The 72089-nt window shown below is 38.4% G+C and overlaps 2 protein-coding genes across 3 annotated transcripts; one reads left to right on the top strand and one right to left on the bottom strand.

Annotated features, from left to right (window-relative positions):
- Nucleotides 1–59605: 59605 nt before the first annotated feature.
- On the bottom strand, nt 59606–62678 carry LOC122003727 (pyruvate dehydrogenase (acetyl-transferring) kinase, mitochondrial-like). 2 transcript variants are annotated; one of them, XM_042558778.1, is made up of 3 exons: nt 62513–62678; nt 61512–61722; nt 59606–59663 (listed from the first exon to the last, which is right to left on the bottom strand). In XM_042558778.1, the coding sequence occupies exons 1-3, from the start codon at nt 62633–62635 to the stop codon at nt 59635–59637; spliced, it is 363 nt and encodes a 120-aa protein (XP_042414712.1). In that variant the 5' UTR covers nt 62636–62678; the 3' UTR covers nt 59606–59634. The 2 variants fall into 2 exon arrangements, with proteins under 2 accessions (XP_042414712.1, XP_042414711.1); XM_042558777.1 differs by lacking the exon at nt 59606–59663 and having other exon boundaries at nt 61278–61722.
- A 191-nt stretch (nt 62679–62869) lies between these two features.
- On the top strand, nt 62870–65650 carry LOC122004325 (glycerol-3-phosphate acyltransferase 1-like). The gene is made up of 3 exons (XM_042559232.1): nt 62870–63229; nt 63306–63981; nt 65565–65650. The coding sequence occupies exons 1-3, from the start codon at nt 62870–62872 to the stop codon at nt 65648–65650; spliced, it is 1122 nt and encodes a 373-aa protein (XP_042415166.1).
- Nucleotides 65651–72089: the final 6439 nt, after the last annotated feature.

Here is a 72089-nt window from a genome sequence, read left to right as displayed (position 1 = left end):
TTTTCTATTAGTTTACAGAAGATTTTAAATACTTCAAAGGTTTCACTTTTGTTTTTTTATAAATTTTACCCACGTAAATCTTTAGTAATCGTCGATTATCACTAAGCAATATTGATTTTTACTTACTGACTTGGCTCCATGTGAATCAAATAAGTCTAGGTGAAGGAGCTCAAGTATTGAGGTTGTTCTATTAAGGTTGGTTAATTTATGGTTTGCCTTAGTTTGTTGACCTTGTTGACAAGCATTACAGGTTGAGTTTTCAATAAATTTTAATTTGGGCAAACCTTTAACTAGACCATTTTGACTCATTTTTACAATGAGTCTAGTGTGAGTGTGTCCCAGTCTTCTGTGCCACAACTAAGTTTCCTCTTGTTGTGTTAGAAAACACTTTATTGAGGATGTTGGTAGGTTAATGGTGTAGACATTATCTTTCCTAGTGCCCTTAAGTATGATTTCAGGATTCTCAATATTTTTAACTATACATTCAGATTTTGTAAAGTGAACTGAATAACCACTATCTCATAATTGGCTTATACTGAGTAAATTAAAGTTAAAGTTTTCAACTAGCAACACTTTTTGAATAGTAAAATCGGATTTGAGCTCGATGTTACCTCTTCCGATTACCTTAAGTTTGTCGTCGTTATCGAATGCAACAGACACTAAACTCTTTAATTTGAGTTTGTGAACTTTAACTTATCTCCAGTCATATGTTCCCAACATTTACTGATCCCATTCTTTATGTTCCTACACATAAAGTGTTTGAATTGGATTCTATTTGATGAAAAGAAAGTGAAGTGATCGAGTAAATATTAGGATTGTGAAAGTTAATTAAATTTTGAAAAATAATTAAGTTAATTAAAATTTTGAAACATATTTTAAGTTAATTAAATTTTTGAAAAATATTTTAAGTTAATTAAATTTTTTGAAACATATTTTAAGTTAATTATATTTTTGAAAAATATTTTAAGTTAATTAAATTTTTGAAACATATTTTAATTAAACTTTTGAAACATATTTTAAGTTAATTAAATTTTTGAAACATATTTTAAGCTAATTAAATTTTTGAAAAATGTTTTAAGTTTATTTTTGAAAAATATTTTAAGTTGATTAAATTTTTGAAAAATATTTTAAGTTAATTAAATTTTTGAAACATATTTTAATTAAATTTTTGAAACATATTTCAAGTTAATTAAATTTTTGAAACATATTTTAAGTTAATTAAATTTTTTGAAAAATATTTTAAGTTGTTTTTTGAAAAATATTTTGAGTTGATTAAATTTTTGAAAAATATTTTAAGTTCATTAAATTTTTGAAAAATATTTTAAGTTCATTAAATTTTTGAAAAATATTTTAAGTTAATTAAATTTTTGAAAAATATTTTAAGTTAATTAAATTTTTGAATTTGAATTTGAATTAATTTTAATTACGATTTGAATTTGAATTAATTTGAATTACAAATTTAATTTTGAATTTGAATTAATTTTTATTACGAATTTAATTTTGAATTTCGATTTGAATTAATTTTAATTACGAATTTAATTTTGAATTTCGATTTATATTTTGAATTTCAAATTTGATTTTTGTTTTTAATTTCTATTCCTTAGTTATCTCACCGGATTTAAATTTTCAATCAGGGAATCGTATAATTTTTGTGAGATGAATTATGGTTCAATTTTATGGTTTAGTTTAACTTTATGTTAGATTCAGGTTTAGCTTTAGGTTCAACAAGTAGACATTCTTTGGATAAACTTCTGGGCTATGGTGAGTCACAAGGACATCATTAAAGTAATCATGCATTCGAGGTTTTCCAAATAGTCCTACCCATTGAACTTAATACAAAACCTTGGTCTAATTGGTTAGGATCTATAAAGGGTAGCTTCGGTGAGTTCCACTTAGCCAAATGCACTAGGTCGAAGTCATATCTTCCTAGACATGCGATGACTAAGCTTCCCCAACGTACTATCATCCAATACTTCACCAGTGCCGTGAGTCAAGTTAAACCTAGCCCATTTTAATCTAATCTTAATTACCCTGCTGGGTAGTCTATTCTTGGTTACCCTTATCGGGTGGATTAAGTTAGGAGGTGCCAGCTATTCTGGAGCCTTCCCTTGGATTTTAATTTGAATTTAATTTAATTTTAATTTGGATTTTAATTTAATTTGATTTTTATTATTTTTCTTCTAGCTCCCCCTGGATTATAGCCTCGATATGGTTTATCGAGGTAATGTATTTGATCCTTAGGGACCCAATATTGACCAAGTCCAACTTGATTAACCAGGTTGGACTTGGGTACCCATGCTTGGACTGATTTATTATTTTGTCTATTTACTAAGGACAGGTAAGATCTATATTTTCTTTTAGTTTTATAACCTAGCCCAGTTTTGTTGTAAACGACTCTTTGTGTCCCAAGAATTAGGTCAAGCTTCTTGGAGCCCAAGGAGAACCGTTCTAATGTATTTTCTAAATCCTTAACCTGAGTTTTCAGACAGGAGTTTTCTTCCTCAAGTTTTTGAACTCGAGTTGAATTTCCAGTCTGACTTGGGTCAGGCAAGGTTTTGGGGTTAGTCACTTCTTTCAGGATTGCTACTTCCTTTAGAAGTGACTTGACTTTAAGATTTGATTTTGCTAATTTGCGTAATAAATAATTGACTAAATTGTTAAGTCGAGGAATACTTAGAGGGGGTCCGGCCCTTCGAAAACGGATACGGATCCGTGGCTTCTCTCGGACTCGGCTTCCGACTCGCTCTCGCTCTCGGATAGATTGATTTTGTCCCGGGCCATTAGTGCAAGTAGACTCGTCTGATCGAGTTTGTCATCGTCGTCTTCTGAGGAAGATTCATCCCATGTCGACTTTAGCACCTTCTTTTTCCTCTGCTTCTTTGCATCCTTCTGATTAGGGAAGTTGGCCTTGATGTGCCCTTTTTGGTTGCATCCATAGCAGATCACTTCAAGATTGACTTTTGAACTGGATTGAAACTCCTTGGATTGTACTGCCTTCTTTAGATCTCTCTTGTTGAAGCCTTTCTTTTCTTGTAAAGCTTCTTCACTAGGTTCACGAGCTCAGAGGTTAATTCGTCGTCTTCATCATCTGAGTCGGGTTCGTCTTCCTCCTCTGGTTCAGTTCTTCACCGTGATCTTGGTTCGCATGTTCGACTGGTACCTGCAACCAAAGCAATACCCTTCTTGGTTGGCAGTGTATTAGTCTATTCATGTAATTTGAATTCTGAAAATAATTCATCTAATCTAATGGAAGATAAGTCCTTGAAGACTTTGTAGACATATACCATTGATGCCCACAATGTACTCCTCGGAAAAGCGTTGAGTGCGTACCTTATGTGTCCCGGTTCTCGACTCTTTGCCCGATTGCATGGAGGGAGTTGAGGATGTCTTGTATGCGTGCGTGGAGTTGACTGGCTGTCTCTCCGTCCTATATTTTCAGATTATATAATTTATTAAATAAAAGATCTCTTTTACTCACCTTGGTGTCGGAGGTGCCCTCGTGGAGTTCGATCAGTTTCTCCCATAGCTCTTTTGCGCTGGAGAACGATCCAACTCTGTTGAGTTCTTCCTTGGTCAGTCCGCACTGAAGAGTACAGGTTGCTCTGGCATCGACTTCCACCTTCTTGATTAAGGTCGGTTCCCATTTTTCGCAGGGTGTCGGCTTGCCATCTTCGTCGGTTGGTAACTATATTCCAGTCTTGATAATCATCCAGGTATCGAATTAGATCTTGAGGAAGGTTTCCATTCGTCCCTTCCAGTACCCGAAGTCTTCTCCGGTGAAGAGCGGGGGATGAACGGTGCTGAAACCCTCTTGTTGGGCCATTGATAATATGCAAAATAAAGAAAAACAGAAGTGTCCCAAGGCTAAGTCTTGGATTAGCAGTGCGGGAAAAATTAATATCACGAGCTCGAGTGGTGTTGCATCAACTTCGAGCAAAGATCGATTCGAAAAAAATAATTAGAATGTAGCTATTTAGCTAAATTCTAATTGACTCCGTAAATTTGAAAACACCACGAAAAAAGATACGTGATTGGTGGTTGCACCAGATCAACGCGACCCCACTCTAATACCAATTGTTGGATCGAGAAGCGCTAGAGGGGAGGGTGAATAGCGCTCGTGGCTATTTCGTATTTCGGAATCGAAAATCGTTCGAGAGTTTAAAGCAGTGGAAATAAAAGATAACACACGTGAACACAAGTACTTACTTGGTTCGGAGCCTGTGACGGCTCATACTCCAAGGCCCGCGATCGTTGATCGCTTTTGATGGGCAACAACTATAATATCGAGAAATATTACAACTGAAGTACAATAAGGATTACGACAAAATAAATTGAAGTATAATACCGACAACAACAGATTAAAGAATCGCAGCTCCGGGTCGTCGGTAACTTGTCGTAGCACTTCTGGGTCGTCTTGTTAGCAGCACACAGGAGAAGGGTCGCTTGAGAATTGTTGATTTTAGCTGCTGCTCAAAGACCCCTTTTATACAGTGCTGGAGGTTCCTCCAAGCCTGTCCGAGGCGCCTCCAGGCCGCCGAGTCGCACGCGTGGATCAGCTCTGATCTGGTCGCGCCTTATCCCTTTGAAGGTGCCTTCAGCTTCCTCCAAGGCGCCTCCAGCTCCTCTGGACAGTTGGCTTCGGCTAGCACCCGAGGCGCCTCCAAGCCCCATGGAGGCGCCTCGGACACTGTTCATCCGAGGTCAAAGTGTGCTTCTTTGTTCCTGCAAAATGTGTTAGTCCCAAATGTTGGTGCAACATCCCTCAGGTCAAGGTTGACCTGGTTGACCAAGCTTGAGTCTTGGTTTGGGTTTCGATGTTTGACAATGCAAGGTTGATTGAAGAAGAGTCAAGTAGGTCAAGGATGACCGGATACTTGACTGGAAAGTCCTAACTGGGATGTTAGGCAGAAGGAAAGACCTAGTGAGTGAAGCTAGGCAGGAGGAAAATCCTGGTGAGTGAAGCCAGGTGAAAGACCTAGTGAGTGAAGCTAGGCAATTGGGGAAGTCCTGGTGAGTGAAGTCAGGCAGGAGAAATCCAGAGGGGTCAAGGTTGACCAGACATCTGGTGAGAGTCCAAGTAGGTCAAAGGGATTGATCGGATACTTGGCACGAGGAAGAAAAGTCCAAGTAGGTCAGAGGGATTGACCGGATACTTGGCAAGAAGAGAAAAATCCAAGTGGGTCAAAGGGATTGACCAGACACTTGGTGAGAGAGTCCTAGCTGGTCAAGGGTGACCGGATGCTAGGTCTTATGTACCAACAAGTCATGGTTGACTAGATGTTGGTTTAGGGGGCTTTGGACTTGGTTTTGGGCAAAACCAAGATCCGATGATCAGATTGATCCGTAATTGATCACCGATTGATCAAACAGATCGAATTGACCGATGATGATGGTGGTGGATTGATCCCAGATCCGGATCGATCGCGGATCGATCCGCAGATCCGATCGATGGATCGATCAGCAGATCCGATTGATCGGTGGATCGATCCAGCAAGCTTCTGATCACCGAGAAATGCCTTCTCAATCAATCGCCCGATCATGGATCGATTCAGAGGTCAATCGATCGATGGATCGATTGGGAGCTTATATTGAAAGCTTCCGGATCGATCCACCGATCGATCCGGTGATTCCCTATCAGAGGCTCCGATCGATCCGTGGATCGATCGAATCCCCGATCGATTGGGAGCATTCCAATCGATCGGATTCGACCGTGCGTCGATTTAAGCCGCAGCGCACTTTCCTTCGGAATCTCTTCACCGATTCAACTCAGATCTTCACCTCCTCCACGGCTTTTCTCAAGCTCGAGATCGCTAGGTTCTTGGAGGCTCTTCCAAGTCAAGAGGCGGATCAAAGCAAGAAGAAGAAACTAGGGTTAGGGTTTTTGCACTCATTGTAAGCTTGTAAGCTTGTATTTCATTACCTTTCCCTTTCTTCTTGTATTGAGTCTTGTAGGGCTTCTCCGCCCTTGGTAGTTACCATAAAGGAGAGTTTTATTAGTGGAGGGTGTGTGTGTAGGTGTGGATCCTTGGATTAGTCACCTCTTGTGAGGTGGATACCAAGTAAACCAACCGTTTTAGCGTTGTATGTTGTTTCTTTGTATTTCCGCTGCCATCTCTTGAAGAAACAAGCAACGAAGCGCAACCAAACGAGACGAGCAAACGCGACGAGCTATTCCCCCCCCCCCCCCCCTCTAGCTACTTTTCGGTCCCAACACCAAACACAAAACCTTGCAAAACAAAGTTAGCACATACATATTATAAGTGATATAATTGATAGTCATCGGACTGTCCAGGTCTGACTTCGAATTTCCAGCCGGAAACCCTAGGTCGACCCGACGCCTACTGTTCCCTCTACGGGGAATGCGTCCTCACCTACTCCACTCAGGAGATTTACCTGTTGCCAGTGTGATCCTCCAGATCGACTGGCCTTTTGCTCAGCGTTCGAAGCTTCCGGACTTTCTGCTGGACTTCCGCTTCCTGGCCCGTCCAGTCTTTCACCTAGTTCGCGACAGCAGGACTTTCCACCTAGGGTTACCCCCCCTAGGACTTTTTCCTGAAGCTCTCGACCCGCCAAGACTTTACGCATAGGGTTACCACCCCCTATGACCTAGGGTTACCAACCCCTAGAGTTTTCCACCTGCCTAACCGTAATTAGGACTTTTGCCTAAGTACCACTTAGGACTTTCCTGCAAACTCCATGAACTTGTTAGATCACAACACTACTTAACTTTGAACCCTTTGCCATTATCAAAACTTGGGTTCGACCGTCTGATGCTTCCCTCACCAACACTAACTGTTGAAGGTTATAAGTTTGTACTGTTAGAGGTCTGCCCTATTAAGCCAAATAGTGATTCTAGTGAAGAGGAGATTGAGTATCATAAGAAATGAGTCAAGGCAGATGAGATGACACATGTTACATTTTGGCTTCTATGTCAAATGTGTTGCAACATCAGCATCAGGCCATGCCTACTGCCTATAACATGATGTATAATCTCAAGGAACTCTTCGGACACCAGAATCGGGCTACTAGGAAAGAGGCTATGAGAAACTTAATGACAGCCACCATGTCAGAGGGGACACCCGTAAGGGATCATATCCTCAAAATGATGGCTTACTTGAACGAGATACAAATCCTTGGAGCTGAAATCGATGGGAAAACCCATGTCGATATTATTCTCCAAATGCTACCCAAAAGTTTTGAGCAGTTCCGCCTGAACTACAATATGAATAAAATGATTTATTCATTGGTGGAACTACTACAGAACTTTAGGTAGCAGAAGGGCTATTTCGTCATAGTTCTCAAATCCACTTTACTAAAAATGTTTCTACTTCTAAGTCTAAAGGCAAGAAGAAGAAGAAGAAGAAACAAGCTAGCTCGGCAAAGAAAGTGAATCGATCTCTAGGTACTGGACTAAAAGTGGGAGTGAAGAAGCCAAAAGGCAAGTCCTTCATTTGCAAGCAGTCTGGACATTGGAAGGCAGACTGTCCTCGTAGGAAAGAGAACAATAAAGGTATATCTTATTCTCTAGTAGTTGAAACATGTTTAACGGTGTTATCTACCAGTACCTAGTGTGTAGATACAGGAGCCACTGATCATGTCTGCAATACATTGTAGGGGTTCCAGGAAACCCGACAACTATATGAATGAGAGATAACTGTCTACATGGGCAATGTTACGAAAGTGGCGGCTGTTGCAGTGGGAGATGTTTACTTATCATTTGATAGGAATAGAACTTTGATTTTGAGAAATTAATTATCTTTATGTACCAAGTTTTAGAAAGAATTTAATTTAAGTTTCTAAAATATTTTTGGATGGATATGCTGTTTCTTTTGATGACAAAGTGGTTATTAAGAAAAATAGGGTAGTTATATGTTTTGGTACATTAGTTGACAATTTTTATACTCTAAATCCAATAACTCCCACAAAGCAACAAATGGAAATTAATGACACATCCTCTAATTCTAATAAAAGAAAGAACCTTCAGAAATGAACCAAACATATCTTTGGCATCTAAGACTTGGTCATATTAACTTAAGTATGATTCAAAGGCTAATAGCCGATGGACTCTTGGGTTCATTAGTGTTGAAAAACTTTCCAACCTACAAATCTTGCTTGGAAGGAAAAATGACCAAGAGACTTTTTAAAGCCAAGGGGTATAGAGCAAAAGATGTGTTAGAATTGGTTCATTCTGGTTTGTGTGGACCTATGACTATCCAGGCGGGAGGTGGTTTCAAATATTTTATCTCTTTTATAAATGACTATTCGAGATATGGGTACATTTACTTGATGCACCATAAGTCTGAGTGCTTTGATAAGTTCAAAGAGTACAAGGCTGATGTGGAGAAACGTCATGGTACAAGTATCAAGACACTACGGTTTGATCGTGGTGACGAGTACCTCTCAGGAGAGTTTAGGAATTACTTATCAAAGTTTGGGATTCAATCCCAATTGTCTGCACCTGGTACACCCCAACAGAATGGCGTGACAGAACGAAGGATTATGACTCTTATGGAAATGGTTAGATCGATGATGAGTTATTTAGAATTACCAAATTTGTTCTGGGGATATGCTTTAGAAACGATAATGTACATTCTTAACTTGGTACCTTCTAAATCAGTATCCTCTACTCCCACGGAATTATGGAATGAGCGTAAGCCTAGTCTGGGTCATGTTCAGATTTGGAGTAGTCTAGCAATGTGCTGAAGAGAGATGCTGATTAGTTGGAATCTCATACAGATATTCTCCTATTTATAGGTTATCCTAAAGGAACAAAAGGTGGTTTGTTTTATAGTCCTAAAGATCAGAAGGTCATTGTTAACACTAATGCCTGATTTTCAGAAGAGAACTATGTAATGAACCACAAGCCCATGAGTGAAATTGTTCTAGAAGAAATGAGAGAGGACACGTCTACTTTAGTACCAACAGTGCAAGATGAAATATTACAAGAAACTGCAACACGTATCATAAATGATACACAACTACAGACAGTGTCTCGTTGTAGTGGGAGGGTTGTTAGGCAACCTGAAAGATTCATGTTTTTGGGAGAGTCTTCGAACTTGATCCCAGGTAAACATGAACCTGATCCCCAAACATATAACGAATCAATCCAAGATAAAGATGTAGCATCTTGGCAAAGAGCAATGAATTCAGAAATAGAATCTATGTATTCTAACAAACTATGGGAGATAGTAGAACCATCAAATGGTGTAAAAGCTATTGGATGTAAATGGATCTACAAAAGAAAAAGAGGGTCAGACGGGAAGGTGGAAACCTTCAAAGCAAGGCTTGTTGCGAAGGGGTACACTCAGAAAGAGGGAATCGATTATGAGAAAATATTTTCACCGGTAGCTATGCTTAAGTCTATCGGGATACTTTTATCTATTACTGCTCATATGGATTATAAGGTTTGGAAAATGGATGTCAAGACAACTTTTCTTAATGGAAGTCTTGAAGAAAACATCCATATGAAGCAACCAGAGGGGTTTATTGCAAAGAGCAGAGAACATCTTGTATGTAAGCTCAATCGGTCTATTTATGGACTGAAGCAAGCTTCAAGATCTTGGAGCATCCGGTTTAATGAAGTAATTCAGTCTTATGGATTTATTCAGTATCCGGATGAGTCTTGTGTATACAAGAAGTGTGTCGAAAACGTTGTTATATTTCTTGTACTATACGTAGATGACATTTTGATAGTTGGCAACAATGTCAAAGTGTTGTCAGAAGTAAGAGTATGGTTGTCCAAGCAATTCGATATGAACGACTTGGGAGAATGCGGACATATTCTCGGGATCAAAGTAAAAAGGGATCACAAGAAAAGAATGTTGTGCTTATCCCAAGCTCCATATATCGATACTATCTCAGGGTTACACAGATTCTGACTTTTAATTAGATAGGGACAATAGTAAGACTACCTCAGGTTATGTGTTTACTTTAGGAGGTGGAGCCATAGGATGGAGGAGTGTTAAGTAGAAATATGTTTCAGACTCAACCATGGAAGCTGAGTATGTGGCAGTCTCTAAGGCAGCCAAAGAAGTTGTATGGCTCAGGAACTTTTTGATGGACTTAGATGTGATTCCTGCTTTGCCCAAAATCATCTCAATTTATTGTGATAATAGCGGTGCAGTAGCAAACTCGAAGGAACCATGAGCCCATAAAGTGAGTAAACATATTGAGCACAAGTGCCACCTGATACGAGACATCGTAAAGCGAGGAGAAGTTGTTGTCGCCAAGATTGCATCAGCGGATAACCTGGCAGATCCTTTCACTAAGGCCCTTTAGGCGAAAGCATTTGATCGGCATGTTGAGGGAATGAGAATCAGATGTATGACAGTGTTTATGGCAGCATAGTCTTTTAGTATAAGTGGGAGATTGTTAGAGTGTATACTAAAAGTCTAGCTTTTTATATAAACATTTATTTTAAAATAAGAATCACATTAGTCAAATGTCTACATTTATATGCTAAGTATAGTTGTTCATTTAATTTATATTGAAGATAACATGGTGTGTGGTGTCACACAGAAGATCATGTTATGAGTTCCTTATAAATTATAAATAATAGCTCACAACCAAGATGGAATGGGACAAACTATTGGAGTGGTGTGTAATTTGGTATTAGTTTATCTTGACTATAAAATTACACTAGTACACTATGAGTGTATTGAGTAGGACTATTTGAGGTAGTTTCTTTTTATACTGACTACATAAAAGAACAAAACCTCTGTTATTATGGAAATGTGTACACTTAATCATGATATAATAACAAGCAGGTATACTTAATATTTATTTTTTTAATTTATCATAGGGTGAGATTTAGTTCGTTAAATCAATAGACCCGATAAGTTGGAAAGTGATATTATTTAAATGGTGTGTTGTTGATTATAGAATAAAACTGTATCCTAGTAATCTAGGTTGATGATGTCCCCTTGAGGAGCTCATAAGGATTGTCATCTAAACCCTATAGGTGGTCTTAGTCCGACATGACAATAAGGTTGAGTGGTACTACTCTTGGAGCTAGATATTAATTAAGAGAGTTGTCAGTAACTCATTTAATTAGTGGGTATTCGATATCTTAAACACAGGGAGACTAACACACTCATGATAAGAAGGAGCCCATATTGTAATATGGGATTGGAGCGGTAGTGCAATAATAACTCTTTAGTGGTATGAGTTATTATTGATGAACTTGAGTTGGGTGTTCGGGGCGAACACGAGAAGCTCAAGCTCATCAAAAGATCAAAACCAATTCCTCCTCTCGGTCCCTGTTGTAGCCTCTTATTTATAAAGCCTTATATCAAGCCTTGCTTGGTGCCCAAGCAAGGGGCCGACCATATAGGAAAAGGAAATAAAAGGTAGTTTTTATTTTGTTAAAAACTTTCCTTTTATGATGTTTTCCACATGGTTTTAAAAGAGAGTTTTAAATTTTAAAATCTTTCCTTTTATAGCTTTCTACAAAGGATTAAAAGAGAGATTTGAAATCTTTTCTTATTTATAGTTATCTATAATGTTTAAGAGAAAGATTTTAATTTTTCTTTTTTGTAACCAAGATATAAAAGAAGTTTTATTTTAAAACTTTTCTTTTATAGATATCCACAAAAGGATTTAAAAGAGAAGATTTCAATTTTATAAAACATGCCTTTTATAGCTATCCACAAAAGAAATTTTAAAAGAGAGATTTTAATTTTTATTTAAAATCTTTCCTTGTTTGACATGAGGTGGCCGACCATGTGAAGGTATAAAAGAAAGTTTTAATTTTTGTTTTAAAACTTTCTTTTTTTGCCAAGATCAAGGATTATAAAAGAGATGGAGGGGGTGTCTCATGAAAAAAAACACATCTTCTATTCCTCTCTTCCAATCCTTTGGTGGCCGACCCTTATCCTTTTGTTTTCTCTCTTGGAGGCCAGTGGCATCAAGCTTGGTCTTCTCTTGGTGGCCGGTTGCTTGAAGGAGAAGAAAAAGAGAAGGAAGCTCTCTTGTCTAGCATCCCTTGGAGGTTAGTTAGTGGCCGAAACTTGGAAGCAAAGGAAGAAGCTTGGGTGGATTTCATCTTGGAAGATCTTCGCCCACACGACGTCTAAGAGAAGAAGAGGAATACAACAGAAGATCAAGAGGTCTATAAGCTACAAAAGGTATAAGTAGTTATTAGTTTCCGCATCATAACTAGTTCATCTTTTGTATAGATCTTGAAAAACCAAACACAAGAGATTATCGGTTTTAGGTTATCATTTTGTTATTGATTTTATTTTTCGATTTCATGTTTCGATATTGTGTTTCTATTGAGGTCTCTATAGTTAAACCTAGTTTACTGTAAGAAGTTAAATATCTAATTTCTTTGAAAGGCTTTGTCTAGGAAGTGGTGGATGATCCCATACCCAAGAAGGTCTTATGCCTCGTCATGTTTAACCTAGAAGTCGATCTTTGAAATAGATATTTGATTAACTTCTGTAATATGGTTTAAGTTAGGAAGATCACATCGGTTAAACTCGGAGTAAAAATGTTAAGTATCGTTTCCAATACAAGTTTAACTTCTAAAAGACAATTTGGATTAATAATGTTATGCATCGTTTGCAATCCAAATTAAACTTCAGTAGAGCACATGGGTAGCTAGGATAGTTCTATGCTTGTACAAATTTTTGTACAGGGGAACTAGGACGGTATTCTGAATAGCAACCAACAGAATAATGCAGAGGGGCATTAAGTAGCATCATCATAAAATCAATATCCTAGAATCTATCATCCTTCACTCACCTACGCTTATTCTCTAGATAACTCACCGTGCGAAGTTAATTAGTCCTGAATCAACAGTCCCCGTGGGATTGATATTTTTATTACTTGACAACACCCGTATACTTGCGGGCTCACATTAATGCGGTATGTTGATCCGATAGCAACTGTAACTGTGTCGATGAAGGTATCCTTTCCTAGAACTGTGTTTCTTGATGTTGCCATAATTATTGCGACTACTCCTTAAGATTCTGCTAAGGCTGATGGTGCTGAAAATAAGGCTGGTAAGACTAAGTCTACTCAGAATCCCTTGTTGTTTGTTCCTATACCAAAATTCTGAAAATGAATTATACTCGTCCTACTGATGGAGCTGATAGTACTAAGGTTTAGGATGATGATACTGGATCCTGGTAGGAAATACATTAGCAAAATAATAAACATCTTTAGCAATCATCGGTCTTGTCCCAAACTGCTGATAATTTATGGCCATAATCTCAATAAGTTCTCTGACCTAAGTAGGTGTCTTATTAACTAGAGCTCCTTCATTAGCTGCATCAACCATACTCCTGTTCATGGGAAGCAATCTCTCATAGAAGTACATAATCAGTAGTTGATCGTTAATATGATATTGAGGGCAACTAGCAACAAATTCTTTAAACCTATCCCAATATTCTTGTAATGGTTCCCCTACGAATTGTTGAATTTCACAAATACTCCTCTAAATAGCTACAATCCTAGAAGCAAGAAAGAACCTTACCAGAAAAAATTTCTTCATCTCGAACTAGCTGGTGATAGAATTGGGTGGAAGACAGTACAATCAATCTTTGCTGAATTTGCCAGTGAGAATGGAAATGCTCGAAGGCTAACATCTTCATCTGATATGCCATGTGGTTTTAAGGTAGAGCACACCATATCCAATTCTTGTAGATGTCTGCTAGGATCTTCACCAGATAGTCCATGAAACTTTGGTAAAAGATGAATAATTTTCCATAACTAGAAGTCTGTCTCCAAATCAGAATATCAAATCTAGAAGGAATCATCTGACAAATCTGGTGCCCAAAGCTCTCTAAGAGTCTTTTTAGTATTATTCTCCATATTACTTAACAAATTTGAGGTCCTAATCATATTAAAACACTGAAACTACTGATAACACACAGAGATTTCCTAATCTTACCTGAAATACTTTTGCAAATAAAATCAAAAGACACAGGACAATATATAAGATATAATGCATGCATACAAGAGATGAATAATTAATCATTAACAACATTTCAAATTTTTGCAACCACCAAAGAAATAGAAATAAGAGAGAATAAAATCAAAAAGAATGAAATAAAAAATATATTAAAACATTAAAATAGTGGTCTAAATGATGAAAGTTGATCAAAATAGGACTTTATTCATGATATACTTGTGAGTATTACTCCCCTTGCCCCTTTCCTTCAACTTACAAAGTTCAATAGCAAGAGGAGAAACTAATAGTTACTGTTGGTTGCTACTCGGAATACTGTCCTAGTTCCCTTGTACAAAAATTTATACATGCATAGAACTATCCTAGCTACCCATGTGTTCTACTAAAGTTAAATTTGGATTGCAAACGATGCTTAACATTATTAATCTAAATTTTCCCTTTAGAAGTTAAACTTGAATTGGGAACGAAACTTAACATTCTTACTTCAAGTTCAACCGATGTGATATTCCTAAGTTAAACCATATTACAGAAGTTGATCAAATATCTATTTCAAGGATTGGCTTCCAGGTCAAACGTGGCGAGGCACTAGGCCTTCTTGGGTATGGGATCATCCACCACTGCCTAGACAAAGCCTTTCAAAGAAATCGGATATTTAAACTTCTCACAGTAAATAAGGTTTAACAATAGAGACCTCAATAGAAACACATTATCGAAACATGAAATCAAAACGAAAATTGATAACAAAAATGATAATTAAAATCGATAACTTCTTGTGTTTGGTTTTATAAGATCTATACAAAAGAATGCACTAGTTATGATGTGGAATTAAATAACTAGTTATACCTTTTGTAACTTATAGACCTCACGATCTTCTATTGTATTCCTCTTCTTATCTCGGACGTCGTGTGAGCGACGATCTACCAAGACGAGAGACTCCACCAAAACCTTCTTCTTCCTTCCAAGTTTTGGCCACCAACAATCTCCTAGAGATGAAGAACTTCGGCCACCAACCAAGCTCCAAGGGATGCTAAGAAACAATGCCTCCTATCTCTCCTTCTTCTCCAAGCAAAATCTGGCCACCAAAAATCTCTCCAAGACTAGATGTCACCGGCCACCAAAGAAGAAGAGAAGAGGAAGAGCAATGGAAGAGGGTCGGCCACACCAAGGAAGAGAGGAGAGGAATAATAGATGTGTTGTCATGAGGTGAGGCACCTCTACCCTCTCTTTTATATTCCTTGGTCTTGGCAAATAAGGAAAGTTTTAAACATAATTAAAACTTCCTTATATTCCTTGTCAATGTTTAAGAAGGAAAATTTAATTAAAACTTCCTTATAAACCTTTAATGGTCGGCCCCTACCTTGTCCTCCAAACAAGAAAAGTTTTAAACAAAAATTAAAACTTCCTTAATTGTTTCCAGTAAGAAATTTTAATTAAAAAATCTCTTTCTTTAAATCCCTTTATGGTTGGTTATAAAAGGAAAGTTTTATAAATTAAAATCTCTCTTTTAAAACATGTGGAGAGATGTCAAAAATTAAAATCTTCCTTTAAACTACAAATAAGGAAAGATATCAAACCTTTCTCTTAATCCTTTGTAGAAATCTATAAAATGAAAGATTTATAATTTTAAAACTCTCTTTTAAAATCATGGCTTCCACATAAGGAAAGATCTAAAATTTATCAAAAAATTAAAATCTTCCTTTTAACTACAAATAAGGAAAGATCTAAATTTTATCAAAAAATTAAAATCTTCCATTTAACTACAAATAAGGAAAGATTTAAAATTTATCAAAAAATTAAAATCTTCCTTTTAACTACAAATAAGGAAAGATATCAAATCTTTCTCTTAATCCTTTGTAGAAATCTATAAAAGGAAAGATTTATAATTTTAAAACTCTTTCAATGTGAATGTGGTCGGCCACCCTTGCTTGGGCTCCAAGCTAAGGCTGGCCACAACTTGAACCCATCTAACCATGGTTTGGCCAGCCCTAGCTTGGGCTCCAAGCTTGGCTTGGTCGGCCACCTTAGGTGGGTAAGAAAGTGGGTATTAGTGGATATAAGATTTTATAAATAAGAGGCTACAATAGGGACCGAGAGGAGGAATTGATTTTGGTCTCCCGATGAGCTTGAGCTTCCCGTGTTCGCCCCGAACACCCAACTCAAGTTCATCAATAATAACTCATACCACTAAAGAGTTATTATTGCACTACCGCACCAATCTCATATTACTATATGGGCTCCTTCTTATCATGAGTGTGTCAGTCTCCCTGTGTTTAAGATATTGAATGTCCATTAATTAAATGAGTTATTGACAACTTACTTAATTAATATCTAGCTCCAAGAGTAGTACCACTCAACTTTATTGTCATGTCGGACTAGGTCCACCTGCAGGGTTTACATGACAATCCTTATGAGCTCCTCAAGGGGACATCATCAACCTAGATTACTAGGACACAGTTTCATTCTATAATCAACAACACACCATATAAATAATATCATTTCCCAATTTATCGGGCCTATTGATTTAACGACCTAAATCGTACCCTTTGATAAATCAAAGAAATAACTATTAAGTATATGTGCTTGTTATTATATCATGATTAAGAGCACGTACTTCCATAATAACAGAAGTATTGTTCTTTTATATAGTCAGTATAAAAAGATACTACCTCAAATGGTCCTACTCAATACACTCATAGTGTACTAGTGTAATTTATTAGTCAAGATAAACTAATACCTAATTACACTATAACCACTCCAATAGTTTGTCCCATTCCATCTTGGTTTTGAACAATTATTTATAATTTATAAGGAACTGATAACATGAACTTCTGTCTGTCTCCTCACACCATGTTATCTTCAATGTAAATTAAATGGACAACTATACTTTACATAAATGTAGACATTTGACCAATGTGATTCTTAAATGTTTATACAAAAAGCTATACTTTTAGTATACACTCTAACAGTTACACCTAAAGAAAAATAAAATAATAAAGCAGAAAAGTAAGGACAAGATAAAGATAAAACTAATGTATAGTTCCCCAGCAACAACGCCAAAATTTGATAGCCAACGTCTGTCACTCAATCAAATCAAATTAATAATATCTAATCAATCGAACCCCTTAACCTACACTAAGGTAGTATAGTAGAGGACATGGCCGTCTCTCACATGGAACTAATGGCAGGACATTTATTTTCTGACTAAATTGAATAAAGGGGTTTTGTTGGGGTGTTGTTCTCTAAACCTAATGCAATAAATAAAAGTCCTATCTAACCATCAATAATGAACCATAATATAGTGCTACTCTACACTACAAATAACATCATCAATAGAAATGATAAATAAGCATGAATTAAACCAACTAACAATCCTATCTAACTGTCGAAGACAACCTTACACCGCATTGTCACCCTACGACATAAAAATCACCATCAATAGTTATATCATGAAAACATAACCAACACAAACATGCATAAATGAATATAAACAAAGTACAATAATAAACAATTAAACCTGCATAAGAACATAACTACAAAATAAAATAAGAACAAAAAATAAATCCTAATTAACCAATTCAATCCTCCAATCAAATCTGAGAAGTGCTTCGCCTATCATTAACAGAACCATCGAGGAAGAAGACCACTGTCACTCAGAAATCTCTTGAATCTAGTGGATGATGATGTTGTTAGTCGGAGATATAATCGATGATGGTGGAAGCACAATATCCTCGAAGCAAACCACTCAAAGAAAATCTACTGGATGCAAACGAATAAAAAGTGTTGTCAGACCATTAACCCTAGATTCAAGCCTGATCGAACTAAACCAGCTAGGCTAAGGTTGGATGGAATCGGAAGTGAACTACACTGTGTGCTCCTCACTAGACATAGTGGCCGACCATTGCGCTCTCCATTGTCATCCTACACAAACTATGCTGAGGTAAGGTCTGTTCTAAGATTGATTTAGGAAGAGATGATTGAGAGAGATTCTTCCTTTCCCTTGCTCACCAGAAACCACGCCAGTGAGGATGCCCAACCGGAGTTGATGATTGAGATGGAATGAAACTCGCAACCCGCTAGGAGCTACTTCCGCCTTCTTCACCACACTCGGTAGAGGAAGCCCGACTGGAATACGAGATAGATGAAGGCCAGTGCCAAAGATACCACTCCGACTCTGTCCGATGATCACCGTCGCTGTAAATCCATTGAAAATCACTGTCGTTGCCTTCTTCGAGTTTGATCGGGGAAGGAAAGGATCAGGGGCATTAGACATGCAAGAGAAGAAAGGGGAAGAAATCATGAACCCTAGCAAAACCGAGCTCAGTCACTGTGCATCCGTGGAAAAGAATAAAAGGAAGGATTTCTCATCAAATCTAAGTCGTATGTTCAACGTGAGTGGATGTGGGGTTCAGATATAATGATGAGAATGATGGGTGGCTTGATCTCATTCTTGATGAAGCAAAGGTCTAGATTATTTTAGATCTGGATCAACAATTTATATTGATTCAGCTTGATCTCCTCCGTTTAGCATCCAAATCAAGCCAAATTTGATCCAACTTGATCCTAGTCCATGGCTCTTAGTTGGATCCTAGTCCATGGCTCTTCTCTAATTCCCTACAAAATCATATTAAAAACATGAGATTTAATTCCATAATTATAATAAATTTATAATTAAGTTCAAAATGAATTCCTACTCTTAAATCATGATATAAATACTAAATTTATCATACGAGAAGGTAAAAATGGCAAGTCTAAGAGGCAAAATAATAGATAAAAATTCTAGTTATCAATTAGCAATAAGGATTAACAGATGCATTCAATCAAACAAGAATCAAGCATAAACAAGTCATTGAAATAAGGAAAAGGCATATCCATAGAGTTTTACATCAATTCACATCAAAACTACTTCCTGCATCCTAAGAATCGGAGAATCTACTCCATTGTGAAGGGAGACACAATCAATACATAAAGAAGTAGCATCCTATAACCCAATACGCGAAATGTTCTTTCCTTGCAGTGCAATGTTTGCTTCTTCATTTTCATCGAGTGAGGAATCTAAATCTGATCCATTCTTTCCTTGCAGTGCAATGTTTAGATTTAGCTCCTTTCTTAGTCCTACATATTGAGATTCGTGAAGTTATAATGTAGAAAATAAACTTTCTAAGGTACTTACCTCGAGATCCTTGGAAATGTAGTAAGAATCTACTATCAACGGCCAGTCTGGGGTCCTCAGAAATACATTTAGAGCATACCTTAGAAAATCTTGATTCGTTACCGTTTCTCCAAGGTTGGCCAATCCAGTGATTAAATCCTTAAGCTTTGAGTGTAGTTGAGCAACCGACTCTCTATTTTTGAGTCAAAGTTTGCTAAGCTTGTTGCGCAGCACATCTCTTTTCACCAACTTGGTTTCTGAGGTTTCTTTGTGTAGATTTTGAAATTTTTCCTAGAGTTCCTTTGTTGAGTTGTATGCGCCAATTCGGTTGACATCTTGAGATGGTAGTATGCTTAGAAGGTGGAATCCGGTCTGTTGCTTTTTGTTCCAGAGACGCTCTTCCTTTTCTTCTCCATTGTCATCTATAAGCACTTTAAAACCATATTTCATAGTTAGTAAAATAACAAAATCAGTTTTAAACTATACCTCTATTTTTTGTTTCCATAGTGCAAACTTTTCCTCAAACTTTGGCGGGTGAATATTTGATACGACGATAGTCTTCTTGCTTTAGTAGGCCATTTTTTAAAATTTTTTTAAAGAGAGGGGATATATCATATCTGAAAAAAGAGAATTATATTAGGGGGGGGGGGGGGGGGGGGGCAAACCTGACCTCTTAATACACTTTACAAAGACTACTGATTTACATTAACATCTAACTTGGCTTAGAAGAAAATCTAACATATGGTAAACCAATCATGTCTAATTTACAAATGCCAAAAAGTTCTCTATCAATGTCGTGTCTATACAAAACTCTATCTCCAACAAAATTAAAAGCACTATTTGCAAGATGATCCATTGTAGCATTAGCCTCCCCATATATATTTAAACAACAAACATTATATTGCAATAAAACATTCTTAATTTAGAGAACCAACTACCAGTGCTCCCACCCAACCACAGAGTCTTGAATAATCTGCAAAGCCACTAAAGAATCCACCTCAAGACATATAGGAAAGAACTAATTATCAATGTATAATTCCAAGTCTTTCCAAATTGCAAATAGCTTTGCTTTGATATTAGTACACACACTAATAATTCCTTGCTTAGCCTGGGCAATTTGCCCCGAAGAATCTCTCACAAAAGCTCCATATGAAGAATTCCCCTGATTGACCTTCGAATAACCATCCGTATTCAACTTATAAACACTACATCTCAGTTTATGCTAAGAAACCACCATAAAGGTATGCACATATTGTTAGTATTAACCCTTAGAGTCAATTATGAGATGATTGACATGGAAACTTTTGTATCATATTTTATTAATAAAAGTCAAAGTTTATGATTATTATATTTACTTCAGATCTGTACTAGATGAATAAGTAGAACACTACTCTTAACTATTTCTAGTTAAGTATTAATATACAAAGGCAATATTAATGCATTGAGACTAGCATGTAGGTCAATTGATGACTTAATCTCACAAGTCATGGATATAAGATATCAAGTTGACACATAGATATATATTATAGAATATGTATTGAATTAACCACACCCCATGAGAATATTTTATGGATCGTTATATGAATGTCATAAACATTCTCATAGCGATTATTGGTATGAATATTCCTTAGACCTGAAGCCACTACCGTTCCCTACATAAGGAGTTGTGCATTTTGGTATCGGCAAACATCACCTATAACAATATGGATTATAAAGTCAATCATTGGGCATGCAATAAGTTATACGGAGGGATGTGAGTGATGTAGATGAGATCTATCCCTTCCATATGATATAAGTGATTTCTATGAGCCCCTTGAGTAAGTAAGACACTAGAATGTATGACCATATTCAAATTAGTCAATATGAAATATTGAGCTTATTTGATTGTGTGTGTCTACTTAGAGATCAAGAAACATAAATATTGATAAAAAGATGACATGGTCTATGCCTCATAGATCAATCTAGATATCAAGGATAAAAAGATCAAATTATACAAGATAATAGACACAAAAAGGTTAGGTCAGATCTTGATATTCTCATCACTTGGGTAGCAATGATGCATTGCTAGATGTCACTCATTGCATATATATCTAAAATAGTTTTAGAGACATTGGCAATGTTACGAGAACCTATTGAGTCACACACAAAGAACATGTTGATTTAGAGATAAGTTTATTTTAGTTTGACTAAAATATGATAAACCCTAAGATTATTGGGTTAAGTCTAATCCGAATTAGACTCATTAAGTTAGACTCAAATGAATCCAACCATTGGATTATTGGATTGTGTCTAATCCGAATTATAGTCATTAGATTAGCCTCAACCACTAAAGAGGATTAATGTCTATTAATAGAGATTAATGTGATGTTAATGAAAAGGAGACAAAAAGGAAAAAAACCTTTTGTATTCATTGGATGAGTATAGAAGATTTTTTTACAATGCATTTTCGTGTGAATCATGCTAGTCTTCCTCTTCTTCTCTTGTCTGAACAATCCAAATTTCTAGCACAACGAAGGTAGTTTTTCTTTGAAATTAAGTTTGTGTGACGAATGTGGAACGTGTTTATGTGGATACCGAAGAGGCAAGACCATTCAAATCATGTTGAGATCTACCGAATCAAAGTTGCTGCCGGGATTGTATCGTTCATGCAGCAAAGGTAGTCATTCTATAAAACTTTGTATACTATATTTGCATGGATCTCTAGAGGAATCATTTATTCTACTGTGTATATTTATTATTTTTTATAAAAGATCCCTACACATATCTCATCTGCACACACAACCCCAAAGAACTATTGAACAATATCCTTTCCAGTGACAATCTTTTGTTATCCCAATAGTCATACCAAAGTACAAATAGTGAACCACACTTTAGATAATCCTCCACACCGATTACTTGAGACCACAGTGCTTAGCATCATTACAAGCAGCTCAAAGAAACCATAAAACCAGAAAAGGCAGCACCTCTCTAACATGCCCCACTTGTGACCATTCAGTACCAATCTTCCACTCTTCAAACACATAAAATTTTCTAACATGAAACAAGCCTGCAAAATAAATCCATACCTTCTTCGCAATTCCACCACGGAAAAAAGATGCCGCCATGATTCAACAAAAGCACATCACTGACACTTGGATGCCAAAGACACCCCTCTTCTCCTTAAAACATCATCCATCGGTAATTGACATTACATGAAACACCATATAGAAATAGAGATCTTTGGAATTAATAAACTTCTCTAACAAACAACCTAAAAAAAGAGAAGACTAATTCACTTGTCTAATATACTCCCATGCAAATTTCAATGAGAACCAGCATCCTTTGTCAATCTCCAAATCAGTTTATCCAACTTACCAAAGGAAAAAAGGAATAGCCACAACCTTAGTTGTTTCATTGGACGGAAAAACCCCCCTATACCTTAATCACATCCTAGCCACAATGATCCATAAAATTAGAAATCACTGAATCTGAGTTTCTAAAAACTGCACAAGATTGAACCAGTCCAACCAAGCATCAAACTAGAATTTTGGCTTGCCAAATCTCAGAATGCAGCCCATACAATGTTCAGTAATATCTCAAACTTTCAAAAGTCACCGCCGACAAGGAGAAGCATTGCTTTTTAGCAAAACTATACTTGGAGCCATCGCACCACAATACCTCTTTGTAAGAAAAATTACCCATGGAGTCTTGTGCTCTCTAAACCGAAACCACAATTTCATAGTCACAGCTGTAGCCACATCCACAAGTCTCCTAACTCCCAAGCCCCCTTCCAACTTTGGCTTACAAATTATACACCAAATTACCCAATGAGTCTTTTTGTTTGAGCTCGATGACCCCAGAAGAAAGTTGCAAACATCTTCTCTAGTTGATGGAGGACTGACAATGATGGTAATAAAACCTACAAAAGATTGCAAGGAAGGAGCACAAAACACTTTTTATAAGAAGCAAACAACCACCATGTGAGAGTCGTCAAACATTCCACCCAAGAAGCTTTTTCCTAACTTTCTCCAACACGACTAAAAATACAAAGCTTTCCTATTCTTAGCAAAGATCGGAGCACCCAAATACATAATAGGAAATGTTCCTTCCACAAATCCAGTGATAACAACAATTTGACTTCTTCGTACTGCTAAAATTCCCTTGGATGGGTAAAACAAACACTTCAAAGCATTAATAGATTGCCCTGAACATTTTTCATATTAACTAGAAATTCTCTATCTTTCTTAACACAATTAATAGATCTATTCATGAATATCATGATGTCGTCAGCATACTCTACATGAGACACAACTACATCACAACTAGAACCAAAACACAATTGAGGAGACTGCTTAAATAAATTATCCAATCCCCTTGACAAGAATTCCACAGCTATAATAAACAATAGAGAGGAGATTGGATCCCCTTGCCGAAGACCTCACTTTGAAGGAAGAAAACCTATCAACTACCCATTAATTTGAATTGAAAACCAACATCTAGATATACACCTTCTAATTTTATCAATGAAAGAATCTAAAAAACCAAAAGCAGACAATCATTTTGAAAAGGAAACTCCATTGGACCCTATCATATGCCTTTTCCATGTTAAGTTTCAAAATCAAATTACCTCCCCTAATACGATAATTAAGTACAATTAATTAACAAAAATTACTTGCATAAAATAAAGTAAGAGATGAGGAGTTAGTTAGTTATAACCTGGGCAGTTATTAATCCAAGACAAATGTAGGCTCACTAAAGATGACTCCTTTGGAGAAGGCCAAGTTGCCTCTTACAAATGCTGAACGCACTAGAAATTGAACCGAAAATTATATAAGTTAAAATGAGTGTGTTATCCTAAACTTTGAGGACTAAGGCTTTATTGATAGCTCACTAGTCGAAGTTAGCCATTAGCTAACATGGCAGCTCCCAGGTGCCTGGACCAGGTCTGGGCACCTAGATTCAGTTGGCTTGATCCACTCAGCAATGACTCTTCATCAATGGTTTATCACTTCTTGGGAGCCTGGACCCGGTCTAGGTGCTTGAAGTATGTTGATGTAGACTCCAGTGCTTATCCACGCTGCAACGACTTGAACAGCTTACTGACTTGGCTGGTACTACTTTGGGTGCCTAGACTTGGTGCAGGCGGCAGGAATCTTGGCCCTCGGGCCAAGTCAAGGTGGTTGGATGAAGTCAGATTTTAATGTTGACTTTATCCGATCACTTGGGTGATCCTCCTGCCATCTAGAGTTGAGCTCACCTAAACCTAACTCCAGCATTCTCCTCAAGAAGCCTTCCTCCCCAGCTTCTTATTCCTCGAAAGTACGATGCATGTTCTTTTCATTCACTCGCATACTCTTCCGTAGCTCCTCGTCTCTCAGATGCACCAAGCTTGTCGACTCACTTCTTGTGCCATCCTTCTTGTCTGCTATGTCTTCCGCTCGACTTCTTATGTTTTTAAGTTCCTACACACTCAAACACAAGGTATCAAAACTACAGGACTTAACTTAACTTAGTTTATCAAATTAAAACTAATTTGAGGTACTTACACCATGCACTCCTCTTAGCACTTTCTTGGTAGCATGAGCAGTGTGTCGAGATCTTTTCATGAGCAAAGACATGGAGTAGAATATAGAGATTGATGCTTTGAACGTCATGCTCAAGGTTCTTTTTGAAGAATTAAAAAGAATTTAGATATGTAAAATACCGGAAATAGGCGAATTTTAATAAGGGATTTTTCCAGAATTTTTGGAAATTTTTCGGGAATTTATCGGAGCTCGTACGGACGAGTTGACGGGGATAAAAACGGGGCCCGGAAAAGCCTATTTAGGCTACCCAGTTTAAGCGAGGAATTGTTGATTTTCTTTTTATTTCCTATTTCTTTTTCCTTTTCTTTATTTCCGTCGTTTCCTTCTTTTCCCCCTTCACGCGTGCCGGCCGTTCCTCTCCGAGCCATCCCCGACGCCAAGCCGTGCCCTAACCGCCGGCCGCAGGTAGTTTCCTTACCCTCCCTCGCGTATAAGCCTCAGGCACCACTTCTTCTTCTTCTCCTTTGCCCGAGCCGAACCCTCCTTCCCTCATCTCTCGCGACGCCGGTCTTCTCCACACCGACGCCTCTGCCCTAATCTCTTCGCGCCGATCACCTCTTCCCTCGCCCGGAGTAGTGCTGATCTGGTGACGCTGTCTTTGTGCCCTAGTGAGCCGTGAGCCACCACCGCCGCTCCTTTCCGCTGCACACCGCGAGCCCTCTCTGCCGCGTCTCGGCACAGCACCGACGCTCTCCCTTCTGCCCTCTGTGCTGCTAGAGCCGACATCACTGAAGGACCTCACTGTGCCATTGCCCCTTTGTCGTGGAGATTCCCAGCGCCACCGCGGCTCCTTCCTTTGCCCTAGGTTCCCTCTTGCTGCCGGATCCGAACAAAACCACAATGATGGTATCAGGAAAGTGTCACGGTTCTGATTGTTTGGTGGTTTGCTAGGTTTCAGCAGCAACTATTCCAGTTGAGGTAAGATCAGGATGTTAGTTAGGTTGTTGCTTGATATTGTGTTCTCCACTATTTGATCCTATCTTGAGCCGAACAGTATACAGGAATTCAACAGGTTGTTGTTCTGTGAAGGTGAGTTTGGTTTCCAGCAGCGTTCCTATTCCTGCAGCAACTCCTTCCAGCATCAATGATAGCTAGGAATTGAGGTATTGTGTAGGGATTTGATTACATGATCATGTGTAGATTTGAATTAGGGTAATTGTTTCATGTTGTTGATGAATTAGGTATGGTGTAGGGTAATGGATCCTTGTTGTAGATTGGGTTGGTTTAAAATTAATCGAATGGAACGATTAGGGTTAAGACAATTAACCCTAGTCAATTGCTAGATTTAATTTAGGTAGGCAAATGGTTATGTGGATTAGGGTTTTCCCTAATTTAATCTCGTGGATTTTATTTAGCCATTTAAATTCTTATGAATTTTAGCTAAATAAAAATATATATATTGATTGGTACAGGACTTTGATTTGAGACGGTGTCTCGACGAGGGATCTATTTCGGATTGGACCTTTCTATTTTCGAAGGCGGGTACTTTTGACTTTTTGTCTTTGATATGCTTAGTAATGAAATTAACATGTTGCATTAATTGTGTTTCTTATCTGTTTCGGTTAATCACTATCCAAATCTTGATACATGCTTGATTGATTGATTGGTTTGCATCTCATGTATATTTTACCTGTTTATACATGCTTATAGGGGGTAGTGATATACCATGCTTCACCATGTTCAGGACCTAGGTCTTTATACCTTTGATTCGATATGATTCGTTGACCTAGGGTGCACTTTTCTATATATATGGATTAGGTCAGGATGTTTTTATGATTATTGTCATGCACCATTTGCATGATTGCATGCTGTGCGATAGTCCGCTCCATTATTGTTGAGCACATCGCCAGTTACATGGATCTGCACACACCACCACTCATGGGTTAGTGGTCGATTCAGGCTGAGTGTGTTGCAGCAGGGACTCTGTTAGGCACTGTTGGTCCGCTCATGGGTAGTGAGACACAACGTGTTATCCGGCAGGGATTCCTCCCCGTCACTGTGTACCGGGAGTTGAGAGCATTGCGCTCCCCCATTTATGATTTGGGGTAGGAGGATAGGTGTACTCCGACAGCATCCCGTCCACTCGGTCGCTTATCAGGAGTAGTGACGACAGAGTGCACGGTTGTCACAGCCCTACCCCACTCGGCCTCACTATTGTGTGAGATGATCGACTAGCGTCAGGGGTGACCAGGACGCATCATTGGCATCATATGCATGATGCATTTATTGCTTGTGTTTGTGTTTGCTGCATTTATATGCTGCATATTGTTTGGATACCTATGTTTGACATGCATACAGGATTTCCCTATCCCTCGGACTGTTTGACCTTATACTCAGGACCTGGTTAGTACAGTATTCTCCTGTTTACTTCAGATGCATTTTTTATCTTTCTTAACAGGAGACTGTACGCATGATTAGTGCTAGGTGTTGTTTCCCTACTTTGTATATCAATTGTACCTGCTGAGTGTTGGACTCACCCCGCCTCCATTGTTGTTATTTTCAGGTTGATGCTGTTCGGAGGGAGTTCCAGTCGCTAGTCCTCACTGCACGTAGTGCTAGATCCCTGCAGACCTCGAGGATTCATTTACCATTTGGTTTGGTTTTTATTTGCTTATGTGTTTACTTGGTTATTTGGATACTTGGACATCGTATGTTTTTCTTTTGATATTGATGGATGTTCTATTCGATATGTTTTTACTACATGCCTGCCTGGACGGCAGAAGAGGTGAGTTTCGTCGGATTTGAGTTTTACGAGTGTAGTGGAGTAGGGTGGATTTCGAGTCAGTGTAGTATTGTGATTACTATTATAAACTGCGTGGTGATTATTTTTATTTATTGTTATTATTCCAGCCGCCTGTGGCTGAGGTATATGGGTTATGTAGAAGTTTCAGATTGTCCGCCGTACAGGGGAGATGCTGCCGAAATTTCTTCGGACAGGGACTCCTCTGGGGCTTGACAATTTAGTGGTATCAGAGCTTAGGTTTTACGATCTTTGTTTTCGTATTTTGGATAGTTGGTATAACCTGATACCAATTGATATGGTATCAGAGCGCCAAAGTTTGGCGATATTTGTTTGATTTTCGTGTTACGAATTTTTGAGATTTGGCTGATACCAATTTATTGGTATCAGAGTGGGTTATGATACCTGCTTTTGGTATTCTGGATTTTTGGATTTGCCCAAGTTTGCGGGGTAAACTGGGTAGTTATTTGGATTGCACGGATTTTCCATTATGTATATATTTTGGACTTCCGTTTCGGATTTATATGGATTTCCGGTGATTTTTATGATCGGAAATTTTGAGGTCAAGTTGGGGACTGGACAGCGACGGAACATCTCCGGACGACATATAGGTATGATGTTTAATTTTATAGTTTATGACAGATATTAGCATTCTTTATTTAGTACATGTCTGGTTACTGTAGCACATATTACTTGTGATGGGTTAGCCATTGAGGATGGTTAACCTTAATAGAGATAAAGGATTATAATCTCTGGTGATTTTTCTTATCATACCATCAGTAGTGTTAGCTTCTGTTACTACTCGTAGGAGATGGAGGCACATACTAGCCTCTGCTATTGTTAGCTGGGTAGTGGATGATACCTACATATTTCTGTTGACTTAGCCAGGAGAGTTTTATACTCATATCTTTTGGATATTAGGGTACCAGGTACGATGGAAATTGATCATTGGGGGTTGCCATGTTTGATCATTGTTGAGAATGGTTTGAGGTTGAGGGATATTGTGAGATCAGATATTATGATATGTTGATTTCTAATGATTTATGAGAGTAAATGTTATGTGGTTGTCTGATGATCAATTACTAGATATTTGTTTTGATGATCTATTAGTGGATAACTATTTTAATGATTTATATTTGGGTTGTCATTGATGGTGACATAGTGAGTGTCATTTATGATATTCACAGGTTTGATGATTATGGTTGGTGATCAGATTATAAATTGGGTGCTAGAGAGTTTACGGTTGAGTGTGCCTATGAGATTTTAATATATCTGGTTGGTTGTGGTTAATTAACAGGATGATAAAATTGATATTTGCTTCCTCTGATATTGGACTATGTGGATAAATAATGATTTGATGTTTTGAATGCTAACTTGCTCTCATGTGGAGTAGAGACTGATTCATCTGATATTATGTGGGTTGATATTTTTGAGGATAAAAATGAGAGTGTCTTGATGATCTTGAATTCTGACTTTATCTTTTGGGTCGTACACATTTATGCATATGGTATTATGTGGTTGGATATACCTTAGTTGCTTGTGGAGGATTAAGGTATTTTTGATTAGTTAGTAGATGAATGATTTAGTTTTTGTTGGTTGATCAGTAAAGGATTGCCATACTCTATTTTTAGAGGTTCGAACCTTTAGGTTATTTGTGCTTAGTTATGTATTTAGAGCACATTTGAGTACATGTTTTGTACTGACGTGGAAAGAACTGATTTAGCCATATATCATTATCGGCCTGGATTGGTTTAGAGGATCGATGTATCCTAGTCCGTGAAGACTTTGACCGTGGACTGTATATACCTGGTGGGATAACTTAGAGGGTGCATTGGGATATGTGACCCCACTGATGTAAGGAAGTGTAGAGCAAATTGCTCAACACTTATCGGATATAATCGTTACTAGTGTATACTGGGAGAGTACATTTGGATTTATGATGATAAATTTTTTTTCCCCATTAGATATAGTCTTGGTAGTCTATGATATTGACTTGCAATGTTATACCATGGTGTGTATATCTTTCTTGTTCCGATACCAGTTCCTTTGAACCTAGAGCAGGGATGTTACTAGATGATTAGGCTGCTTTATTTTGGGTTGCTTTTGATTGATGTATTCATGCTTGATACATATGCATGAATTTTGTTTAGATATACCCGTAACCCATGAGTGTTGGTAGCATAAGGTTGGTCTCTTTGATTGAGCTGGTATGCTGATTTTGCATGTCTATGTTGAATGTATATTATGATTGTTATGTGTTGTAGGAGTCCTGTGGTAGACTGTCCATTTGCAAGTAGTATATGTATCCATGTCCTGATATGGTTTGAAAGTTTCTTGTGGATTATAGATATGTAGTTCGGTGTATGTATCTGGATGTATTATTGAGGATATCTTGTTGATTAAATCCGAGATGTAGTATAAGTACATCGGTGGTGTTTTGATGGAGGCATTTTGTCGATTTAATCTGTACATATGTGTTTGGTGTGGTATCCGAGGTACTTTTTGATTATGTTTGATTTGTGAGTGCACCTGGGTTTAGTATGCTTTATTGGAAGTATATGTTGGTTATACTCTTGGCATAGGTGAAGATATGTCATGTGAGTGTTGTTTGAGGTGTATTGTTGATTTTACCTACATTGATTTTGCACACGTGTTCGGTATGTATTGTTGGAGGTATCATACTGATTATACCTGAGTTGTGAGTATGTTTGGTGTATAATAATTGGAGGATTTTGTTAATCATACATATGTTGTGTGAGCATGTGTGCTAGGTGTATACATTGGTAGCAGTATGATGATTCTACTTATACTGAATGCAGAATGTGGAGTGACTGCATTATGTCATTTGTTGAATTAACCCATCAACTAATTTTCCTATCAGTGCCCCACTAGGATGCTGATAGAGTTGATGATGGATTTGATTAGTTACTAGGTTGTTATATCCTAGGCTAACCACAGCGAATTGTGGTAGAGAGATCTTGTACAGTCTCTAGCTGGATAGTTAGGTGCCTTAGTGTACTTAGGTATTGTTTTGTGGTGGAGCGTTACTCCCACATATCACGGATTGATGGTAGCGGAGCATTGCTCCTATATTTATTGCAGATACATATTTCAGATTATTTGTGGTGGAGTGTTGCTCCCACATATTGAGGATTTCTTGTGGTAGAGCGTTGCTCCCACATATGTGGTGTTTCCTGTGATGGAGCGTTGCTCTCACCCTGGAGGATTTATTCTTTGGTGATTTATGTTATTGATGATCAGATTTTTCGATTTATTATTGGAGATCTTATGGATATGAATGTCTGTGATACGGACATTATGTGTATTGGTTTTTGCCATATAGGCTTACAGTGCCTTAGATGTTTTCAGGGACTCGATGATCCTGGTATGTTGAGGATGTTTGGATAGGTGTCCATTATCTTTGTGGACGATGTTGTGATTTATTACGGATCCGAGGTGAGTCACGTACACTACCTTTGCATAGATCTAGAGATGATTCGACAAGAGCATTTATATGTGATTATCAGTAGTGCTGGTTTGGATTGTCTTTTGTTATGATGTTTGGGACACACGGTCACCAGTAGGAGTGTACCGTGATTCCACAGGAGATAAAGGTTGTTACCGTTGGGAGCAGCCGAAATCAGTGTAGGAGATCCGTAGTCTTTTGTGACTCGCAGGATATTACAGACCTTTCGTCGAGGGTTGCTTTCGCATAGCTATGCTACTTTCACGCGTGACCATGAAAGGCGTGAAGTTTACTTGGACTGAGGATTGCAAGACCAGCCTCTAGGAGCTGAAGCGGAGACTAGTGTCGGCTTTGATTTTTGGTTTTTACCTTCGGAAGAGGACGAATTTGTCCTCTACACCGACGCGTCTCTACAGGGTATGGGTGTTGTTCTGGTGCAGCACGGTAGAGTATTCTTATAAGCTTCTCGATAGTTGAGGGAGCCTGAGAAGAAAATACTCAGTTCATGATCTGGAGTTGGCCGCTATTATTTTTTTGCCCTGAAGATTTGGCGGCAGTACCTGTATGATATTACATTGAGATTCTCACTGACCATCGGAATCTCAAATATCTGTTCACTCAGAAGGAACTTAATCTTCGACCGAGGAGATAGATGGAGTTCCTGAAGTATTATGATTGTACCATTAGCTATCACCTGGGAAAAGCTAATATGGTTACCGATGCACTTAGCTAGAGGTCCAGAGGGACTTTAGCTTGCCACCGAGTTGTGGTCACAGATTTGATTCAGGATTTCTCTGAGTTAGACATTGAGGAGCAGGGACAGACAGAACAGGGTATTCTTGTTACCATAGTTGCTCAGTCGTCGATCAGGACGAGAATCCGAGAGACCCAGTTGTTGAGACCTCATAGAGCTCAACGTGAGGCAAAGTGGTCCATATTATCAGACAGAGGATGTCAGAGGTATGTAACGACCACCCTTCTTACTACTACTACACTCTAAGGATGACCGTTACTTGACTACTAACTCTACTTAACCGGTATGATTAGAAAATCACATGGAAACCCTACCGAAAAATTTCGACAGAACCTCCCCTATACCGGTGACCAAATCAACAATACAAATAATATATACTCAGCCACAGGCGGCTGGAACATATAATCACTCAACCACGCAGTATAATAACTCAATAAGAAGAATGAAACTACTCTAGCAATAATAAACAGATAGAACTCCAACGATAGGACATACAAGCTACAAGTGCGGAATAACTCAATTACAATCTCAACTTCATAATAACATAAACTAAAACTCTAAACAGGTAGGTCCTGAAAATTCGCTACCGAACCCTGGATCTCTCCATAGTCCTGGCATCACACACACTGTCACAGCATCTCCTTGTCGCCTTCCTTCTTATACTTTTCCTTTTCCTTTATCTGCAATAGGAGGAAAATAGTATCTATAAGCTAAAAGCTTAGTGAGCGCTATCCTACTCACAAAAACTCGATATGCATGTATATAAATAAAATCATGCTAAAACTGAAAACTAACATGTATAGCTACTCATGCTCATAAATAGCAAAGGAATCAACTAACTGAAAAACTAACATGTATAGATACTCATGTCCATAAACCAATAAAGGAATCATACTAACTGAAATACTAAACATGTATAGCTAACCATGCTCATAAATAGCAAAGGAACTAACTGAAAGGCTAAACATGTAAAGCTAATTATAGAACTATCATGTGTATCAATAAGAAACTGAATTGATACCTAAGCTAAACTAATTAATGCTAAACTGAGTCTAACTTGTATTCACATAACTAATTTGTGAAGTTTTGAAAACTATTTACATAATAGATTAAAATAATAATCATGCTGCTGATGGGCCCGGCAACTGTACTTGCTGTGCGCGCATCCCTAACTAAACCCGGGATTGCAAGTTCCGAGTCTAGTAGGGTTTACTAGGTTATCTAAACCTAGGGACGACTGTAGGAGCCCAACCCAATGGATATCTAATCCAGTACAGTGCCACTGCTGAAAATAAAATACTGATTTCATAGCTAATTTTCTTACCTTGCTTTAACTAGGTTATCTGAACCTAGAGGCGACTGTGGGAGCCCACCCATTGGACATCTAGTCCATAAAAGCTGTAGCAAGACTAAATAAGTTATTTTAAATGCTTCTACTGCATTTACTGAGCTATTAAAATGCCTACTGTAGCATTATATTGAGCTAAGCATTTTATCAAGCACTTGGTGTGCACTAGAACACACCCTACGTACTGAAAATCTGTATACAAAGCTTAACATAAATCTGCATGCAAAGCCTAACAAAAATCTGCATATTAAGCCTATCAAAATCTGCATGCTTTACTTATAAAAATCTGCATACTATAAAGATAGAGCAAAGAAAGCAACTTGGACTTTCTAAACATGCTGTAAAATAGAGCAAAAGAAAGCTAACTTAGACTTACTAAACATGCTGTAAAATAGAGCAATTGAAAGCTAAATTGGACTTTCTAAACATGCTGTAAGGTAGAGCAAAATAAACTAATTCTGAACTGTTATAACAAGGTTATTCTTGCCCTTAAACCAGTAACAAATAATCTATCCAAACTTACTAGTATACTAAGTTGTGCATGCTCATTTAGTGGCAAGGGAAACTGAATCAGCATACTACTACATGCTATAATCCTTAACATAATTGGAAATAAGCACCTTTCATGGAAACCAAGATATAAGAAGGGATATTGCTGTTATCAAACATCTACGCATGATATACTAAAGCATGTATCACTAAAATCTACTCATGTTGAATTATTTCCAATTAAGCAAAGTATAAGGAAAGGTTGCTTCTAATGGACGGTAAGGATGTATTCTACACTTACTAACATAACAATAAAACTGCTCGAGTTTATAAAATAAACAAGCAACCAAATTTGCACTGCTATTAGAAGCAACACTATAATATAAACGATTCCACACCTGTTTAAAGAAGCTAGACTAAGTTTGCACTTGCTAATAGGCAAAGTATAATCCGTTTCTGCACTTGCTAATAGGAAAACATAATCCTAGTTTCTTAATTCTTTTACACATCATGTGCATTACATGTGCAGTTGATGTAGGGCTTCCAAAAATAGATATTTACTGGTTGTTTTGCTAATGTTCCTATAATGTGCTGTCAAGGTCAAGTAGGATGCACTAAAATCTGTTAAACTTGAAACCTATACAAAACCTATTTGAGAAATCCAAACATGCTCTTCTTTGTGCTCACTTCTGCCCACAGAAACACATGGACAGCAATAACCCAACCATCAATTCACGGTAGGAAACAAAAATGGCAGCGATCATCTAAAACAAAGAAAACCACTTATCTAAGGGTTTCATCTTTATCTATGTGAATAAAATCTACACCACAGCAATCATCCAATCAAGGAAAACTCACGGCAGACTCAACACAAGGAAACTTCAAACAAATCCGGAAGCAAAGAAAACAAATCGAAGCTCGGAACTACTCCAACTGCAGGTGAGAAGCAACTCACCTCGCTGTTCTTGGACTTACAACCGAGAAGAAGGAGGCTTCTAGGGCTTCGGATATATGCTTCCTCGACGATCTCTTAGTATCTTCTTGCTCTCCTCGACGAGAAGATCACAAAGGTATGAAGAACTCGCGGAGAAGGGTGCTCGCCGGCCGCCGGAGACGAAGCCCTAGCTTCGTCTCTGTTTTCGCCCGAGAGGAAAAAACGCCGTCACGAGAGGAGGAGAGGAGAAGATTTTGTCACGGGGAAAACCTAAGTTCTCTTCTTATAACTTTAATATTCTGTTAACTAACTATTGCTTAAATACAACTTGATTCGAGTTTTATTAAGAAAAGTTCAGCTGGCCTGTTGGTGGGCTGCGTTCTGCTTAATGCCTAGCGCATGGGTTCGAAACTTGGTTGCAACCATTTTTCCTTCCTATTTATTTCCTATTCATTAACTACTTCTTAAATAGAATATTTCTCCTTTTTAAATAAGAAACGATCGCTAGCACACTTGGTCAGCCCGGCTTTAACCAAATCCCAGGTCGCAGCTTCGATTCCTCATCTGCGTACTTTTATTTTCAATTTATTTAAACATTTCTAAATACTGCTTATATATATTTCGCTCCATATAAGGTTAACAAAAATCGTGTAGCTCAGCTGGTTGGCTGCATCCAATTAGAACCTGGTTCGGGTCCGAGGTCTTGGGTTCAAAACCCGGCTTTAACATATATATATTTTTCTTATTATTTTTTTAAACTTCTTCCTCCTGGTAAAAATACCAAACGAACTCCAAAAATTCCATAAAAATACTCTAAAAATTTCTAAAAATCTCTAGAATATTTTAAAAGTATTTCCAAATATTTTTATGGACTTTTAGAACTCTAAATCATGAAATTTGGGGTGTTACAAGGTATAAGACTGCCAGAAGTGTTATGCTGACCGGAGTCGGAGACCCTTAGAGTTCTCCATTTGCGACCAGGTATTTCTACGAGTTTTCACCCACGAAAGGGGTGAAGAGATTGGCCTCAGAGGTAAGCTACCTCCGCGATACATTGGACCTTTCCAGATCTCGGAAAGGATTGGAGCAGTAGCTTATCGGTTGGCACTATTGCCATCCTTGGCAGGCGTTCACGCCGTATTCCACGTATCTACGCTGAGGAGATACGTACCCGATCTGATACATGTGTTGATAGATAATCTCAGTTCTCCTTTCAGCCTGATGTCACTTATGAGGAGGTTCCGGTACGGATTCTCGACCGGAAAGAGCGTCAGTTGCAGAACAAGACTATCCGGCTGGTTAAAGTCGGATGGCAGCATCATTCGGACGAGGAGGCAACTTGGGAGCTCGAGGATACTATCCGAGCTCGATATCCCCATCTTTTTACTTGAGGTATGTGATTCAGTTTACCGTTCAGCATTTATACTTCCTGTCTATTATTAGTACTTGCTGATGGTAGAAAACGAAATTTGGGGACCAAATTTTTATAAGTGGGGGAGAATGTAAAATACCGGAAATAGGCGAATTTTAATAAGGGATTTTTCCGGAATTTTTGAAAATTTTTCGGGAATTTATCGGAGCTCGTACGGACGAGTTGACGGGGATAAAAACGGGGCCCGGAAAAGCCTATTTAGGCTACCCAGTTTAAGCGAGGAATTGTTGATTTTCTTTTTATTTCCTATTTCTTTTTTCCTTTTCTTTATTTCCGCCGTTTCCTTCTTTTCCCCCTTCACGCGTGCCGGCCGTTCCTCTCCGAGCCATCCCCGACGCCAAGCCGTGCCCTAACCGCCGGCCGCAGGTGGTTTCCTTACCCTCCCTCGCGTATAAGCCTCAGGCACCACTTCTTCTTCTTCTCCTTTGCCCGAGCCGAACCCTCCTTCCCTCATCTCTCGCGACGCCGGTCTTCTCCACACCGACGCCTCTGCCCTAATCTCTTCGCGTCGATCACCTCTTCCCTCGCCCGGAGTAGTGCTGATCCGGTGACGCTGTCTTTGTGCCCTAGCGAGCCGTGAGCCACCACCGCAGCTCCTTTCCGCTGCACACCGCGAGCCCTCTCTGCCGCGTCTCGGCACAACACCGACGCTCTCCCTTCTGCCCTCTGTGCTGCTAGAGCCGACATCACTGAAGGACCTCACTGTGCCATTGCCCCTTTGTCGTAGAGATTCCCAGTGCCACCGCGGCTCCTTCCTTTGCCCTAGGTTCCCTCTTGCTGCCGGATCCGAACAAAACCACAATGATGGTATCAGGAAAGTGTCACGGTTCTGATTGTTTGGTGGTTTGCTAGGTTTCAGCAGCAACTATTCCAGTTGAGGTAAGATCAGGATGTTAGTTAGGTTGTTGCTTGATATTGTGTTCTCCACTATTTGATCCTATCTTGAGCCGAACAGTATACTGGAATTCAACAGGTTGTTGTTCTGTGAAGGTGAGTTTGGTTTCCAGCAGCGTTCCTATTCCTGCAGCAACTCCTTCCAGCATCAATGATAGCTAGGAATTGAGGTATTGTGTAGGGATTTGATTACATGATCATGTGTAGATTTGAATTAGGGTAATTGTTTCATGTTGTTGATGAATTAGGTATGGTGTAGGGTAATGGATCCTTGTTGTAGATTGGGTTGGTTTAAAATTAATTTAATGGAACGATTAGGGTTAAGACAATTAACCCTAGTCAATTGCTAGATTTAATTTAGGTAGGCAAATGGTTATGTGGATTAGGGTTTTCCCTAATTTAATCTCGTGGATTTTATTTAGCCATTTAAATTCTTATGAATTTTAGCTAAATAAAAATATATATATTGATTGGTACAGGACTTTGATTTGAGACGGTGTCTCGACGAGGGATCTATTTCGGATTGGACCTTTCTATTTTCGGAGGCGGGTACTTTTGACTTTTTGTCTTTGATATGCTTAGTAATGAAATTAACATGTTGCATTAATTGTGTTTCTTATCTGTTTCGATTAATCACTACCCAAATCTTGATGCATGCTTGATTGATTGATTGGTTTGCATCTCATGTATATTTTACCTGTTTATACATGCTTATAGGGGGTAGTGATATACCATGTTTCACCATGTTCAGGACCTAGGTTTTTATACCTTCTTTGTACCTTTGATTCGATATGATTCGTTGACCTAGGGTGCACTTTTCTATATATATGGATTAGGTCAGGATGTTTTTATGATTATTGTCATGCACCATTTGCATGATTGCATGCTGTGCGATAGTCCGCTCCATTATTGTTGAGCACATCGCCAGTTACATGGATCTACACACACCACCACTCATGGGTTAGTGGTCGATTCAGGCTGAGTGTGTTGCAGCAGGGACTCTGTTAGGCACCGTTGGTCCGCTCATGGGTAGTGAGACACAACGTGTTATCCGGCAGAGATTCCTCCCCGTCACTGTGTACCGGGAGTTGAGAGCATTGCGCTCCCCCATTTATGATTTGGGGTAGGAGGATAGGTGTACTCCGACAGCATCCCGTCCACTCGGTCACTCATCAGGAGTAGTGACGACAGAGTGCACGGTTGTCACAGCCCTATCCACTCGGCCTCACTATTGTGTGAGATGATCGACTGGCGTCAGGGGTGACCAGGACGCATCATTGGCATCATATGCATGATGCATTTATTGCTTGTGTTTGTGTTTGCTGCATTTATATGCTGCATATTGTTTGGATACCTATGTTTGACATGCATACAGGATTTCCCTATCCCTCGGACTGTTTGACCTTATACTCAGGACCTGGTTAGTACAGTATTCTCCTGTTTACTTCAGATGCATTTTTTATCTTTCTTAACAGGAGACTGTACGCATGATTAGTGCTAGGTGTTGTTTCCCTACTTTGTATATCAATTGTACCTGCTGAGTGTTGGACTCACCCCGCCTCCATTGTTGTTATTTTCAGGTTGATGCTGTTCGGAGGGAGTTCCAGTCGCTAGTCCTCACTGCACGTAGTGCTAGATCCCTGCAGACCTCGAGGATTCATTTACCATTTGGTTTGGTTTTTATTTGCTTATGTGTTTACTTGGTTATTTGGATACTTGGACATCGTATGTTTTTCTTTTGATATTGATGGATGTTCTATTCGATATGTTTTTACTACATGCCTGCCTGGACGGCAGAAGAGGTGAGTTTCGTCGGATTTGAGTTTTACGAGTGTAGTGGAGTAGGGTGGATTTCGAGTCAGTGTAGTATTGTGATTACTATTATAAACTGCGTGGTGATTGTTTTTATTTATTGTTATTATTCCAGCCGCCTGTGGCTGAGGTATATGGGTTATGTAGAAGTTTCAGATTGTCCGCCGTACAGGGGAGATGCTGCCGAAATTTCTTCGGACAGGGACTCCTCTGGGGCGTGACAAGATATCTCCATAATGGTATGATATTATTCACTTTGGGCCTAAGCCCTTCATGGTTTTGCTCTTGGGCTTTACCCAAAAGGTCTCATACCAATAGAAATATCCTTTTCTTATAAACTCATGATCTTTCCTATTTCTTTTCAATGTGAGACTATATTTGTAATCTTGTAATCCCAACAACTCCCCTCTCAAACAAAAGATCACAGGATCCCCCTCAAGCATTGGGTCACTTTTGATTTGCTTAGGGCCTCCCCTTGAGAATCAGGTCACTCTTGACCTGTTCAGGGCCCCCCTCAAGTATCGAGTCACTCTTGACCTACTTAGAGCTTCTCCTACTTTGTTCAAGGTTTCACCCACATGGTTCAATCTTAGGTCATGACTCTTATTCGTGCTTCTTCCGGCAGTTAGTCTAGTGAAGAGCGACCTCACTCTGATACCAATTAAAGGATCAAAAAGAATTTAGACATATCAATAATGGTATGATATTGTTCACTTTGGGCCTAAGCTCTTCATGGTTTTGCTCTTGGGCTCTACCTAAAAGGCCTCATGTCAATGGAGATATCCTTTTCTTATAAACCCATGATCTTTCCCATGTATTTTCAATGTAGGACTATGTTTGTAACCTTGCAACCCCAGCACTTTTATAGGGCTTTTTTGTCTACCGATTATCCTTGATCGACTTACTAATCTTGGTCAAATCTGATCCCCACAATCAAGTTTATCATGATTTGGATCATGTCGTTATTAGATTGATCAGTTTATAGAAAACCTTTTTGATCTATTGAACTAGGCCACATCACCAACCCAGGTCCAAACTCGAACCTAATCAACCAAACCTATTCGATCAACCAGACCAATTTTTTGATCAACCGGACTCGCTATCCAGTTGATCGGACTGGTTCAGGTCCAGTTTGACTCAGGCCAAGTTTGGTTCACTCTGAACTTGATCCATCTGTGTGTTTGTTTGCTCTCTATTTTTCTTCCAACTTCAGGTTCTTATAAAACAACATAGAAATAGAATAAAGCATGCAAACCTAATCTTGTAAATCTACCTGACCCACTAAGCTTACCTCTTTCTTGGAATTCACTTCTCTAAGAATTTACAACGTAAGGGTCACTCCTTTAGGATCAAGCCTAACCCTATAAGTCTACATGACCTCTTGACTTCTTGCTTAGAGTTCCACCAAGACTTCAACACCTAACATTTTATTCCCTTAGGATCTCATCACCTAAGTTACATTCCCTTAGGATTAAGTCTGCCAAGAATCCTACTTGGACTCGCCACTTTCCAGACATCCAATTATCCTTTATCTACCTAGACTTTCCCTTGTCAAATATCTAGTCACCCTCTTGCCAAACATCCGGTCATCCATAACCTGCTTGGACTTTTCTTACTAGTCATCTAGTCAACCTTTGATGATACTAGAATTTTCTTTTGCTAGTCATCCAATTAACCTTTAACCTGACTAGACTTAGTTACTTCCAAACATAAGGTCTTGTTTGAATCAACCCTTGGTCAAACTTGACCAGACATAAGTAAATTGTCAAACATCAAAATTTTAGAGGCTAATTGCACCAACAATCTCCCCCTTTTTAATATTTGATAATACTTTTAAGTTAGGCTTTGATCTTAAGGGTCTTGTGTCAAATTGAGAGGTATTAGATTTCTCTAACTTCAGGTTCATTCTCCCCCTTTGACATGCATATACAAATTAATTACCTAAGGTTCTCCTTAGGTTTTACACCAATAATTTATAGGATTTTCCTGCGTCAAAAACTTACTTTTTATCTTTTCTTGAAAGATCATTTAAAATTTTTCAAGGTACTTTAAACAACCTTTCAACATATTTTCAATAATCTTGCAAAGGAATTTTCAAAGATTTTCTTCAAAGATTTTTTAAAAAGGATTTTGAAAGAATTTCTCCAAATATTTTTCAAAAAAAATCAAAGGACTTTCAAAAAAAATTCAAAGGAATTTAAAAAAAATTAAAAAAATTCAAATAATTTTGAAGGCACATTTTCAAATATTTTTTAAAAAAAACAACTAATTTTGAAAGCATTTTTTTAAAAGAAAATTGAAAGTACTTTTTAGATATTTTCTAAAATATCTTTCAAAATATTTTCAAAGAACAATATTTTAAACTAAATCAAATATATTTTGAAAACTCCTTTTTAAATATTGATCTTTCAATAAGAACCTCCCCACACATGCTTAGGACATCCTTGTTAACCACAAGAATGATATACACATGTGTCTTAGAGGTCTAGGTGTTCAATGTTAACCTAGGAATTTTAACTCTAAGTGTGTAATTGTTTTGAAAGAATATATATTGTTACGTCTAGACAATCACGAAATTTTAATGTCATTATTTTGAAAGTAATTTTTAAGAAATTATTATTAACTTATAGATTTTGATTTTTTTTTTAATTCAATTTAATTTTTTCTTATCATCTCATCCATTCAATATGTCTCAATACATATCATACAAGGTAATTTATTCAAGGTAATTTATTTGTTTTTGTGAGATGAATCTATCAATTTTATTTGATTAGTTAAGTTTGAATCAGGAAGATTGTTTGATCTTATGTTAGATTCAAATTTATCCTTTAGTCAACTAATTATATATTTCGAGACTTGGCTTTCAGGTTGTGGTAAGACACAGTGGCATTCTTAATAGAATCAACGACCACTTCCTTAGACAAAGTTAGCTCAAGAAATTATATATTTAATCAATTTAGTAAAAAAAATCTTAGTCTAACTAATTTAGGATGGGGCGAGGTAACTTCGGTCAGTTCATTTCAACTGAGTGCACTAAATAGGATACTCTTTATCTAACCCAGATACACTTAGATTGAGTATCACTAACATATTATCATCTCGCTGCATCTTGATACAATCATCTCGCTGCATCTTGATACCAGGTTGTCAAGTGTTAAACAATCTTTTTCCTATCAACCATTCTAGATTAAACAAGAAATTTAAAACTATCATGTATGACATGACATTTATTGCATAATAAAATTAAATACAAGTATGCATGTACAAGATAGGTTGTAATGAGTCAAGCAAGTCAATCAATTAATAGTTGATTTCTAATAATGTATTGAATTTTCAATTTGATACATTTAGTATGGACTCGTGAATGTGTCAACCCACTTTGATATTATTTTATTGGATATTATCTTGTTAATTAGTTCCATAATTATATAGTACTTGATTATAACTTGGTTTATGAATTTTAATTTCTTGATTTATGTTTGACTTAGACATGTAACTAGATCTTTAGACGGGCTGACCCATGGCATCACACCCTAAGGATAAGGTTGTCTAACAAAAATCAAATAGACCTCCCCTGTAATAATAATAATTGAAGCCTGGATACATGGCCTTAAGACAACACAAGATAATATCTATAGTCCACACGGCTGAAAACAAACACAACCACGCAAAATAAGAAACTAGACTGCATACCAGTATGACTAATCTCAACAAATACATAACAAACAAAAAGACACAAGTCTAGAAATCCACACGCAAGTTATACAATACATGAATTAATTCAGAAAGCCAAAATACGAGTAAGAGTAATAGTAGCAAAAAAAAACTCACAATACGACATGGGACTGGCAGCCAAAACCTCTGAGCGACACAACATGTCATCTACCTGATAACCTGGAAACAAAGGGAAAGCAAGAGGTAGTGAGTATAACATACTATGCAAATACAAGAAGATATTGTATAATAATAACATAAGGAACTCGAAGGGGATAGAATTAGGAAAATACTTACTTCAAAGATAGGAGAACCAAAATAATAACTTGCTAGTCAACAACATAATCAATAATATAATGCCCACTAACCTACTCAACTAGGTGTGGTAAATAAATCAGGAGTACATATTGTACCTCTGAACCTGTATGAACATATACATAACTAGTATACAACAAGCATATAACAAGTCCTAACTAGCTCAAACTACTACTACTAATGAATCTCGTGGTCAGTCAGGGTATATAACGAGTCACTGTCCGCAGGAGAATGCTCTACCACGGATGGTTCTGTGGGTGGATAGGATGTGGTAGCTATCTAGCTTCCCAAGTACCGACTGTAGGAGAACGCTCTACCACTGATAGACCCATGAGCAGTCAGGGTATGTAATAATCATTGTATGTAGGAGAACGCTCTATCACAGATGGTCCTATGAGCAGATAGGATAAATAAACAACCACTGTCAGCGGGAGAGTGCTCTACTATGGATGGTCCTATGGGTACACAGGATATCTGAGTGTATAAATAAAAAATGATAAGTAAGTAGTAACAATCACATTCAAGAGTGAATTCTACTAGCTACACTGTGATATGATCTTACTATCATATATCAAGTATAACAACGGTTGTTGACGACTTTCTCAACTATGAATGAGAGACAATAGTTGACACCATGCATAGCAATGTATTGATAGAAGGGCCTAACCTTACTAGCGTTTAGGCATGGGCCTAAATAACAAATAAGACCTCCTAGGATACTCGATATCCTACGCTACAGTGTGGTCCTACTAATACTTTGGGATGAATAAATGTCAAGCGGGTATCTTAGCTCAATATTCTATATCTATGCTATGGTATAACATTGCTATCATGATAGTTCGAGCATAAATGGTCACAAGGACAATAATAAGACTGCATGAATCTCAAAATAGAGTAAAATATAAGATCAAACGATGGCAGGTCCAACTCAAGAAGTAACATAGGGTAGATATCAAAGTAAAATACTACACAATGAATACAAATAATAGGATCATGAACTATAAAAGGAAGGAAAGAAAGTACTCACCTTAAACGTAGATCATGTTGGATGTCTTTATGTTCAAAAAGGTTGCCTCAAATCTGAATCTGAATCTGAATCCACTATTTCTCCTCTTCTTCGGCAATAGTTCATAGAAGCGTCGAACATCGATAGATCTGCTATCCAAATTAGATGAAGGCTGTCCAGATTCGATGAAGGGTTGGTGGTGGTTGCGATGCTGCCCATAGCTGTGGCTGGTGGTGACTGCGGTGGTATGTAGTCGACAGGCTCGACACCAAACAAGGGCAACCATCGCCAGCAAGGATGAACTCCGGTGGGCTGTGGTGGCTGCAATCAGCTGTCGCATTTGGCCATTGAGTCTATGGTGGTCGGAGTAGCGGAGAGATGGAAATTTAGTAGAGCAGAGGAAAAGAGAGGCTGACTGGGGAATGAGGTACCGAAGTATCACTACAAGAAAATTAAGATTTTACAACACTTAAAAGACAATATTTTTTTTAAAAAAGCATTGTTTTTTTTTACAATACTTTTAGTGAAAAGCGTTGTCTATCTCTTTATTTGCTTACTAATAGACAATGATTTTTTATAAATCATTGTTTATTACTGATTTTTGTAGGTCAAAGACAACGCTTTTTGAAAAGTGTTATCTATTGACATTTTTTTAATGTCTATAACAACGATTTTAAAAAGCGTTGTCTATTATAAAGTCCTCATCTAAATCTGGGATGATATGAACCGTTGGATCAATTAAGGAGTAAAAAAATCCTATGCTTCACTCGACACCACTTATCTCCGAATACCTCCCGAACCCCTCTCACACATCTTCGATCTCCTCTCAAACCCCCTCCCACAATCCCTCACCAAAGTCACCAAACCAAACCCTCTCTCGTTGAAATGAGGGAAGACAACGAAGCCACGAAGCCTCAAGGCAGTGAGATCGTCGCCGAAGAAGGCGCAGACGAGTCTCAGAAATCGGAAGTTCCACCGTCTCCATCACCACCTTCGGCTATATCCCTCAATATCTGGCCGCCATCACAGTGAGTTCAGGATGTCGTGATCCGTCACCGTCACCATGGAGACAGTGGCATGGCAGTGTCGAAGGCTTCCTGCCCGATGATGCCACCACGGAGTTGGGACATATTTTAATGTGCAGTGCGGTTCATGGATAAGCAGTTGATTTTTAATTATATTAATTGAAGCCGGTTTGGCAAAAACTCAGTTTAATCAGCTTTATCGAACTTGTTAATTTCATACTATCCACACTCATAATCTGATATTTTTTTCCTATTAGATTACCCTTGAAATATTCATGAAGAAATTGCAAGGAAACGACACTGCTTTTATTATGAATAAACCTTTTGCAAAGTTAATGATAAACTTGCTCGATTTGATTATGCCTACTGCTGAGGAACATTTTGTCCTATTAATATTCTATTATCATGGTATTGTTGGAAACTTGAAATAAATAAGTTCTGAGTTCTCTTTTATTATCTCTTTATATCTCATCTTTGATTAACACTCTTTGATTGTGTATTCCCATTGCTTTATATCTGTCTAAAAGAAAATCGATTTGTTTAATTATTAATGAGGTTGCTTTGTTAATGTCAACATGTATTTTTGCATCCTTAGTTTCTTAATGCACGACTAGTATGTTCTGTTAAATGATTGTTATTGTTAATAGTTTAGTACTTTTAACTTTGAAAATGGCCACACCATGTTCTTTTATTACCTGGCATTCACTTTAGATAAACATGGAAATCAGATGATGTGATCTGTGATTAGCTGTTTCTAAAACCAGATAATCTAGACACCAACCTTCATGCTGATGGTTATGTTGCAGATATTCTCTAATTGGCCTAAGGGAGCATATTAAGAAACATCCCCCCTTGGCAACCACAGAGAAAGTGCAACAGTTTGTTAGGGTGAGTTGAAACTTATGCATATCACCTGGTAGATTACCTATTATACTATTATTTTATGCATATCATATTATAGGGTTGGCATTATCAAATGGTCCAGTATAATTTGTTTATCACTCGTATTTCATTCATAACTCACGAATAGATAAATATAGTTTTGTATGATTGTTTTGTATGTTATTAAATAAATATGCCATGCATTTTCCCTATTATTATAATAAGAAAATCTGACAAATTATTATTAGGTATGGAATTAGAAGCTTTCATGTAATACTAACATAGTACCGTTAATAAATTTTGGATCCCTGAGTTTGCTTGACCTTGTAAAATGTTTTGTTTCTGAATGCCCATTATACAATGAAAATTCTACTACAGTACAAAATGATTTTCTGATAAATAATATAAAAAAATTAAAATGCTTTATAACTATGCTTATTTAATTTCATTTCGTTTGGCACATAAATTTAAGAGTAAGCACAATTTGGTGACCTTCTAGCATGAATTTTTCTCATTATTGTGGGCTTGAAAATTAGTATTCATGTATAGCAAGTTAACCAGATATGCTTGTTTTGTTAGGGAAAGGGAAGAGAAGCTATTGTTGCTGGATTCTATCATGGAGGTTATGAAAATTCACTGTTGATGCTTATGAAGGGACATTCGGGTTTGGTTATAAAGGTGGGCAGCTTCTCATCCATTCAAAACTGACTTTAGGACTACAAATGTTGTTTATTGCTATGATCTTTTACCAAGTGTTTGTGCTAATTATTTGGAGTTTATATATATATATATATATATACATCATCGAGCAAGAAGCCTTTGACACCGGCAACTCTAACAGTGGTCGTGAATTCACTTCCATCAACAGTGTTTACCTAAACTTTTCTTAGAGATTGTAAGTGGATGTAGCATACTTTGTTAATATAATCTTGCATTTATGACCTATAGATTATTTTGAAAAAGCAATGTTCTTTTCCCTTCTTGAATCCTTGCTCCGTTGTTTCCGTTGTTGTAAAGATTACCTGCTTATCATAGTGGCATCATCTCACTTATAATACTGTGGGTGTTAATGCTAGCAACTTGTTTCCCAAATCATCTTTTGTTGATGAGGTGCGTTCGGAGTTGGCAAAATGTATACAAGATCATATTTATGAGTAGGTGCGTTCAAGTTTATATAAGTTCATCATCTTGCTTTAGCTAAAGTGAACAAGATTTTTTAAGTGATTTTTGTTGGGATCTAGAGCGCTAAACACGCGAAAGCGCAGCGGAAATTAACTAGATCCTCTATCTAGCAGATCCATACAAAGGGAAGAAACATGTTCTGGAAATAATCTATGCTAAGCTACATGATAGAATTATATCTTTGTTGCGTGCCCTTCACAATCCCGACAGCAACCTTTTCTTTGGATCAAGATCTCCGCGCGTTCAAGCGTCCGCACCTCTATGGTATCCACACGAACATATCCTTCGTTCGTCGCACGAACAAAGCCTTCGGAGAAGAATCATCTTCTTGTGCTAGCAAGAAGTATGGTTCGGCCAAGCTTGAAGATTCGGCTAAGGAGGAAGGAGGAGGAAGAAGAGAGAAGCTCAAGAGACACCATTTCTCATCTAAATGAAAAATAAATCTAAAAACCTATTTATATTCATCAAATGAATACCAAGGGTTTTTGTCTCTTTATATTCCTCCTAATGGGTTGGATTTTTATATATTGGATTAACCATTAATCCAATAACCCAATAAGTCTAACCCATTGAGTCTACTCCATGAATCCAATGTGTCTAATTCGGATTGGACTCAATCCAATGAGTGAGTTCATTTGAGTCTAACTCAATTAGTAACCAAAAGACCTAATTATCTCATGATTGACTCTTAAGGCTAATTACTAACAATTTTTTAATGAACTATTTGTTGTCGTTAAGTGTAGTATTTTGTCTTTAGTTTTATTTTCTTCTAATGTCAATATTACTGAGAGCGAACAAGATTTCTAATGAATTTTTTATTTTCTTCAACACTTACTAATTTCTTATCGCTTTTTGTATTTCTAGGTTCTAGTAATGATTTCTTAATTTCTCTTTCAAATAGAAACTATTAAGTAGTTTTGTACTATTTTGTAGTTTTGTGCAACATATTGCCTGAAATCCAAATTTATCTCGTCGGTACATCAATTTAGATTTTTTAATTGTTCTATGGTGTGAACTGTGACCCTTGTTTTTAGCTTTAAGAGTGAAAATTTCTTTTGCATAATACTGATGGTATTATTTTCTGTGGCAGATACACAGTGGTAGATGTTTTGTCCTAGTCTCAAGCCAACAATCCTTTTTTAATGTAGCTAGTAGAAGTAAGTATGCAGATCGTTGCCTTCGAGACCAGCTAGCTATTTTGTGCTCTTTTGTTTTAAATTTGAATGTCACTATCTACATTGAAATAGAACTATTTAGTATTTGAAATTAGCTAAATTATACTTTGTAGCTGAATTCTCCTGTAAATACCAATATATACTTTGTGGCTAAATTATATTGTTTTGGTATGAGTTTGAAATCATTAGCTGACCTAATTAACTGCTATTATATGTCAAATTCGAATCTGGACATGGTAAAAGAAAAATAATAGTTTTGTAAATATAAAAACAATGATTTTGTAAATAGATTTTTTATTTTTTTTATTTTAAAAAGATAACGCTTTTAAAGCGTTGTAAAAGTATTGTCTTTGCAAAAAACAGTAACATTTTTAAAGCGTTGCAATAACATTGTTTTTTCCAAAAAATGATAATGTTTTTAAAGCGTTGTAAAAGCGTTGTCTTTGCTATAAATGACAACGCTTTTAAAGCGTTATCGTTGAGCTAACTTTTAACAACAGTGCTTTTAATAATCTTTTTTCAGATACATAGACAATGCTTTTAAAGCATTGTCTATTAGTTTTTTTCTTGTAGTGTATCTCCAGAACTATAGGGAGATATTATTCGTGATACACCTCAGATCAGGAATATATTGAGATATTATCAATGAAGACAATGACAACGGATCCAAATACTCTGGAAATACCCGGTTCATCAAGTCCCTTACACGTACATGATCTACTTCAAAAATAGATAAACAATGTTTTGTCTAAAATTCTTCATAAAATGAAGTTATGCACAAAATGACTTATTGGAAACTCCTCTAAGTTATCCAAGAGTCAGTCGAAGAGTCAGCAAGAAAATGGACGAATTTAGTTAATCGTTCAATGATCATCTAAATCGAATTAAGACCCTTTTCTAATTGCACCGATTCTTTTCGTTGTTTCGTTGTTGGAGATGAGCCCCCTTCGTTCAATCTCAACTTGAGACAATTGACTTTGAAGTGAGCTGCTACATAGCAATTAAAGCTTGTAATTACTTTCTTCTTTTGTTAGATTATTCTTTTATATATATATATAACAAGATTATTTTACGTGGCTTAGAAACTCCTTGCTTACCCCATAGACTATAACAAGTCTAATGGATTGCTTCTAAATAACTTTACTATTATCATCCCTTAAAGGGTGAAAGATAATAAGGTGGTATAGTTCTACAATGCGCAAGCCTTGACGCGACTAATGAGGTCACAAGCTATCATATGTTTGACCTTAAACAAGGATTTCATTTGCAAATAATCCTCACCTCTAACCTCTAAGATATGAAAAGAATGTAAGAAGAGAGAAAATTATAAATAGCCTAAGCTGTTGAGGCCTTCAACCCTCATAAGATTTACGACTTCAGTCAATCGACCAGATATGACTTGGGAGTCCATCCCACTATTAGGCAATCTCCACATAATTATAATGGTATTATATGCTCAATGACAAAAGCCAAAATATTATAGCCACTCAACATAATTTGTCATGGATCTCATTCTTCAAAATTTTCATCTCGTCAAATCCACTGAGATCTCCTCTCCATGCTCTAGTGGTGGTAACTGATCCATGACAAGCTCTCAAATATGAGTCCACAACTCCTAAGTCTACTACTCAAGCTAAGTTTCCAACCTCGAGCACATGAGATCATTAAGTCTACAGCTCAATCTCATCAAGTCAACAAGCTCCTCAAGCATCATGTGCACTATCCAGTTATCTCCTCGGATGAATTTAATAGTTAACGTATTAAATATTATCACAATGAGATCTGGGGTTTGAATCTCGACAAAGTCGAGGTAAATACCTCCCTTATGTGCTAGTAACTATTCCAAATACTAGTAGCCTCCCGTGATTTACCTCCTCCGTGTTGGTCTTGGGACGGATAGTTGATGAAAACATTGAGGATGAACATATTCATCTTTTTACCACCCTATGCACTATCTAATCGTATCATCACAACTATTGGCATACTAGATATGCAATAACAAATCACAAAATTTAAACCATATCAGGTTACTCCCAACAAGAAGGAAGCGTTATGACCTGAACAAAATGAACAAGTTACCATGGGTTTTCTGTGACTGTGGTAAAGCCAAAAGGAACATGATTTACAGGATAGGCTGGCTAGCTGCAACAAAAACCTCACTTCAATCTCTAATGCACAAAATTTCATAAAGAATGACTAGAAGCTTATTGGCATTGCCACAGTTTGGAAATCTACAAGAAAGCACATTAAGAAAAAAAAACATAAAGATTGCCCTTTATGTCAAAACAGTAAATTTCATTATGTCACTAGAGGTTTGAACGGTAAATTGACATCACAATCTTATCTTGCTTAAAGTTGAACCAAAATTGCATAGTATACAAAAGACAAACCCCACACTGGAAACTTTATCCGCACTGTCCAGAGACATGACACCTCACCTAATGTTATAATTACTTATTATTCCTGGCATTTTAATTCCATTCCTTGCCTGTTTTAAGTATTGTACTGAGGGTTTGCTCCTCAGATGAAATATTACAATTTTAGTATAGTATATTATCGGACACTAGGCACACTTTGGCACGCAAAAGTGTATTTGAGCAAGTGCTACTCCGTTAATCCCCTTTTACATAGTTTATATACTTTGTTTTTAAGTAAGCTTATCAAGCAATATTTTGGTGTATGGAAGAGAGATATCTTCCGCTCGTTGTGTCCCTACACTTGTAATAATTGTTTTATTTTTATTTGTATTTGCGTTCAGCATCGTATCTGAATTTTCAGAGAAGATAGCTAAACTATATGTTTTGTGCAACTAAGATTTAATTCCAATCAACTCCCGATAAAAGAAGACATGGAGTTGGTTTATACAAAATAGCATATGACAGTTAGTGATAGCCTCAACAGCCCTCTCAATTGGTCACATTACTCGGGCAAATTGTAACCTCTACATTTTTTACATTAGTATAAGTCATACTTCTATGTAGTTTCTAGATTATCTAACCAGATACGAATAGTCCATGGTTAAAATCCCCATGAAATAAGATGCATCGATCCTTAATTGACTATAATAGTATAAGTATATGCTCCTTGTCCATTACCAAATGGTAGTGGCAAGAATGGTATGGTTATTTGTATTTCCTAAGACTGTCATCCTTAATCTTCAATAGATTATTGGCGGCCTGACACCTACATCCAACTAGGTATCAGTTGGTGTCACAGAAGAATCTATATTATGTGTGTTAGGCTTGGGTCTTGTAATGTCAACTTGTCGTGTTCATGATCGTTCTTGATCATGACTGCAATTAAGGTTAACTCACTTAGTGTCACCATGCTAACATCAGTCAGTGAGTACTTAACAAATAGGTATAGAGACAACTATACAATCCAACTAAGTTGGAGAAAGTCTAAGAAACCATGCATTCATCCTTACAACATTCAACTAATGTAACAGTAACTAAATAAGGTAGTGAACCAAAATAGGTATAACAACACCAGAGATATACCTTACTTCTTATAGTTTTGAGATGTCCTGTGTCACTGCCTAGTCCCAAAATTCAAAAAGTCATATCAAGAAAATAAATTATGAAATCTGAAACACAAAAAGGCATCGCAACCTGGGCTCTCATACAAATAAATTGTCACGCCTGGAGGGTAAGGTTGTATGACAAAAATCAGATAGCACCTTCCCTATAACAATGACAATTGAAACATGGATACATAGCCATAAAGCAACATAGGATAATATCTACAGCCCACATGGATAAAAATAAACACAACTACGCAAAATAAGAAACTAGATTACATACCAGTACGACTTACCTCAACAAATATATAACAAACAAAAGGGCAAAGTCTAGAAACTCACACACAAGTTATACAATATGTTGAGAAAGCCAAAATATGAGTACGAGTAACAACAACAACAAAAAAATTCATGATGCAACATGGGACTGGCAGCTAGGATCTCGAAGCGACACGACATATCATCTACCTACTAACCTGGAAATAAAGGGAAAGCAAGGGGTAGTGAGTATAACATACTTTGTAGGTACAAGAAGATAGTGTATGATAATAACATAAGGAACTCAAAGGAGACAGTCTTAGGAAAATACTTACTTCAAAGATAGGAGAACCAGAATAATAACTTGATAACCAACAACATAATCAATAATATAATGTCCATTAACCTCCTCAACCAGGTGTGGTAAATAAATCAGGAGTACGTCTGAACCTGTATGAACATATACATAACTAGCATACAACAAGCATATAACAAGTCCTAACTATCTCAAACTGCTACCACTAATGGATCTTGTGGTCAATTAGGGTATATAACTAGCCACTGTCCGTAGGAGAATGCTCTACCACGGATGGTCCCGTGGGTGGACAGGATGTGGTAGCTATCTAACTTCTCAAACACTGACTGCAGGAGAATACTCTACCACGGATAGACCCATGAGCAGTCAGGGTATGTAACAGTCACTGTCTATAGGAGAACGCTCTACCACGGATGGTCTTGTGAGCAGATAGGATAAATAAACAACCACTTCTTGCGGGAGAATACTCTAATGATGTGATGATAACCGTAAGCACATGTTCATCATCAAGTAATAAAATTTATAAGTCGATCCGACGAGAACTGAAGATTAAATGCTAGTTGGTTTTACACTTTGAATTTAGATAGACAAAATCGATGAGTGTTTGTTTTGAGATTTTCAACTAATATGTGAAAGTAAAAGAAAGTAGATTGAGGAAGTCATTAGTTTAGTGAATGTTCTAGGCCATTGGTTTCATTCTAATGGTGAATGTTGTGCTATGAATTTTCCCTTCCCTAGTTCTCTACTTATATTATTGTAGGACAATCACCGAATATCATCCTGCGACGGTGTATCAGAATACTTCCCCTGCTAGTAACTAAGTATGCTATCAAGTAAAAAAGTAATCTAGAGAGTCCAGGTTTTTAGTAGAGTACCTCCTATCACAAGGTCTCCCCCGAGTTTACGTCTCTCGATTACGTAGGTCACGTAGCACATGATTAGGGAAAGCCCATGAGGTCTAGTGATAGATTTATCCATACATAGAATTGTTCTCCCTTAGGAGGTTACGTTCCATATAGAAGGATAGTTATCTTTGATACTCAATGTTAAACAAGTATCCTAAGACCATGTTGAGTTATATTAGAATGCACACTCAAAAGAGGCAACAATTCATGCATCTACTCGATGAAAATTCAAGTTCATGCTCAGATTTAGATACACAACAATGTATCTATTACATAAATGAGATATACATATACAAAAATACAATTTAGATAGATAAATTCATGTCCATAAAAAGAGTCTTCTTACAAGCAATTCATCGAACAGAACATATGCATATATGCTTCATCAAACAAGGGAATTGGCGATTCAATAGAGTTTACAACTTCTACTCCTTACAATTACTTCCTACGTCCTAGAACAATTTTAATCTACTCCATAATAGCTAGAAATGCAATCCAAACACTCATAATAATAGAAATCCAAGAAGAGGAGGAAATCTTACCCTTTGATGTCGAATGAAGCCTTTGGATGCAGATCTTGGTGTGCCTTTGGAATAGTAGAACTACCTTAGATCGCTCAAATGATACCTCCGGATGCAAGGATTTGACCTAGATGGTCTCCTCCTGTGCACCAAGCTTTCTTTGGAAGGAGATGAGATGCTCTTTTTATAGAGGTGAGGCACGGAGTGACCGTGCCTAAAGGCACGACCAATTCGCTCCTTGGGCATTTGGTCGTGCTTTTTAGCACGGCCAGAGTCAAATTGGCTTTGACAAGATAGCTTGGCCATGTCAATTGGCACAACCAAAGCTATCTTTGGCTTCTTGGCTGTGTCTTTTGGCACAGCCAGGGCAGAGACTGCTCTGTTTTAGCCTTCTGGGTCATGCCATCTAGCATGTACTAATCTTCAAAACTGGATTTGGAGGCATGGCCAATCTTTATTCCCCTTTGGAAAAGGGCATAGATTGGCTCCTGGCCATGCCATTTGACATGGCTAGAGCCAGTTCTGCTCTGGTTTCTTCCATTGGTTGTTCCATTTAACACGACCTGCTCCTTGCTGCTTCCTCGGTCGCGCCTCAAGGCATGGCCAGACCCAATTTGTCTCTGGAATGGTTGTTTCATACACCTCTCCATGAGGTTGGCAAGGCTAGGCCATGGTCTTCATCAAATGATCTTCATTTACGGCTTTAGAGTCTCTTTCCACCTCAACTTGCTCCTGAAAGAAAAAATAAACATTGAGCAAATCTCTAGATGCAAAATAGTAATTATACTTAAATATGATAGAAAATTGTGCAAAAGCATAGATCATAGCCAAATGAATACAGAAATATGGGCATTAAATGATATAAAATAACATATATAATTTACGCATATCACCCCCCCCCCTCCCCCCCCAGATTTAAACCTTTGCTTATCCTCAAGCAAACTTTGCAATCTAGATTCATGAGCTAATAATGAGTATCCCTAGTAATTCTAATCAGTTTTACCAAACTAGTAAAACTGATGAGCATAATCAAGAATGATCTACAAGTAAGCATTCGATTGTTATCAAATAAAATTTTATAGTCTAGAAACATATGTAGGAATAAGTGCATCATACTCCCTAACAAATCAATTTAACTCTATCAGACAATTTCAATAGTGAGCATGATCATGAATGGATTTAACTAGCCTAAGAATGAGTTCTTTGTGCTCAGTGCAAATTGTGGCCTAAATTTCTCAAGTTTCAATTCCTAGTCTTAGTCAAGTCGTCATTGAACCATCTTTTCCTTTTATTCCTGGTAGTAACACTGCTTGGTTCATCTATATTAAATCTACTCAAGGTCTAAAGAATGCGCTCGATAACAAGAGAAATCTAGTGTTCATTTTTCCAGTAACCTAACTCGGTCTCAAAGAGGTAAACATCTAATTTCCACTCATGATAAAAAAATTTTCAATCTCTTATTTCATATGCTTTGTTTGTGTTTTTTTTCTTTTTCAATTGCACATTTGTAATGATGCAATTAGTGGGATTTCCATTTTTCCAAATGAGTTTTAATGTTTTGAGCTTCAATCTAATAGCCAAGGTGTAGTTAAGAAATCACCATGGGAAATTAAGTACTCATCAAATTCAATGAATTATGACTATTTTTAGAACTTTCAACTATCAAAATAAGATAAGATGTATAGAGATCCTTAAGCTAGACTATAACCAAATCCTTTCAATGAAAAACAATGCTCATGTCCTGCTATTAATGATAGAGAAAAGTATATCACCAAACATGCTAGCAATCATATCCTAACAACATGAATCTAAACCATAAACGTGCGAAAAAATTTTCTATCAAACAAATCATATGATCACTTTGTTCCACTGCAGGTAAAAAAATAGATCACTACTATACTGGCAATATAAATGTAGCTCATGACTCTAGATAATTAGCGTGCTAGAAGTTTACTCATGGACAAGTCAGTAGTAATGGTGTGGATAGTGAAACTTAAATGACTCAAAAATATTATTAAGACCAAAATCTAAATTTTATTATCAAAATCTAAACTATAATCCAACATATATGCATCTAAGTATGTATCCTCCCAGACTTAAACTTTTCATTGTCCCAATGAAAACAAAGCCACATATGAAAGAGAGTTAAGGTTAAAGGAGTTACCAAGTGAGACATGCCAAGTTAATGAGTCAATCAAGTTATGAAATTACTCTATTATCCTTAAGACACCTACATAATGTATCATGAAAAAGAAATATGGACAAGAAAAATTAAGTAAAGGGATTGGGTTAAGAAAAATATAAAAGAAAATAAATTGAAATAATAACAAGAAAGAAACTTGGGTTGCCTCCCATAAAGTGCTTATTTTAGGTCCTAAGCTTGACCACCTCATTAAGCTCATCAAAATCACGATCTTGTTGAAGTGAGAAACTTCCAAATTTTTCTTCTAATGACCTATATTATTATGAAGAGAGCTATCATCATAAGAACAATGTAATGTATCGCCACTCTCTTCATCTTCATCTCCTTAAGAGTCCTTTCCGGCAGTCAGAGATGGTTCAATGTGAGCATCCAATATTTGGCCTCTTGAAAATCGGCACACCCACAAGAAAAGCATACCTCCCAATATTAAGTGAGTTGTCAGTAGCTCATTTAATTAATGGTCATTCGATATCTTAAACACAAGGAGATTAATACACTCATGATAAGAATGAGCCCATAATGTAATATGGGATTGGTGCGGTAGTTCAATAATAACTCTTTAGTGGTATGAGTTATTATTGATGAACTTGAGTTGGGTGTTCGGGTCGAATACAGGAAGCTCAAGCTCATCGGGAGACCAAAACCAATTCCTCCTCTCGGTCCCTGTTGTAGCCTCTATAAAGCCTTGTATCTACTAAGCCCACTTCTTACCCAAGTAATGGGCAGGACACATCCTTGCTTGGTGTAAGGGGGGCGATCAAGCATTAGCTTGGAGCCCAAGAGGTGGTCAGCAAAGCTTGGTGCCCAAGCAAGGGGCCGACCACATAGGATTAAAAGGAGAGATTTTATTTTTTGTTAAAATCTTTTCTTTTATAGTCATCCACATGGTTTTAAAAGAGAGTTTTAAATTTTAAAATCTTTCCTTTTATAGCTATCTACAAAGGTTTAAAAGAGAGATTTTAATCTTTCCTTTTTTGTAGTTATCTATAATGTTTAAAAAGAGAGATTTTAATTTTGACAAAACTTTCCTTTTTGTAACCATGTTTAAAAGAGAAGTTTTAATTTTAATCTTTCCTTTTTGTAGCCTTCTACATTGTTTAAAGGAGAGAGATTAATTTTAAAACTTTTCTTTTGTAGTCATCACAATAGGAAATTTAAAAGAGAGAGATTTTGATTATTATTAAAAAAAATTTTTTTGCCATGACCAAGGATTATAAAAGAAAGGTAGAGGGTGCCTTATGAAACATACACATATCTCTACAATTTCTCTCCTCTCTTTTCCTTGGTGACCAGTCTCTCTCCCTTTCCTCTTCCTAAGGCCGGTGGCACCTTGTTTCTTCTCTCTTTTTCTTCTTTCTAAGGCCGGCACCCATCTCTTATTGGTGGCTGAAACTTGAAAGAAAAGAAGGAGCACTTGGTGGCCGGTTGCTTGAGAGAAAGAAGAAGAGAAGAAAATTTCCTATTTTGGCATTCCTTGGTGGCCGGAATTTCTTGGAGGAGGAGAAGAAGTGGTTTGGATGGATTTCATCTTGGTAGACCATCACTCACACGACGTTCAAGAGGAGGAGAGGAATATAGCAGAAGATCAAGAGATCTTTGTTTACAAAGAAAGGTATAACTAGTTCTTAATTCCGCAGCGAAACTAGTTTTTCTTTGTATGGATCCTGAAATACCAACACAAGAGGCTAGCGATTTCATGTTTCATTTTTTTCTATTTTGATTTAGTGTTTTAATCTTGTGCTTCTATTGAGGTCTCTGTAGTTAAACCTAGGGTTACTGTAAGAAGTTTAAATATTCAATTTCTTTGAAAGACTTTGTCTAGGAAGTGGTGGATGATCCCATACCTAAAAAGGTTGAGTGCCTCATCATGTTTAACCTGGAAGTCAATCCTTGAAATAGATATTTAATCAACATCTGTAACATGGGATGAACTTAGATTAATAATATTAAGTATCGTTTGCAATCCAAGTTTTAACTACTGAAGAACACATGAGTTGAACTTGAAGTAAAAATGTTAAGTTCCGTTTTCAATTCAAGTTTAACTCATGAGGAACACATAGGTTGTTAAGAAAGTTCTATGCTTGTACAAATTTTTGTATAGGGGAAGTAGAATGGAATTCCAAGTAGCGACCAACAATTGGTATCAGAGCGAGTTTTCTGCCTCTATGTGTTTGGTTTTCAGTTAAATTATGCACGGTTCATACATAAATTTGGCAGGATAATAGTAGGATGTGTAAATAAACTAACTATATGGTTGCAGGCATCCTAGTTCCAACTATTATGACCCTATTGTGTTTGTGTATGATTGGACCCTTGGGCATGTCGAGGGCATTTTATGTGTACATGATTATAATTATTAAATACAGTAGGAGTTGTATTAGTTTTAGGATTTTACATTCTGTTCGATCTAGATTACATGTACATTCCCTTGTGGAATATAGGATCGATAAATGTAAAATTTTATTTTGTTGCGGCTCATCTCCTTGCTATGTGTGGTGCTATCTTGAGGACCAGAGGTGCATCGAAAAAGGAAGCAAGATAGACGTAACGACATGACCCGATGGTGGCAGCTAGGGTTGGTGGCACATCGAGGACAGCTATGGATGAGGCCATAATAGTTGAAAAATTAATTTTCATATTTATAGCCTTTTTATGCTGTTTATATGTGATGTGTGTGTGCGTGCATGTTAAAATTCCTCATTTTAAATAACTAAGTGGGAGAGGAATTATTTAAATTCCACAGTCTTCATTACTGGTTTAATGTCCGAAAATTCTCAAATAAATTTTAGAAATATTCTATTAGTTTTTCTGAACTTTTAGAATATTTTTATGGAATTTTTAGAGTAGCAGAAGTAGCAAAATTAAATAAAAACGTAAAATAGCCTAAGCAAGAATTGAACCCGTGACCTATCAGGTCCTACAACTTATAGCATGACTTTAGTAACCAAGTGGCCCCAGCAGGGGTGTGCTGAAAGAAGAGAGGAGGAATTATATTTATGATTGATTTGGGTCATATTAATCACTTAATATAAATAGGGAATTTAAGTGAGGGTTTATTATTTTGAATCGACAACTCTTCCTCACCCTCACCCACCGACCTCTCCTTCTTCCTCACCCTCTCGGCACACCAAGCCCCCAAGAGACCTAGGGTTCCATCCCTAGGGGCGTAGGAGCACCTTCCGGCGACGACTCTGATACGAGGACGATCCTCTCCGCGAGAAGAACGCGTAGACGCAAGAAGATCGCCGAAGAGATCTTCTTCTCCGGAAATCTAGCGATCAGAATTGTAAGAAACCTAGCGCAGGAAGTCAGTAACCCCTCACCTATAGTATAAGTAGCTAATCGTACGTTTTTATGTTTTTAGTTTAGCCATATGCAGATTTTTCGGCACGTAGGGAGTATTTGACCCTCCTCGCAGGTTTAGGGTCTATTTGAGCACCTCTAGATGGGCCAGACATGTTTTCCCCCTCCAATTTTAGGGTTTTAGACGTTGTCGCACTACAACAAAATCGCTCATAGACATCGGTTTTCCACCGGTGTCTATTTGATTTTCGACCGATGTCTATGAAGCCGATGTTAAAAGTCTGTCATTTTAGACATCGGGTTAAAATCGGTGTAGTATCACTTAACGACACCGGTCTTCGAATCGGTTATTAACCGGTGTAGTATCACTTAACGACACTGTTTCATCAATGGTGTAAAACCGATGTAATATTGTATGTTAATAACACCAGTTTTGGCAGCGGTAAATGACCGATGTAATATTACTTTATAACACCGGTTTTACATCGGTGGAAAACCGATGTAATATGTATATTTTTTAACAGCACAGATTTGATTTTAAAACCGACAATAACAAAAAAAAATACACAAATATTCACAAATTGTACAAATATTCATCATTCAATAATATCCATAAAATACACAAATATTCACAAATTATATAAATAATCTTCTTACAACAATATCCATAAAATACCCAAACATTCTTTTTACATCAAAAGCTAGCTAATAGATATCAAAATCAAAGTATAACATTCTGTTAACACATCAAGGTACAACTGTCTCAAATGTAATCTAGCATGCATTCAGCCCACTCGAACCGCACTTCATCAATTTCAACTCTGGAGTACTTGAGATTTGTAAACTGTAAAAACACATAAATCCACCATATGTCAAATAACTAAAACAAATGTGTGCATGTATCAAATAAAATAGAATACTGAGTTTTTAAAGGCTGCTGTGGAAGATAACGAATATAACAGTGAAGGAAGCATAGAAGAACAAAGAAAATGTTCATAGTTAACAAGCAAATGAAGAGATATACTATTTATTGTACTACCTCTGATGCCATCTTCCAAATCTCATAAGCAAGAATGCAACTGTGCCCTTTGTATACACATGGCTAATAGACATAATACAATAAGGAGCAAAAGCTATAAAATTCACCATCACCACGCAATCAATGAAGCAGGCAAACACAAGGTGGGTTGATATGCAGTGAATCAAAAGGCAACTGTGCCCTTTTTTTGTGGCTTTCATCTTTCCCAGATAATTCCTTCAGTGATTTTTGCTGCTAACTTGGTTTATGTTTTTTCACATCTTTGTATTAGCGGAATGGATTAAGATTATAAAACCCTCTTACATTTCTTTTGTAGTTGGTTGATTTTGAGAGCTGGAAAATTATTTTCTCAGAATCTAAGAAAAGTGCTGGTTACTTCAGCAGAGTCTCTCTTCCAGAATATAATGTTCCTCGAGAGCAACAAGAAATGGAAATTCAAGCTAACATCTTTGCTTTTGGAGTAGTTTTACTGGAAATAATCAGTGGAAGACCTCCATATTGCAAGGAAAGAGGGTGTCTGATAAATTGGGTAAGATGCATATTTGAAAATATTTGATACTCAAAAACAGCATCAGCTTCTTGTAACAGATACTAAGGGCATAAACCCAAATTTGTTCTTATTTCCTACAAACTTCCGATAATCATTTGTTCCATGTAGTTTAGAAGCTTAATTCTCAACAAGCCCTCTAATCAGTTCATACAATAGTCAGGGTAAGTTAAAGGTTGTATTACCTCTATTTAGCTACCTTATCACATCCCAACTGAGGAAACCATAGCCTCGCTGCAAATCACAAGTTTCTTTCAACATTATCTTCCCTTTGGAGATTCATTAGTTGGAAAAGACATAACATTGTTTGCCCTTTGGGTTCGCTAGTCTCAAGATATATCCTTCTTGATCCAACAGTTTGTGATTCATATTAGTAGATTCATGCTATATATCCACGGCTCATTGTCCTTCTATGTTATACAGGCCACAAAGTATCTTCAAAACCCACAAGAGATAAGTAAACTAGTAGACCCTGAACTGAAAAACACAAAGTCAGAAGACCTCGCGGGTTACAGTTAGCCATGTGCATGAAGATGGGGGTCTAAAAGTGTATATCTGGTTAAGTAGGGTCATACTTGATGGTAGATGTACAAAAAAAAATTGGTTCTCAAAATTCAGAAAATACACTTAAACAATAAAAAAAAAACTTAGTTTAGAGTCACAAAATGAACCTTTTGCTATGAAACAGGAGCCCAACATTTAAACAATCAAAATAAGGATTAGTATTGATTACCCATTTATCTTAATAGGTTAGGTTAAATTCGAGTATCAATCCTTTAATCCTAAGGTTACCATTTAAGATAGCTTATCCAGCCACTCTACTCACTGCATCTCCTAATCTCTATTTCCTTTCTTCTTAGGCAATCATTTAGTCTCCAACTAGTATATGGTTTGTAACAAAAGCATAGCATTCGGTTTGTATAAAAAAAATCATTGTAACAAAAGCATAGCATCCGGTTTGTATCAAAAAATCATAGCAAGCACGAGTTTGTAAATCACGAATAAGTATTGGCAACATAATAGGCAATGAATGAGCCATATTGGAATTCAAGCAGGACAAATTGAACTTGAGATTAAGTATTGCATAAAGAAAGAATTGGATTTACCATATCCTTCCATAGAGATAATTTGTAAATCACCACCAAAATAGCGAGCATAGAGACGACTAATTGGAAGCCCATAACCATAACCAACCATAATTACTCCATCTGAGCTTCCTTCATCGTTTTCCTCGAGTGGATTTTTAGCAGTGCTATAGAGATATGTGAAAATCTTTGGAAGACCACTTCTTGGTATGCCACCCCCTTCATCTGATATCTGAAATAATTGATAGCATATCAAGATCAGTATTCCAAAGCTAGAAAAACTAGATGATTGATATGTAACAAGAAATTCCTCGAACCATGAGTATTAACAAACAGAGAAATGCCATAAGATATAATTTAATGATATTAAGAAGAAGATAAATTACAAAAATTAGAAAATTTTTGCATTTATCCGGGTGTTATACTTGTATCAACAGCAGATGCTGATATACATGTTGGCAGTAAAAGATTTTCAACAGGCTCTGACGTATTCTTGTATGCATATAGTCAGATATAGACAAAGTGGAAGACTCTTGGATTTCACATAATCATTGTCTGGTTTAAAAATAACCAGTAGCAATGAGCCCCAAATTCATGAAATATTTGAGAATTTCCCTAACTTTCATTTGTAATAGTTTTCTGATAAATCTGATTAACCACTTTAAAGAGTGAGGAGTTAGTCCAATTATGTTCTTCAATGTATAATTGTTCTCTGTCTTGCAAATCTACATCTGGTGGTTCTGCAGTATCAACACTTTTCAAGAAATAAAAAATGCCTGCAAGACATCAGTAACTGTCAAGAATTCCCAAAGAAAATATAATTTAAATTCATATTTTTCATCTTCACTACATCTAGTTTCTATTTTCTAGAGTACCTAGTATTCTGTGTTAAATTCAAATTCTGCAACTTGCCAAGACAGCATGAATTTTTAACTAATCCTTTCTTATTCTTGAAGTATTGCAATCTTGCTTACCAAGCAGAATAACAGTAATTGAAGATTAAGTATTTATTGGTATCGTACCTTTATTGTAACATCTTCAATCCCATCAGCGACAATAATTCTAACAGGAGGGGCATTCTTATCAGAATTCATAAAACATTCTTGAACCGCACGCAGAGAGTTTTTTACCAACTCAAAGACCATAAGGTGCAAATGAGAAGGAACATACCTGGTCCACAGTAGCAAGTTGAAAGAAATAATCAGATAAGTCATAAATATACAATATCATCAAAAAATTATTTATACAGTAAGGATGTGAACCTCAAACAAAAAGAAAGTTATAATCATATTACTCTGAAACGAGAGGATTGGTTATACTAATTCCTCCTCCTCGCGCTCTCCCCTGCCTTGTGTCTCTTGGGGAAGCACGAGTTTGGGATGAGGATCATGGCCTTCGTGACCTTCTGCGGGCTGAGGACGGGGGACCTGAGGCTGATCGCTAGGACTGTGCTGCCGAAAATTTTCTTGGAGAACCTCCATCTGCATGCATGCGAGGTGCTGAAAGGGAGGCGAGCTGTTGTGCTCACCACCTTGCCGAGGCTCATGGTGGAGGGATTCTTGAAGGAGTACTTAGAGGTGGGGGAGGTGGTGGGGGCGGAGCTGCAGGTGGTGAAGGGCTGCTACTTCACGGGGGTCATCTCTTGGCCTGACAAACAGAGAGCTCTCAGGGACATGGTCAAGGCCGGTGCGGCCATTGTGAACCTCTCCAATGTCCACCACCACCAACTCTCGGCCAAGGTTGGACCTGCATTTCTTTCGATTCCACGTTAGTCGATCAAAGATATGAGTTAAAAGTGATTGTTTTATTTTTCAGGAAATTTATGTCGTGAGAGAGGAGGAATCAAGGAGTGAGAGCAGCAAAATGTCGAGAAACAAGTACCCGAAGCCACTTGTGTTCCATGACGGAAGACTGGCTTTTCTCCCGACGCCATGCGAGATGATGGCGTTCTTCATGTGGATACCCGTGGCAATCCCTTTGGCCGTGTTCAGGATCGCGATGGGGATCGTTTTCCCTTATAAAATATCCATCTTCATCGCCGCCGTCACCGGAATCCGATTCCGGAGGGCCGGAGATGGGAAAGCGAACAGGGAGAAGAAGGGGGTGGTGTACGTGTGCACGCACCGGACGCTGTTGGACCCGGTGATGCTGTGCTCGGCGCTGGAGAGGACGGTGCCGGTCGTGACGTACAGCCTGAGCCGGGTGTCGGAGGCGTTGGCGCCGATGCGGACTGTGCGGCTGACCCGGGACAGGGGACGAGACGCGGCGACGATGCGGCGGCTGCTGGCGGTGGGGGGGGGGGGCCTGGCGGTGTGCCCGGAGGGGACGACGTGCCGGGAGCCGTACCTGCTGCGGTTCAACCCGCTGTTCGTGGAGGTGGCGGAGGAGGTGGTACCGGTGGCTCTGGACGCGCGGGTGGGAATGCTGTACGCTACCAAGGCCTCCTCTTCTCAACCAAATGGAGGAGTTGGAGGAGATGCGGTGTGGTTGGACGGAGAAGCGAGTTCGTCGTGTCTTGATCCTGATCGGGAGAGGATCTAGGAAGGGGGGAAGAGGGAGATGAGGTTGAGAGAGATGGTCGGAGGTTTAGGTTTAGGCTTAGGCTGAGAGAGATGGTCGGATGGTCGGAGGTTTAGGTTATCGCGAGAGAGATGTCGCGCAGAGGAAGGGCGGGATAAAGATTTAGGTTTGGAGGGAATTCACAGTGTGCAGATTTTGGCTTGTGGGGAAAAATTAAAATATTATTTGGGTTCATTAACATCGGATTTTAAAAACCGATGTTAAAATTGGTGTCTATTAACCAAAAAAAGGGCGCTCATAGACATCGCCTAAAAAATCGATGTCTATGAGCTAAAATCTGCGCTCATAGACACCGGTTTTTAGAAAAACCGGTGTAAAATACTCAAAGACATAGGTTTTAGCCTAAAACCGTTGTTGTTCCACTGATGTCTATGAGCGATTTTGTTGTAGTGTCGGGTGCCTAGAGGTGGCCCCCTAATAGAGAGGAGAGTCCGTGCACACCAAGTGTTCGATAAAATGACTAGTACAGTTAAATGCTACAGTAGGCATTTTAATAGCTCAGTTAAATGCCATAGAAGCATTTTAAATAGCATGCTTAGTCTTGCTTCAGTTTATATGGGACTACGGTCCAATGGGTGGGCTCCCATAGTCGCCTCTAGGTTCAGATAACCTAACTCTAGATTCAGATAACCTAGTAAGAGCAAGATAAGATAAATCAGCTTATGAATCAGTATTTTACTTTTATCAGTGACACTATGCTGGACTCTTAGTTGTCCTTGGGTTGGGCTCCCATAGTCGTCCCTAGGTTTATATAACCTAGTAAACCCTACTAGATTCGGGACTAGCTACCTCGGGTCTAGTTAGGGATGCGCGCATAGCAAGTACAGTGTCGGGCCCATCAACAACATGATTATTATGTTTATCTATTATGAAAATAGTTTTCATAACTTCACAAATCAGTTATGTGAATATAGTTCAGATTCAGCATTAGCCTAGCATCAGTTTAGCTCAGCTTATGTATCAGTTCAGTTTTTCTTATTGATACAACAAGATAGTTCTATGATCAGTATTTGATTGTCATGACTCATATATCAGTATGCCATGTTTTAGCATTTTCAGCATGAATATCAACATGTGTTTCAAATAGCATCTTTTAAAAGCATGATTTCATCGAATGCATGTTTTGTGAGGTAGATGGTTCTTACTAAGCTCCCAAGCTTATAGTTTCCTTTTCCTTATACTGCAGATAAAGGTAAAGGGAAGATGGATTAGCGGAGGTTGGAGGGCAATGTGTCAAGATGTGTGTGAGAAGGAACTTGGAATAAAGACTCTTGGGGACTAGCAAGTTTAAAGAATTAGAATTTCTTATTTTCTTATTATTTCCGCACCTTTAGAATGTTAAATGTCATGAATTGTGAAAGTATGCACCATGCTATGCCTAGACTACTAGTTATTTTGATGTTAGTTAATAAACTATGAACAATGACAGTAATGGCATGCCTAGTAATGTTATGATGCTTTTCAGTTGATACATTTGAATTGTATACGAATTAGTTGAGGAATGCTTATCATGCACTTACATTGTCATATGGGATGTTGGGGTGCTGCTAGCAGCATGTTTAGTTTGTATTAATGCTTAGTTTTAGTATGAAGTTGATACAAAGCCCATGGTTCCACTCGTATGCTTAGAAATTGCCAAAGCATGCTAAATTTGATAGAAACATGTAGCTTAGAATGGTAGTATGTGTTCTATTGTATGACAATTGCATGAAAGTTTAGATTCCATCATTTAGCATATGTACAACAATGAAATAGTATTTTGAACATAAATTCTAGATTTTATAGCAATTAGCAGAGATTTTAATTAGTTCAGCTTTCCGCACAATATACTTCAGTGATAGTCACAGAATAGTTCAGCAACCGTAACCCCCGACCTTACAGAGTTGTCAGTAGAAGGCGGGGCGTTATAGAGTGGTATCAGAGCAAGTTCCATACTTCCTCCACACACACATCAGCATTGAACCTGCATCTTCCAAGTAAGAATACCTCTCACCTTATTTATGTTTCTTGCTTCCATGTTTATAGATAACTTTATGATAGCATCTAACATGATAGTAGTAGTTATGTAAACATGATTGTAGTAGTTATGTATGTTCTCTACTTCTCTAGGAAATGGTACGAGGACGCCCAGCTAGAAGGGCACCAGCTACTGAGCCCCAGCATGAGGCGGACAGCTCAATGCCTCCCCCAGACCTTACAGAGGTAGTGGCTCAGTTACAGAAGCAACTAGTTGAACAACAACAAGAAATAGCCACCCTAAAGGCTAATCAGCATAACACTCCCACTGCCACCCCGGAACCTAACATAGCAACCCCAGTAGTTGCAGAGGTTCCACCAGTCCAACCTACAGCATCAGTAGCCCCAGCAGCGGGGGCAAGGAGAGAAGCCTATCTGATCCAGTGGCAGAAAATCAAGCCAGAGAACTTCTCAGGCACCAGTGAACCATGGGATACCCAAGTCTGGTTCAAAACACTGGAGAATACGATGGAGCTCCTAGACTGGCCAGAGCATGAAAAGGTGAAATGCGCCTCCTTCTGCCTGGCAGGAGACGCATGTATGTGGTGGGAGAGGATTAAACCGAAGCGCCCAGTGAACCAGATGACATGGGCCGACTTCGAAAGAGAATCTTTGAGGAGTTCTTTCACATGCGGGTCAAAAACCGCCACTACGACGAGTTCACTGAATTTCATCAGGGCAACCTTTCAGTTAAGGAGGCCGTGAAGAAATTCAACAGGCTGGCTCGTCTGTGCCCCGAACTAGTTAGCACCAAAAGAGAACGAGTCCGGCTGATGCTCAAAATGCTAAGGCCGGAAATAGCACTGATCGTGGCCAGCGGCGTCTATAGGCCGCAAACCACTGAAGAACTGGTAAGTAGTGCTCTGATCATCGAGCATTACCAGAACAGCATCAAGCGGCAGAAGCAAGCCTTCTCAGAGTCCAAAGGCCAAGGAGGCTCAGGTATTCAGAAATACCAGGGCCACAACTCTAACTGGAAAGGGAACTCCAGTAACAAACGTAAACCAGGGAGTTACCCAAAAGGAGGACCAGCTAGTAAACAGCCTAGCTATCCCAAGTGTTCTACTTGTGGGAAATTCCACCCAGGAGTTTTTCGCAAGGGCACACGAGGATGCTTCGAATGTGGTCAGGAAGGGCATATGGCTAAACAATGCCCGAACAAGACCAGCTTTCCCCCACCACAACTGATTCAGTACGAAGGCAAGCCAGCACAGTTGCACCAGATGCAGGATGCTTTAGATGGTCCACACATCAGCCAGGGCAGACTAGAAGCCCCCTCAGCCACGACGAACGGGAGAATCTACTCACTAACCAGAGAGGACGTAGCAAATGCCTCGATAGTTATTACACTCAGATCAGTATTTTACAGCAAAGTGCAAATGTCTTATTCGATACTGGGGCAACCCATTCTTATATATCCAGGGAATTTGCTGAAAAGTTAGTAATACCTCTAGATGTACTCAGTGGTCAATTTTTGACAGCACTACCTTCAGGAGGAATCATGGCATCCACGCTGTAAAATACCGAAAATTGGCAAAAATTTCGGCAGCATTTCCCCTGTACGGTGGACAATATGAAACTTTTCTACATCCTCACATACCTCAGCCACAGGCGGCTGGAATAATAAAAACAATAAAAATACAACCACACATTCCACGCAGTTTATATAACAAGTAAACAGAAAGATAATACTCTGACTCAAAATCAACCCTACTCCACTACACTCGTAAAGCTCAAATCCGATGAACTCACCTCTTCTACCGTCCAGGTAGGCATGTAGTAGAATAAATCCAAATCCAAATCCATCGACATAATAAAATCCATAAAATGTCCATAAGTAAAATAATTCAAAACATAACAAGTTCAAAACAGTCTAGAACAGAAAAGAAACCAAAAGAAAACCAATCATATCCTCGAGGTCTGCAGGGACCAGCAACTAGAACTCTCTCCTGACAGCATCAACCTGAAAATATCAACAATGGAGGCGGGGTGAGTCCAACACTCAGCAGGTACAATTGATATGCAAAATAAAGAAATAACACCTAGCACTAATCATGCGTACAGTCTCCTGATAAAAATAAAGATAAATCCAAATCGAAGTAGACAGGAGAGAATCTGTACTAACCAGGACCGGTATAAGGACAAACAGTCCGAAAGGTATAGAAGATCTATATGCATGTCAAACATAGGCATCCAAACAATATGCAACATATAAATGCAGCAAACACAATCACAAACAATAAATGCATCATGCATATGATGCCAATGTCATGGTCACCCCTGACGCCAGTCAGCCAACTCACAACAAAAGTGGGACCGAGTGGGTAGGGCTATGACGACCGTGCACTCTGCATCACTACTCCTGATGAGTGACCAAGAGGACGGGATGCTATCGGAGTACACACGTACTCCTACCCCAAATCATAAATGGGGGAGCGCAATGCTCTCATCTCCCGGTACGCTATGACGGGGAGGGATCTCTAACGTGCTACACGCTGCATCACACTACCCATGAGCGGACCAACGGAGCACCGGAAGAGCAAACTGACGTACTACCACGCTGCGTCACGCTACCCATGAGCGTCAACAACGAAGCACCGAACAGTGATGAAACTGGCGATGTGCTCGACAATAATGGAGAAATCTATCACACAGCATGCAATCATGCGAATGATGCATGACACTAAGTATAGTAATATACTAAACCAACCTCTGGACATATAACAATGGGCACCATAGTGAATAAATCATATCAAGATATACTGATCAATAAGGTATCAAACCTAGGTCCTGAACATGTGAAACATGGTTATATCACTACCCATGAGCATGTGAAATCAGATAGGTATCAATACGAGATGCAAACAAATAATCAATCAAGCAGGTAACATGTATCGGGTAGTGATTAACCGAAACAAATAAGAAAACACAATTAATGCAAATTGTTAATTTCACTACTAAGCATATTAAAGACAATAAGTCAAAAGTACCCGCCTCCAATCGAAATAGTCCAGTCCGACAAATCGAAATACTCGTCTCGAATCAAAGTCCTGTGTCAAACAAATAAATCTTTTTATTTAGCTACACTCCAAACGAATAGCTAAATAAAATCCTTAACAACAATTCAGAGCAAAACCCTAAATATTTCCTTCGTTCAGATTAACCCTAATGATCAAGGTGAACAACATTTAACCATGTAAAATCCTAATTCACCACAAAACGTATCACAAGCCTGCAATTTACCAAATTCCAAAACTCACCCAAATCCGTATACTTTGTCGTTAATTTGTCGAGGATGCACTCGTTGCCAAAACTATGGCTGGTACTAGATTTAACCACTGACCTATACATCAAACACCCAAAATTCGTAGTCAATACATTCACCTCTGTGAATCAAACCTTAACATTAAATTCACAGTCTTTAAACCAACAACTTACCCTAAACCAAAGGATCGGTAGAACCCGAGGCAGCAACTCATGCAAGGGGTGAGGCTCGGCTATGGCAGAAGGAAAGGTTCGGCTCTGCTCGGACTGAGGGACGGCGGTAACCAGGGTGCTAGAGCACCGGCGACGGCTCAAGTGCCGGCCAGAGGAAGAGCGATCGCCTCTGGTGGTCCTGTGACCGGTGGTTTAGCGTCGGTGTGCAGGTCCGAAGAGGGGAAAGGGCGTCGGCTCTGTGCAGTGGCGCTTGGCGTCACGGCGGCAGTGAGGAGGGGGCGTCGTCGGCACCTAGGGCTCGGCGATTAGGGCAAGGAGGGCTAGGTTCGGCTGGTGCTCGTGCGTCGCCGCCGCTTGGACAGGGAGGAAGAAGAAGAAGACTTGGGTCGGCGGTGGCTCGTCGGATCAGAGAAGGGGGAAAGGGAATCGGGAGGCGACAGCGGCGGTTGTTGCGGCGCTGGTTAGGGCAAGAAGAGGCTGAGAGGAAATCGGCGTGAGAGAAGGGAAGAGGGGGCGCGGACGGTTTCGGCGAGGAAGAGAAAGAAAAAGAATTTTAAAAGGAAAAGGGAAATCAACTTTTCCTCATTAAAATGGGGTAGCCTAAACAGGCTTTTCCGGGCCCCGTTTTTTTTTTATATATATCCCCGTCAACTTGTCCGTACGAGCTCCGAAAAATTCCCGAAAAATTTCCAAAAATTTCAGAAAATTCCCTTATTAATATTCGCCTATTTTCGGTATTTTACATTCTCCCCCACTAATAAAAATTTGGTCCCCAAATTTCGTTATCTACCATCAGCAAGTACTAATAACAGAAAAAAAGTATAAATGCTGAACGGTAAACTAAATCACATACCTCAGGTGAAAAGATGGGGATATCGAGCTCGAATAGTATCCTCGAGCTCCCAAGTAGCCTCCTCGTCCGAATGATGCTGCCATCCGACTTTAACCAGCCGGATAGTCTTGTTCCGCAACTGACGCTCTTTCCGGTCGAGAATCCGTACCGGAACCTCCTCATAAGTAATGTCAGACTGTACTGGAACTGGAATATCTGCCAGCACATGCGTCGGGTCGGGCACGTATCTCCGCTGCATAGATACGTGGAATACATCGTGAACGCCTGACAGGGACGGTGGTAGTGGCAGTCTGTAAGCTACCGCTCCGATCCTCTCCAAGATCTCGAAAGGACCAATGTACCGCGGAGCTAGCTTACCTCTGAGGCCAAATCTGTTCACCCCTTTCGTGGGTGAAACTCGCAGAAATACATGGTTGCCAACAGAGAACTCTAGTGGTCTGCGTCTCCGATCAGCATAACTCTTCTGGCGGTCCTGCGCCTCTGACATCCTCCGTCTGATAGTATGGACCAACTCTGCATCCTGCTGAACTCTATGAGGTCCCAACAACTGGGCCTCTCCAACCTCATCCCAAAGGACGGGTGTCAGACAAGATCTACCATACAACGCCTCAAACGGTGCCATCTGGATAGCCGAATGAAAGCTGTTGTTGTAGGCAAACTCTACCAACGGCAAGTGGTCCTCCCAACTGCCTCCGAAATCCATAACACATGACCTCAGCAGATCCTCTAAAGTCTGAATGGTCCGCTCTGACTGTCCATCTGTCTGTGGATGAAAAGCTGTACTAAAACGGAGCTGTGTGCCCAAGGCCTGCTGCAGACTCTGCCAGAAACGAGATGTGAACCGTGGATCTCTATCCAAAATGATACTCAACGGAACACCATGTAGTCTGATGATCTCTCGGCAATACAGATCTACCAATCGATCCAGGGAATCAGTCCTCCGAATCACTAAGAAGTGCGCGGATTTGGTTAATCGATCAACGATTACCCAAATCGCGGCGTGACCTCGTCGTGTCCTTGGCAACCCTACTACAAAGTTCATGGTAATGTGATCCCACTTCCACTCAGGAATAGGAATCCGCTGAAGTAATCCTGCAGGTCTCTGGTGTTCAACCTTCACCTGCTGACAGACAAGACATCTAGCTACGAAATCCGCGATGTCTTTCTTCATGCCGTTCCACCAGTAGGAACGCCTCAAGTCTCGATATATACGGGTCCCGCCTGGATGGATCGCAAATCGAGAATGGTGTGCCTCCTGGAGTAGCTCCTGTAAGACCGGATGAGACTGAGGTACGCATAATCTGCCTCGGAAGTATATAATACCCTCCTCGTCTCGTGTAAACTCGGTCTGCTGCCCGGAAGCTATCTGACTGCTAATGAACTGCAAATGCTGATCACCAGCTTGTGCCTCTCGGATCTTCGTCCTGATCGACGACTGAGCAACCATAGTAACAAGAATACCCTGCTCTGTAGATCCCTGCTCCTCCAGGTCTAACTCAGAAAAACTCTGAATCAAGTCCATGACTGAAGTCCGGTGGCAAGCCAAAGTCCCTCTGGACTTCCTGCTGAGTGCATCGGTAACCACATTAGCTTTACCCGGGTGGTAGCTAATGGTACAATCGTAATCCTTCAAGAACTCCATCCATCTCCTCTGTCGGAGATTAAGCTCCTTCTGAGTGAAAATATATTTGAGAGCTCGAGGATATTATCCG

This window comes from Zingiber officinale, chromosome 7B (genome assembly GCF_018446385.1).
Source record: "Zingiber officinale cultivar Zhangliang chromosome 7B, Zo_v1.1, whole genome shotgun sequence".
Taxonomy (NCBI): domain Eukaryota; kingdom Viridiplantae; phylum Streptophyta; class Magnoliopsida; order Zingiberales; family Zingiberaceae; genus Zingiber; species Zingiber officinale.
This window is presented reverse-complemented; position numbering and strand designations above follow the sequence as displayed.

Excerpts from the sequence above, each read along its gene's own strand:
- LOC122003727 (XM_042558777.1), bottom strand. The coding sequence starts at position 62,635 with ATGGTCTTTGAGTTGGTAAAAAACTCTCTGCGTGCGGTTCAAGAATGT. Across the intron at positions 61,723-62,512 it reads TTGAAGATGTTACAATAAAG|ATATCAGATGAAGGGGGTGG; the intron begins GTACGATACCAA and ends CAATTATTTCAG.
- LOC122004325 (XM_042559232.1), top strand. The coding sequence starts at position 62,870 with ATGAGGATCATGGCCTTCGTGACCTTCTGCGGGCTGAGGACGGGGGAC. Across the intron at positions 63,230-63,305 it reads ACCACCAACTCTCGGCCAAG|GAAATTTATGTCGTGAGAGA; the intron begins GTTGGACCTGCA and ends TTTATTTTTCAG. Across the intron at positions 63,982-65,564 it reads AGGAGATGCGGTGTGGTTGG|TTGAGGAATGCTTATCATGC; the intron begins ACGGAGAAGCGA and ends TATACGAATTAG.